Genomic DNA, 72,089 nt, shown 5'->3' with positions numbered 1-72,089 from the left:
AAAGTATCCTTTCTCTGCTTTTAGTTCAAGTGTCAGTGGATTTGATACTGCCCACCCACTTTGGACAGGGCGATCTACTCTACTGAGCCCACCAAGTCAAATGTCAATCTCATTCAGAAAATCTTTCACAGATACACTCAGAAAAAAATGTTTAAATCTAGATACTCTGCTGCAAGTTGACACACAAAACTAGCCAGCATACAAGGGAAAGTTGCTATACTCAAAAGTAAAATCCGTCAATAGAAACAGACCCACAATCTATTGAAATGAACAGATAAGAATTTTAAAATAAGTAGATTTAAATAAGCTGAAGGACTTATAGAAATATAATCAATATACTGAGTAAAATGTTAGAAATTACTTGGAAAGATAAGAAAATTGTTGAAAATCAAATGAAAATCCCAGAACTTAAAATTTTAAAATCCTGAAATTAAAATTTCATTGGAAGAGAATGATTGTAGAAGCAGATTGGGTATAGTAGAAGAAAAGAACAGTGAATCCGAAGAAGGTCAATAGAAATTTTCAAAATTGAATCTCTCAGGAAAAAAAATTTAAAAAGTTTCAATGACCTGAGGGATAATATCACATAATCTAACATGAATTCTAGAATGAGAAAATAGAGAAAATGGAATAGAAAGATAGTCAAATAATATTGAAATTTTTTCCCCCCAGATTTAGTCAAAAGCCAATTCTAAATGCAGGAAAGTCAAAGCACAAGTTGTATTAATATGAAGATAACCACACTTTGTCTATTATTTGTTGTTCAGTCACTAAGTCTTGTCTGACTCTTTGTGACCCCATGGACTGCAGCACACCAGACTTCTCTCTTCTTCACTGTCTCCCAGAGTCTGCTCAAACTCGTGTCCCTTGATTCAGTGATGCCATCCAACCATCTCATTCTCAGTAGCCCCCTTCTCCTCCTGCCTTCAATCTTTCCCATCATCAAGGTCTTTTCCAGTGTGTTGGCTCAGGAGGAATCACGTGGCCAAAGTATTGGAGCTTCAGTATCAGTCCTTCCAATGAATATTTAGGGTTGATTTACTTTAGAGATTGACTGGTTTGAACTCCTTGCTGTCCAAGGGACTCTCAAGAGTCTTCTCCAGCACCACAATTTGAAAGTATCAGTTCTTCGACACTCAGCCTTCTTTATAATCCAAATCTCACATCCGTACATGACCCCTGGAAAAACAGTAGTTTTGACTATATGGACCATTGTCAGCAAAGTGATGTCTCTACTTTTTAATATGCTCTCTAGGTTTGTCATAGCTTTTCTTCCAAGGAGCAAGTATCTTTTAATTTTAGGGTTGCAGTCACTGTCCGCAGTGATTTTGGAGCCCAATAAAATAAAAATCTGCCACGGTTTTCATTTTTCTTCATCTATTTGCCATGAAGTGATGGGAACAGATGCCATGATCTTAGTTTTTTGAATGCTGAGTTTTAAGCCAGCTTTTTCACTCTCCTCTTTCATATTCATCAAGAGGCTCTTAAGTTCCTCTTCGATTTCTGCCATAAGGGTTTCATCGTCTGAATATCTGGAAGTGTTGATATTTCTCCTGGCAATCTTGGTAACAGCTTGTGATTCATCCAGCTTGGCATTTTGCATGATATACTCTGCATATAAGTTAAATAAGCAGGGTGACAATATACAGCCTTGATGTACTCCTTTCCCAATTTTGAACCAGTCTGTTGTTCCACATCCGTTTCTAACTGCTGCTTTTTGACCTGCATATAGGTTTCTCAGGAGGCAGATCAGGTGGTGTGGTATTCCCATGTCTTTAAGAACTTTCCACACAGTCAAAAAGTTTAGTATAGTCAGTGAAGCAGGAGTAGATTTTTTTCTGGAATTCCCTTGCTTTCTCTATGATCCAACAGATGTTGACAATTTGATCTCTGGTTTCTCAGCCTTTTCTAAATCCAGATTGTACATCTGGATGTTCTTGATTCATGTGCTCTTGAAACCTAACTTGAAGGATTTTGAGCATTGCCTTGCTAGCATGTGAAATGAGTGCAACTGTGCAGTAGTTTGAACATTTTATGGCACTGCCCTTCTTTGGGATTGGAATGAAAACTGATGTCTTCCAGTCCTGTAACCACTGCTGAGTTTTCCAAATTGTCTATTATAGTCAACAACTAATACCAAAGATACAGAGGAAGTCTCAAAAGTAGGTCAAGAAAAAAACACGCATTTCATATGGGAAAACAGTTTGACTGGTGGTCATATACCAAAACTGGAAGTGGTTTCTTTCTGTGTTCAGTTCAGTTTAGTTGCATAGTCGTGTCTGACTCTCTGCAACCCCACGGACTAGAGCATACCAGGCCTCCCTGTGCATCAACAACTCCTGGAACTTGCTCAAACTCATGTCCTTTGAGTCTGTGATCCCATCCAACCATCTCATCCTCTATCGTCCCCTTCTGCCTTCAATTTTTCCCAGCATCAGGATCTTTTCTAATGAGTCAGTTCTTCACAGCAGGTGGCCGAAATATTGGAGTTTCAGCTTCAGCATTAATCCTTCCAACAAATATTCAGGACTGATTTCCTTTAGGATTGACTGGTTTGATCTCCTTGCAGTCCAAGGAATTCTCGAGAGTCTTCTCCAACACCACAGTTAAAAAGCATCAATTCTTTGGTGCTCAGCTTTCTTTATGGTCCAACGCTGACATCCGTACATGCCTACTGGAAAAACCATAGCTTTGACTAGACAGACCTTTGTTGGCAAAATAATGTCTCTGCTTTTTAATATGCTTCTAATTTGTTCATATGTTTTCTTCCAAGGAGCAAGCATCTTTTAATTTCATGGCTGCAGTTACCATCTACAGTGATTTTTCAACTTAAGAAAATTAAGTCTTTTTGTGTTATAAAGGTTTAATTTTATATGTCAGTTACTCAGTATGATTTTTAACCCTTAAAAAAAGATGGATATGTATACAATTATTAACAGTGCCAAGGAAACATTTCCTTTCTTTTGAGGAAAAGTAAATTTCTTATCAGAATATCTGACTGGGCCTATAATTTAAATTAAAAAAAAATTTTTTTGGATAAACAGCAAAACAAAACAAAAAAACAAAATATGACTTATGGTTGATTTTTCATCTGAACCAATGGAGGCCAGAAGATAATGTAACAACATCTTCAAAGTGTAAAATCAAATAGATCTGTAAGTTAAGAATTCTATGATTCTATAAAATTTTATAAAAATGTGGGCATAATAAAAGCATTTTGCTGCTGCTAAGTCACTTCAGTCGTGTCCGACTCTGTGTGACCCCATAGACGGAAGCCTACCAGGCTCCCCCGTCCCTGGGATTCTCCAGGCAAGAACACTGGAGTGGGTTGCCATTTCCTTCTCCAATGTGTGAAAGTGAAAAGTGAAAGTGAAGTCGCTCAGTCATGTCCGACCCATAGCGACCCCATGGACTGCAGCCTACCAGGCTCCTCCATCCATGCGATTTTCTAGGCAAGAGTACTGGAGTGGCTTGCCATTGCCTTCTCCGAAAAGCATTTTAGGAGCAATAAAAGTGGAAGAAATTAACAATCCTAAGATACAAGCTAAGCAAACTTTAAAAAATGTTCTTGAGGTTGAAGTGAAATCATATCAAATAAAAATCCATACTTATGGGGAGTAAGGAAAAACACTGAAGTTGGTAAGTATGTCAGTACATATAAGCATATTTTTTCTTTAAAGTTTTCAAAAATTAGTAGATATGTATAGAAAAAATTTGTACAAAAACATTAGCTCAAAAGACAAGTGGGGGTATAAATGGTATTTGTATTATCATAAGATAATTTTTTATGTGTAAAGATGTAGGATATTCATTCTTTGTAGACAATGATAAGCTAAGGTTACATAGTATAATATTCACAGAAACACTAAATGATACATGTCTATTAGCTAAGCAGCATATAAAGAAGATAGAAAGGAAGAATAGTAATATATGTTTAATTAAAAAAAGAAAGTGGGAAACAAAAAACACAGATGACAAATAGAGAACAAAAATCATGTGGGTAGACTTAAACTCAATCATATCAATAATTATACCAAATTGAAATGGACCAAATATTTCAATTAAGAGACAAATGTTGAGATTAGACTAAAATATCAAGAACCAACTATATACTGCTTATAAAATACTTTAAATGAAAGACAAACTCATAGAAAATGATAGTAAAGATGTATCACCTAAATACTAATCAGAAGAAGCTTACACATCTCCATTTATATTAGACAAGTTATTAGTCGCTCAGTCATGCTTGACTCTGTGGGCCTGCCAGGCTCCTCTGTCTATGGAGTTCTCCAGGCAAGGAGACCAGAGTGGGTTGCCATTCCCTTCTCCTGGGGATCTTCCCAACACAGGGATTGAACCCAAGTCTCCTGCATTGAGGCAGATTGTTTAGCCTCTGAGCCACTAGGGAATCCCCTAATATTTGACAAACTAAGGTTCACCTGGTGGCTCAGAGGTTAAAGAGTCTGCCTCCAATGCGGGAGACCCGGGTTCGATCCCTGGGTCGGGAAGATCCCCTGGAGAAGGAAACGGTAACCCACTCCAGTATTCTTGCCTGGAGAATCCCATGGACGGAGAAGCCTGGTAGGCTACAGTCCACGGGGTCGCATAGAGTCAGACACGACTGAGCGACGGAAGGGAAGGTTCAAAACAAGGCATATTATTGGAGGTAAAGTAGGGTCATGTCAATGATTAAAAGATCAATTTCTCAAAAACATATGAGTTCCAAAAGTGTACCTAAAATCAAAGCTTCATGATATGTGAAGCAAAAATTGACAGAAGTAGGGAAGAATAAATGAATCAACAATGGGAAAATCTGAATGACACAATCAAGTTAATCCAATGGATATTTGTAGAACATGGGGACCAGCAACTTGTTTTTTAAATGTACAAGAAATATAACCAAGACCAATCAAAAATTTGAGCCATAGTTTAGTATAAATAATTTTCAAAGGAGTGAAATAGCATTAGAATATGCTCTCTTATGATACAGAATATGATTTCAATGAGTTTAATTACAAATCAATAACAATAACATGTTTAAAATTCACATTTATTTATCATCATATTTCTCACTAATCCATGAGTTAAAGAAAATAACTATTAGAACGAATTTTTTTTTTTGCCTTCAAATGCTTATATAAAAATAGAAGAAATGTTTGAATCAATGATCTAAGCCAGGGGTGGCAAATTGCAGGCTGAGGGTCAAAGATGGCCCATGTTTGTTATTAATAAAGTTTTATTGGAAAACATCCATACCCATTCTTTGACATATCATCTATGTTTGCTTTCATTCTACAAACTGTAAGTTTGGTAGTTGCAACATACTATATGGACCACAAAGCCAAAAATACTATCTGGCCCTTTTTAAAAAAATATTCGCTGACCCTGTTACAAGCATTTGCCTTAAGAAGCAAATAGAATAAATAAAATAAGAAAAGATGTAAATCAATAAAAAAATGAACAAACAAAAAATTCAGTGAAGCCAAAACTTGTTTTTAAGTTTAATATAGAATTGATGAACTCCAACCAGATTAATAAAGAAAAAAGGGGAGGAAGTAGAGGTTACAGAGAGACCTTAAGTACGGATTTGATAGACATTCAAAGGAATATAAGATTGCATGCTAAACATTTTCATGCCTATTAATTTGACAACTTGGAAAAATGGACAAGTTGTCTGAAAGACAAATTTGCAAACCACATAAGAAACTGAGCATTGACACAACCTACATTTAATAAAGTAACTGAACTGTAATGAAAAATACTCCTTGAAGAGTCCTCTAGTCTCTGATAGTTTCACCGGTGAGGTCTATCAAACATTTAAAGACAAAATAATACCAAAAATACACCAAAACTCTTAAAATAGAGAGGAGCAGACATTTCCCAATGCATTTTCTGAAACCAGCAAAAGTCCAATATAAAACTGCCAGGGACATTATAAGAAAAGCAAGTTACTGTCTAATAGTGTTCACAAACACAGATGCAAAAATCATTCATGGAATAATTAGTGAATAAAATACAGCAATAGTTTAAAAACACACCACATTATAACAAATTAGTATGTTTTCTCCCCCTGGAGTGAAAGTTTGATTGAACATTGAAAAGTGAAACAATGTAATTTACTACATTAACCAAATCAAAGAGAATATCCATATTTTATTTTATTAAATCATTTAACAGCAGTCAACACTCATTCATAATAAAAATTCTCAGCAAACTAGGTGTAAAAGGGAAATTTTGCAATCTGTAAAGGTAATTTATGGGAAATGGACAGCTGACATCATACTTAATTGTGAAATAATGAATACTTCTCTCCTAATATCAGGAAGAATAAAAGTATATCCACTTTTATTCCTTCTAATCAACATTGCATCATATATACTTGTCAGTGCATCAAGGTAAGAAAAAGAATAAAAAATGTATGGAGTAATGGAAACAAGAGAAATTGTTTTTATTTCAAGAAAACCCCTCTTTTTTTAAGATGGAAAATAATATGGAACTTACACAGCAACTGTGGAAGCTAATAATTTTATTTAGCAAGATCATTCCATATAAGCTCAGTATTCAAAAATCAACTGCATTTCTATACGCTAAACATAGAAAATAAAATTAAACACATAAAATATTTAGAAAAATAATTAACATTGTAAGACCTCTACACTGAGAACCAAAAAACATTTCAAAGATAAATATAAAATGACCTGAATAAGTGTACATCATGTTCATGAATTTGAATATTCAATATGATTGAGATGCCAAGCCTTTCCTGATGGATCTAGCGATTCAATACTATCCTGTTAAAACTCAGCAGGGTAGAAACTGACAAAGTGACTCTGAAACTTATATGGAAATGTGAAAGACATTAATTTATAGTAATAAAGACTGTGTAATATTGATGCAAAGACAGCAAAGCAATTAAATGGAATAAAATAGTTCAAAAATAGATGCAGGCACAAAAATTCAATTGATTTTCAATAAAGATACGAAGACAGTTCAGTGAGGAAAGGATAAACTTTTACAGAAATAATTCTGGAGCAATTAGGTGTCTGTATGGAAGAAAATGGGCTTCCCTGGTGGCTCAGAGGTTAAAGCGTCTGCCTCCAATGTGGGAGACCCGGGTTCGATCCCTGGGTCGGGAAGATCCCCTGGCGAAGGAAACGGTAACCCACTCCAGTATTCTTGCCTGGAGAATCCCATGGACGGAGAAGCCTGGCAGGCTACAGTCCACGGGGTTGCAAAGAGTCGGACACGACTAAGCGACGGAACGGAACGGTATGGAAGAAAATGGGCTTCTCTGATGGTCCAGTAGTCACATATGTTTGTGAGAGCTGGACTGTAAAAAAGGCAGGACACCAAAGAATTTATGCCTCTGAACTGTGGTGCTGGAGAAGACTCCTGAAAGTCTCTTGGACAGCAAGGAGATCAAACCAGTCAATCTTAAGGGAAATCAGCCCTGAATACTTATTGGAAGGACTGATGCTGAATCTAAAGCTCCAGTATTTTGGTCACTTGATGCGAACAGCCGACTTACTAGGAAAGTCCCTGATTCTGGGAAAGATTGAGGGCAGCAGGAGAAGAGAGCATCAAAGGATGAGATGGCTGGATGGTATTACCATGCAGTGAATGTGAACTTGGGCAAACTTTGGAAGGTGATGAGGGTCAGGGAAGTCTGGAGTGCTGTAGTCCATGTGGTTGCAAAGAGTCGGACACGACTGGGAGACTGAACAACAACAACGAAAAAAATTGGTCTTCCCTGATGGCTGAGTGATCATCTGCCTGCCAATGCAGGAAACACAGGTTTCATCCTTGGGTCAGGAAGATGCCCTGGAGAAGGAAATGGCAACTTGCTCCCTTATTCTTGCCTGGAAAATCCCAAGGACAAAGGAGCCTGGCCCACTATAGTCCATGGGTCACAAAAGAGTCCAGCGTGACTTAACAACTAAACAACAACAACATGTAAAGAATTATCCTTGACCTTTATCTTCACACTCTACACACACACACACAAACCTCTACACAAAAAACCAATGGCTACAGATTTAAATGCAAAAGCGAAACCACTAAAAAGTCTGTAAGAAAACAAAGGAGAATATATTCATTACTTTCAAGTAGGTGAAGATTTCCTTATTAGGACAAAGGATACTAATCTTCAAAAAATTGACAAATTAACTGCACCGAAATTAAAAAAAATTGATCCTCAAAAAGCACACTAAAAAATGAAAAAACAAGCTACAGACTGTAAAAGTATTTGTAGTAAATTTTGAATGGCCCAAATATATTATCCAGAATACGTAAAAAGCTCTTACAACTCAATTGTAAGAAAATAAGTAAAAATAAATGTAACTTTCAAAAATAAAGATATGCAAATTGCTGGTAAGCATAGAAAAACAACATATTATTAGTCATTAAGAAAATGCAAATGAAAGCCACAAATTATGTAATAGAGTAGATATAGATTTAACTAGTTTTCCTGGTGATTCAGATGGTAAAGCATCTGCCTGCAATGCAGGGGACCCAGGTTCGATCCCTGGATTGGGAAGATCCCTAGAGAAGTGAATGGCAACCCACTCCAGTATTCTTGTCTGGAGAATTCCATGGACAGAAGAGTCCGGTGGGCTGCGGTCCATGGGGTCACAGAGTCAGACACAACTGAGTGACTAACACTCACACTCCCAGACTTAACTATTTAATATATTAGATTGAGGTATAGATTTAGGAGTCAGTGATAATTTATATATGTTTATTAAAGTCACATCAATAGAAATGTTCATGCAGTAATTTCTGAGAGCGAGAAGAGATAGTAGAGGTCAAACTTGGTGACAGCTAATGTTGAAGCTCAGTTGGTAAAGAATCTGCCTGCAGTATGGGAGACCTGGGTTCCATCTCTGGGTTGGGAAGATCCCTTGGAGAAGGGAAAGGCTACCCACTCCAGTACTCTGGCCTGGAGAATTCCACGGACTGTATAGTCCAAGGGGTGGCTGGGACACAACTGAGCGACTTTCACTTTCACTTTGATAGAAGAGGAACTCATGAAAATGATTTAAAAGAAAAATTGTAAATGTTGGCCAGAAGTTGGAAGAACTGGAATTGTGACATGTTGTTGACCAGATTATAAAATATAGCTACACTGGAAAGTACTTGCATGCATGCGTGCTAAATTGCTTCTGTAATGTCTGACTCTTTGCAACTCAAAGGCAGTAGCCCACCAGGCTCCTCTGTCCATGGGATTCTCTAGGCAAGAATACTGGAGTGTGTTGCCATGCCCTCCTCCAGGGTATCTTAAGGACCCAGGGATTGAACTGATATCTTGTCTCCTGCTTGAGTTCTTTACCAGTAGCCACCTGGGAAGCCCAGAAAGTACTTAGCACTTGCTTATAATAAACTTAACCTATGGTTTGGTGGTTTTTGTTGTTTTTACTCAAGAGAAATGAAAATGTATGTTAGCAATAGGACTTGTACAGAATGTTCATAGCAGCTTTATTCCTAATGGTCAGTAATTAGAAACAACGCAGATGATCTTCAATAGGAAAATAAACAGCCATATATTCATTTATTGTAATATTATAATTTAAGCAGTAATGTGAATGGATCACAAAAGCATTATGTTGAGTAAAAGAAACTGCCACAAAAAAATACACAGTGTAATATTGTGTTATTTAATATGTATAAAGTCCCAGAACAGGTATAATTAATACATGGTGATAGATATTTGGTTTTTTAAAATAGTAGCTTTAAAAACATGAGAACAGGGAAACCAGATTGACCAGAAAAGAAAAGGAAGGTGGGGTGGTGGAAATGTTCTGCATCTTGATAGGGGTGATGTTGCCAGGTAAATACATTTATATGTATATTTATGTGTATGTGTATATGTGAATCAAACTCATCAAACTATATATTTAAAAGTATGACTAAACAATGATAATAGATTGGTTGTGTATGTAGTATTTAAAGTGAGAGCACAAATAAGTTCTATATATCAGTCTTGAACTAATGCTGTTATAGTACGCTTAGATAGGAAACGCCCAGTGAAGAAGGTTGGTAGCTGAAGTTTTGAGGCTAAAGTGTGAATTACCAAATATAAGCAACTCTGATTCTAGAATATGTTACATAAAGTTTTCCTGGTCAAATCTTTTCAAAACTGAATTGCTGTTTCTGCTTTGCCTTTCTTTCACTGGCCTGGGATGGGGAGATTAGGAAGACAGGGTTAAACAGACATATAAAATGTAGTTCTTTGCATGTATCCAAGTAATATTTCCATTAACTGTACACTCTTGTCTTCTTAACCTGCTAACAAAAATGACAGTTTAAAGCTCTTCTGTAATGCAATTTGACATATATAGAATAGTTCATTTGTAATGACTATAGTATTCTTATTTTCAAACATAGTTGTTGCTCAGCAATACTTTGCCAAGACTTAACATCCACCTGAAACAGATTAGATCTCCAGTCGGAGATTTGGAAATTTATATTTTAAGCTGAGTCACTAAATTGGATTTTTAAAACCATCCAAACTAATAAGATCCTTTTAATATTGTGTATAATAAGAAATAAATTTGGCATGCTTAGCTTAATATTGTTTTATCAAAAATTTATTCTTAAAGGAAATTGCAATGTTTATCATTATATTATTTTATTTATGTAGAACTTATTTAATGCTCTTGTACATTAATAACGTGTAATTTTCAAAGCATTTATTATTGTAATCCCTAATACTGGCTTCCCTGGTGGCTCAGATGGTAAAGAATATGTCTGCAATGCAGGTGACCGAGGTTTGATCCTTGGGTTGGGAAGATCCCTTGGAGAAAGACATGGAAACCTACTCCAGTATTCTTGCCTGGAGAATTCTGTGGACAGAGGAGCCTGGCAGGCTACAGTCCATGGGGTCTAAAAGAGTCAGACAGAATTGAGTGACTGAATTTCACTTTTACTTTTCTAATATTGCCAGGTGCTTCTCAGGTGGCTCAGTGGTAAAGAATCTACCAGCAGTGCAGGAGACTCAGGAGATGTGAGTTTGATCCCTGGGTTGGGAAGATCTCCTGCTAGAGGAAATGGCAACTCACTTCAGTATTCTTGCCTGGAAAATTCCATGGACAGAGGAGACTGATGGGTTACAGTCCATGGGATTGCAAAGAGTTGGACATGACCTAGTGACTAAACAACACCATATCTGTGGTGTCACATCCACATATCCAACCAACCCTGGATCATATAGTATGGTTGTAGGTATTTATTGAAAAAATCTGCATATAACTGTACCCCCTCAGTTTAAGGGGCTTCACTGGTGGCTCAGATGGTTAAGAATTTGTCTGCAATGTAGGAGATCCAGGTTTGATCCCTGAGTCTGGAAGATCCCCTAGAGAAGGGCATAGCAACCCACTCCAGTATTCTTGCCTGGGAAATCACATGGACAGAGGTGCCTGGTGGGCTCCAGTCCATGCGGTTGCAGAGTTGAACATGACTGAGTGACTTTCACTTCATTTCAGTTTAAACTCATGCTGTTCAAAGGACAGCCATATGAGTTAGGTATCTTACATGTGTTATTTCATGTAGTCCTTTTGGAAATTTTGAAAAGGTAGACATTGTTACCTCTGTTTTACACCTGAGAAAATTGAGACTCAGGTTAAGTGCCTTGCTGAAGGTTCAAAGTTAGATTGAAAGCCACATCTGAAGAAATCAAAAATCTATGCCTTATTTTGTATAAGATGTTGCTTCACCAAACCAGTATACACCTTCCTGGGAACGTATCCTTTTGAGTGATGGCAGCCATCTCTCCATGTATCTGTGTCATATTGGGGATGTGCACTTAATGGGATCTGCCACCAAATAATTTTGATTCTAATAGGGATTGCATCAGAAGGAATCTAGTTGAATGGACCTGGGAGGAATAATGAGGTGATACGTCAAAGCTAAGAATAGACTTTTTTTCATCAGTGTCAGTCACCACTCTTGTAAATCCAATGACAGGATATCTTTATTCTCATCAATGCCACCATTTTCCAGAGCCTTCCTTTATTAATGCACTTATACAATTAATCCAGTGATACTCACTTTATTCTCCATTTTGTTACTTTCCAGATTATGCAATGATAGGATATTTAAAAAGAAATGTAATTTTAAATCTAAGCTTATTAAATGATTGTATTCTTTTCTATGACATTTAAGAGTATAATGCTATTATAAGTGAAAAGAAGTTCAAAGAAGAGCCAAAAATATTTCATAGTTTTCAAAGGATCAATATTAATATTGAGGAAATAAAATGATACTCAGGGTGCTGCCACATCTTTTTCTCTGAAAAATAAAATAAAAGAGCATTTTAATATCATTAGACTGCTTTCTGTAAAATTCCCTAGATATTTTCTAAATTGCTTAAAAAGAAATAAAACTTTACATTTTCTTGCATTGGTTCAGAATGTCACACTATACTGAAATCCCTTTAGTATTTCTGATTAAAACGCTTGAATTATCTTGCATTGCACAAAATGCCACATTATAGAAGAAATTTTTCTAAAGAGGTGCTCACATTATTCACGTCTGGTTGTATTTTTATCAACTTTTTTTTGAATCTAAGGAATGCTAAGTATTCATTTTCATAGAAAGAGAAATCAGAAAAGACTCAGAGGAAGCAGGGGACAGATTTAAAAAATCTTTGCCTTTTACTTTTCCAATTCAGGCCAAATTATTTGCTTTTTAGTGTGTATTTTTTTATGTGTTAGACCCATCCCAACCTGCCCTTCTATCAAACACCCACTAGCCTCATAGCCAATGAAACACATTAGGACAGGTAATCAATTAAAGTAATAGTTAATATAAAAATCATGGAATTTTAAATTTCCATGTGATAATGCCTCTCTTTTTTTTTTTTTTTTTTACTACTTTGAGACTTTATTTCATTCCAAACTAACACAGATGTATTGGCATTACTTTTAGCTTGCAAAGTGAAGTGGTGATTTGGGGGAACTGACTTTGCATATGAGCGTCACTGGTGGCTCAGGTGGTAAAGAATCTGTTTGCAGTGTAGGAGACCCAGATTTGATCCCTGGGTTGGGAAGATCCCCTGGAGGAGGGCATGGCAACCTGCTCCAGTATTCTTGCCTAGAGAATCCCCATGGACAGAGGAGCCTGGTGGGCTACAGTCCCTGGGGTTGCAAAGTGTTGGACATGGCTGAGCAACTAAGCACAGCATAGCACTTTGCATTTACTGTCTGTAGAATGTCTGCAACATGGACCTAGTATATTTGCTATTTGTGTTCTCAGAGTTTATGAAAAGTTTATGGTGTAGACAGACACTATCCTCAAAAATTTATTTTGACTAAAAATTTTGCTAATAAAATTGCTCATAATTATTGTTAGCTTTGTAGGAATATATAAGCACTAACTTTTAATTCATTTTTGTATATACCTTTAGTTATTCTTATAATTTTTTTCTTTTAATTTAAGATCTGTCATGGAATGTAAGGTATGCCTCTTGGCAAATACCTACCCTAAACTCTGAATGATTAGGACAACATCTTATGGTTCCTTCAGGTTATCAGTCTTGGCCTAGTGAGAAAAAGCATGCATAAAAAGCTTTTATTAAATAAAAATTAAATTAGATTCTGATTGATTATCTATAAGCAATTATTGGTCTTCTTATTCAACGTTAAGACCATATATTCTACTATATCTTAACTTTGCCATGATTTTCATAACTAAGTCCTATAAATCAAGCACAAACTTTATTTTTATACTTTCTATTTAGAGACCCATTTCTTTCATAAAAAGAATCTTTGATTGCTTTACCTTCTTTTCCATGAGCTCTGTGGTAATAATTGGGTCCACAGCAGAAGTAAAAAAAATTGTTGTGCTGGGTTTTTGTGAAGTTGAAGGAATGAAAATTCCTGCATTGTTGTGCTGAAAATTTATCATTTCTTTTTGTAAATATGGTGACACTTCTGCTGGCTATAAGGGCGAGAAAGAAAAGTGATTACAAGTTCAAACACAAGGTCAAAATTGGGAAGAATATAAAGCAGTAGGATTAAGATGTAAAGCAAGGATTGTTTTGAGAAGTAAATACCTTATTAGTTTTATAGATTAAAATCTATCCTTTAGAAAGAGTATGCATATATGCCAGCAAACACAGATGTCTTTTAATACCTGACTTTAAATGAGCGTACCTATGGAGAGTATCTGGCATGTATTAGCTCCTCAATAAATGTTTGATGAACTGAGTGAATTGACTCTTGAGTGACAAAAGATTACAGGGTGAAGGAGTAATAATTGTTGATGGAATAATAACAGTTTCATTAAAATGCACAATAGTGCAAGGAGCTGTAGGCTGTCAGTTGCTGATTTCCAGTAACTATCAAAGTGTGGTAAGAAAACTTACCATCGCAGCAATTTCAGGAGCTGTGCCTAGGAAGGGATCAAAGGCTGGTTGCTGCTGTCCTCCTGGCATAACCTTAAAGGTTGCAAAGTTTAAAATGGTATAAATTAATAATCCATAAAATATTTATCCTGCACCTAAGGCGGTTATACCTTTCCCAACTTATTCAATTAGTTTCTTAAAAACAAAAATCATAATTTGGTTTTGAGAAAGATAAAAGCAACTCCTGACACTGAGAAACTGGCCTAACAAAATAGCTCTGCTGCAGTGTTTGTGGACATTCTCTGCTGGACGCTGGTGTTCTCCTGTTGTGCATTAACAATCCTACAGAACACCAATATCAGACAAGGTCACCTCTGAACACGATGAATTGCAATAAAAAGAACAGCACTTGGTAATCTTGCCCACAGCAAGGTCCCTGTGCAAGGCATGAAAATATCGGGCATCCTTAGGTCCTGGATAATCTGAAGAATTTCTGTTTCTTTACCGATCATGGTCTTTGCCTCACTTCATCATTCTTACCTTTTAGGTAAGAATCGTTAAGTTACTCAGTCATAGCGCCCCATTCCAGTACTCTTGCCTGTAAAATCCCATGGATGGAGGAGCCCGGTAGGCTGCAGTTCGTGGGGTCGCTACGAGTCGGACACGACTGAGTGACTTCACTTTCGCTTTTCACTTTCACACATTGGAGAGGGAAATGGCAACCCACTCCAGTGTTCTTGCCTGGAGAATCCCAGGGACGGGGGAGCCTGGTGGGCTGCCGTCTGTGGGGTCGCACAGAGTCGGACACGACTGAAGCGACTTAGCAGCAGCAGCAGCAGAACTACCCCCAGTTCTTGAGATTCTTTACCGTCTGAGCCACCAGGGAAGCCCAGTTCTTGAGAACTCCCAATCAAAATTAATGTCACTAGTTGAACTCGCCCCCAAATCACCTGACACAAGACTAGACCCTGTGAGAAGCCATTCCAATCCTTCCTGTTGAGACACTCCACAGTTCCTCGTGGTGTGCGTCCTCCTCTGTTGCCATAAGTGGATAAACCCAGCTTTGTCCAACTAGAGGTGTGTTCCTGGTGGGTTTCTGACTAAAGGTCACTGATTGATTTAACGGTTTATTTAGCAAGTAGTTTCAGAAGTTAGTTTTCATTTTTTTTAATGAAAAATACATTTACTTACAGGTTCTACTTGTTGTGGAATATATCCAAATTCAGTATAGAATGGCATCTGTTAGAATTTAAAAAAAAGTGTTAGCTCGCTCTTATGATTTTTGTCATAATGCAGTGATAAATGATTAAAATATATGTATATTGTACTAATACTTTTTTGAGAATTTATATGTTCTAGGTGGCAATAATAATTGTTAAACTACCAAGCATCCCTTTAACAGCATATGATTTCTAGGTTAAAACTCTCCCTTTCTCTTTAAATTAGTATGGCTTAATTGGAAGTACTACTACCAGTCATTTGAAGCATAATTTTCAGTTTTCTGTAATTGATTTGGTAAGTTTTAAGTAATGATAAATTAAAAAATCTAACTTGCACTCTAACTAAAAGTAATCTAGTTATGCAAGAGCCATCTAAATTTATATTAAAATTTTACTATTTTATTGAAGGTCCACAAAACTCAATATTACATTACCTAATTGTTTCTCATTGCTTTCCACGTGACTCAGTGGTAAAGAATCTGCCTGCTAATGCAGGAAACCATGGGTTCAATCTCTGGGTTGGGAAGATCCCTTGGAGAGGGAAATGGCAACACACTCCAGTATTCTTGCCTGGGAAATCCCATGGACAGAGGAGCCTGGCATGTTACAGTCAATGGGGTTGGCGAAAGAGTTGGACATGACTTAGCCACTAAACAACAGCAACAGTTCTTTCAAAATTCAATCTTGGAGTATATTTCTAAATTAGTGTTATGTTAAAAGAAAGCAGTATATCCTTTTATGACCATCAGTTCAAGCCATTGAGTTTTTGCACTAAGTGTAAATAAATCAGATATTCTCTTTGAAAATTTACCTTTTCTTCTTTATCCTTAGATGGAACTAGTTAAATTAAAATCAAACGCTTGTAGTACCTGCTCCTCAAATAGCTGCTCTCTTGTTTGCGGAGGTGACTGTGCGACTGTTTGTTGAGGTTGTTTCCAGGGTAGGAACATGTAAACTGGGTAGTACTGAAGCATCTATTGTAAATAGAAAAGTACAGAAGAGCTTCCTTCAGATCAATGCAGGCTTTTTTTATTTTAAAAATTTCTATTATCAATATTATTTTAAAGCTGATTTGCCTTTAGCAATTTTGTGAACAAAAGAACACATAAAGAAGTCCTTCCCAAACTTTAGAAAAAACTTGTATTGCATGTGACACTGGACTTTGTTTCAAGGTTGCTTGGTCAAACACATTAGGAAGTAGTGAATTCAACTAATAACAGACTTCTTAAAAGGGTACCTTGAACTTTATATATAAGCTTTATATATAAATTACTTTGCAAATATCTAAGAAGATATTCTATGCAGTATTTTCCATATATTAATATTTTTTGATTCTTCATTCTGCAGGATGTGGTATTAGACATTCTACCATAATGAATGAATTGTTCAGAAATGTATTGCCTTTAATAATTGTCATTTTATTGAAACAACCCATGTGCATTATAAGATATTTGGAAAATCTAGAAATAGATAAGGAAAAAAATAGGAGCACCTGCAGTTTTACCACTCACATCATCATGTATTGGTTTCCACTTATGTCTGTGTGTCTGTATATGTGTTTATAGAAAATTATGATCATTGTACATCCATAGAGTTTTGTCTCCTGTTATTTAATAAGAGCCCTTAATGGAAACGAGTTGAGAAAAACAATAACTATGGTTTGAGAAGAGGTATATATTTTGTATAGTGGTTTTAAACTCTGGCTAAGAATCAAAAACACCAACTGAACATTTTAACAGATAGTCATATTTAATAAGATCTCCTCATGGGGTTTTGATTCATGAGGTGTGGGCAGGGTCCAGGTGTCTGTAATTTTCAAAGTTATCACCAGAGATTCTAATGCAAAGCCAGAATGGTGAGTCACTCATTTAGTGGTTAAAGGAAGGGTGAAGAATTAGATTCTAACTCAGCTATTTATTTTCATTATAATTGGGAACTTAATCTCATAAAGACTTAGTTTTTTGATCCTAAAATGAAGTAATTCTACTTGTCAGGTATCTAATTCTCTAACTGGTATGAAACAGAATGAGATAATGTCTAGAAGTAATGTTTGCTTTAAAATAGGAGTGGACAAAATTACATAATTATTGCACTAAAGCCAGGTGTCTAAATTTTTACGAAATTGTCAACATTCTTCTGGTGAATAATATAAGTTATCCATATTCATATTTCTTTGAATGCAGGCTATTCTATTAACATTAAGAGGGTTTTCTATGTTACTTTAATGGTTTTACTAATTTGCATTCTTTTCTTTAAAGATTCTGCTATTTAATGGAAATCACCGCAATTTGACTGTAATATGGAGTTAAACTGAAAATATCCAAGAACCTGGAAATGTTTAGAGCATAACTCAGAAAAACGTCTCTCTACATCATATGATATTTCATCAGATTAATGCATCTTTCTCTGAACCAAAATTTAGGGTTAGCCAAAGTCAATCTATTGTATTTCTCCAGAGTTGTTATCAAATGCTAGCATTTTGGTGGAGAGAGAACACAACCTAAGGCTTAGTGAGTTCCATAATTCCCAAAACAGCCATGTCCTGGTAACTCTGGGGTCCTGGAGACTCCCAGCTGGCCTTTCTTTTAAAGCTGTTAAGTGAGCCTAACATTAACAAACCGCTGGAGAAGGAAATGGTAACCCACTCCAGTATTCTTGCCTGGAGAATCCCATGGACGGAGAAGCCTGGTAGGCTACAGACCACAGGGTCGCAAAGAGTCAGACACAACTGAGCGACGGAACGGAACGGAACGGCCAGCCCAGCAGGGGTAGTACCCAGATAGTAATAGCATTGCATGGACTTTATAGCCCTGCCATAGGAGTCAGAGCTTCAAATACAGAAGAAAACGTTCAATGGAGAGAGTATGCAGCCATCTCTGTACAGGAGTAGTGGCCTTCTTTTCACTTACCTGTGCTTGCTCTTGAGGCATTTTGAAGGAGAACATAGAGGGCATAACCTGCCAAAATGAATTATGAAAAAGTTACACTTGACTTTTAAAAATTCCAATGCTTTATCCTCCCTCTGGGTCATCCCCGCACACCAGCCCCGAGCATCCTGTAACATGCATCGACCCTGAACTGGCTATTCGTTTCACATATGACAACATACATGTTTCAATGCCATTGGTGGGAGGGGGGCTCAGGAAGGGGAACTCATGTACACCCACGGCGGATTCTTGTCAGTGTATAGCAAAACCAACCAATATAATATTGTAAAATAATTAGCCTCCAATAAAAATAAATAGATAAAATAAAATAAAATTCCAGTGCGATTTCTTTAGATCTAAGTGTATAAATGTAAAATGTATATTAACAGACTTCTAGGATGACAAAAGGTCATCTACTATATGTATCAGCACTAATACAAATCATCCTTTTATTGAAGATGAAATTCCCGTAATTATCCTGTCCAAGACATGTTTTCACATTTTCAATTCGTGACTATGATTCTGGAAGAGCTGATTTATATGGAATTTTTCATGTCAAAAATAAGAAGTACAAGGAAGTACTTCCAGTGATGGTAGAAACACATTAGAGAAGCAATTCTTGCTCAGGAAATGCCTGTCTTATTTCAAAGCTGATTCATATTCATTTTCACAATCCATTTGCATTATGTTTCCTTTAGATAGAAGAGGCTGGACTTACATTCTTAGGGCCCTGGTGGGTCTGCTGGGGCATCTGAGGCTGTGAGGGGTCCAGCTGTCCTGCCTGGGTTCCTCGGGCAAAACTGACCTGTCCTGGGATGAGTATCTGATTTGGGACCAGTCCAGCAAACTGCTCGAGAGTTGATAAAGAGAATGGGGAGAGTCCTGGAAGTTGATCCTGCTGCTGCTGTTGTAGAATTCCAGGGAAAGGAGGAATCCATGAATTAAATGGGCCCTGGGGAGGACACAAGAGACAGAAAGGAGGCATTTCTCTTTCATTTAGAAAATAATTAAAAGTCAGTCCCAAGCGAGAAGCAAATGTACAACAATTTCTATATTTCTATTGCTGCATTATAAAAAAGGACAGCATCTTGGCACATTATGAGTCAGACAAATAGTGTGAACAGTGGTAAATTCCCAATGATCATGATGACAAATATGAATGAGGTGGATAAACGGTACAGAGCCTGCAGTTGCCAGACTGGTTTATATATATATATATATATATATATATATTACCTATTAGCTGTGTATGACTTTTCATAAATGATTAATTTAACTATCTCATAGTTGCGAGCATTTGTGCCTGAAAATGTTCATTTGATTACAGTTTTTACTTCGGTCTTTGAATAAATGGAAATTAAAAGATATGTGAAAAATTAGTAACTTTAAAAGTTAAAATTTCAGAAATAGAATCAGAAAATGTTTTGTTCTCCTACCAAATGCCACAAGAAAAGAGCGGTAGGAAATATTCTTGAAATAATTATTGGGGTAGGGATACCTGAAGCTGTAGTGGTTGAAGCTGAGCATTATTAAGATTCAGAAGCAACTAGGAAAGATAACATGAAAACAAGATTACTACACATGTTAAAACTATTAAGAATAAAATTTACTACAAATACTGTACAGTCAAATACTGTACAACTCAGTTTCCTGTTAGAGGTGAGATGTTTTCTCACTAAGCTTGAACTAAATTACTGTGATCAGAGGTTAGGATTTAACTACCTCTCCTCTGCTGTGTATGAGATTGCACAGCGTTACCCCATTCCAGTGGTTTACTCAGTCATTTTATGCTCTTAAACACCTATATCCATCCTGTTAAGTTTTATTAGAGCAAAAAAGTGTACAAGAATCTGTTTCTGCCTTTAAAGAATTTGCAATCAAAAAAGGGAGGCAAAGTATTATTCTAGAAACAACCTCATATGCAAAACAAACAGTGGGAATGCATTTGGCTATAGTTAGTGGGTAGAACTATAGGATACATCAACAAGAAGGCTTTTATCTCTTCCTGCTATGTTTCCATAAGACAAAAAACTGGGGATATTGTTTTAAATATTTAAACTAACCTCATTGCTGTTGCTTGCAGACATAAGGCGCTGTGGAGTAAGCTAAACAAACAAAAAAATAGAAATAGTAAAAGAGGGATTTGTTATGGGTTTCACACAATGATTTCAATTTTATCACAAAATCACTCACCGGGGCTGACATTGTGGCTCCCAGTATGCTGAGAAGAATTATAGTTCTCATTTTCAGATGAAATATCTAGAAAATACATTGTGAAACTTAGCTGTAAAAAGACTGTCTATGTAAAAATCGTGATAACAAGTTATCCAGTATTGTTCAATCAGAAGGGTAGTTGGATGAATTCCACAGTATTTACTTATGTCTTAGTATTTAAAATTAAACAAGCACATTTATAAGTATCTGTAACAGAATTCATCCTTTTTCTCAGAGCAGCTGTTTTTAAAAAACAAAATTGTTTGCTTGTCCTTTTAGCTTTCCACAAATGATTCATTTAGTAGCATACGATCTAGTTGGATGAATTTATGAGCAAGAAGGACTCATTTCTTGTACTGTTCTACATCATAGGGAATGGATCTTTAGGTCCATGGCGGAGGTCAATGAGTTCGGTCTTTATTATGAAAACAATTTTATTGTCTATTTAATGTGGTGAAAGTACTACAGTAAAGATCTGACAACAGCAGTTCAGTACCAGGTAGTTTCTATGTAAAATTTTAATAACATTAAAATATATTAAAATGAAGCAACTGAGTCAAAAATTTTCTAATTCTAAGAAAGAGGTTATAAAATTATGCTGTAATACTGATTTATAGTGTAATCTGTGGAAATACGTTATCTCTTGTCCTCCAGATGCAAAACCTCTTGCTATAGTTCAAATGATTGACCTGCACAAGCATTTAGAGTGATCTTGGTAGTTTGTCCTGCAAAACTGACTGATTTGTGTTTATAAAATTATGAAAGCAAAGATTTGATATCTTACCTCACTCCTTTACTTATGAAGAGAAATCTAGACTCATTCAAGGCTTGTGTCCTTTTTAATCCTTCATGTCTGCTGCTTGGAGCTTCTCCTAAATTTTAAAGTCCCATCATTAGAAAAGGAGGACCAATCATTGTTCAAAAGGACCAGTGATTCAGTGGGTTTCAGACAATGGCTTAGCTAATAACCCCCTTCCTAATCATCTAGGTGGTATATGGATTCCCACAGTTTTAGTAATGTCATTAAATTATCCTTAGAAAATTTGCCCTGTGATCATTCCTGGCTTCTGCTTTGGTTATGACTAATTTTTCCAGAATAATAATTTTTCTCTGCTCCTTATTTTACCTTCCTTAAAACGGACACCTTAACAGAGTAACTTTAAAAGATTTTATTCAAGGATTATTGAGTGATTAGTTTTATTTCAAGGGTAAAATACAAAATTTTTAGACAAAGGGTAGGTCTTAAAGAAAAAAAATTCAAAACCTGTTTAGGAGAGGTAAAGATTCTTTGATTATTAAATTCTGGACTGGGTAAAAATGAGCTATTTAGGTTCAACCTTGAAAACACCAGTGTGTCTCCTTCTATCTAATAATAAAATCCTTAAAAAGATTGCTAAATTTCTGTGAATTTATGACATTTTTTTTGGATATATGCTGCTTGGGATTACATAATTTAATAAATCTGAAGCATGATTGCCTACATTTTAGAAACAATGGAGAGTGAATGTTTTGTGTTTTAAAAAATTCCTTGTTGCTAAATATGACTTTAGTATTTAAAATACAGCTAAGTATTACTTTCTGCACTCATTGTTATTTATATTTTCTTCATAAAGCAAATTTTATATTTGTCTTATTTTCCTTTGTTAATATTGACCCTGCTCTAATGAATAGTTAGGATCACAAATGTGATAATATATTCACAGTGAATTTCCATTGTGCAAGAGTTCTTTAACTAATTTAACCTTGAATAACTAATGGAAGCCTTACCATGCAGAAACCAAATTTATTGCTTTTCAATGAATTTGGCTTTCTTAGTAGAAAGAGACACTTAGAGCTTGAATGACTCATTAACACTAAAATGATCATGCCATTTGCTCTCTAGCCAAAAAAAAAAAAAAAAAAAAAACAACTATAGGGACAAAAAATAAATAAAGACAACAAGACCCCTCTTCACTAAAGCAGAGGCTTCTACAAGGATTGTATATCAGTAAGACAGGAACCTTCCTAAGATTTAGAAGAGTTATGTTTTTCAGTTCAGTTCAGTTCAGTTCAGTTGCTTAGTCATGTCCGACTCTTTGCGACCTCATGAACCACAGCACGCCAGGCCTCCCTGTCCATCACCAACTCCCAGAGTTCACTCAAACTCATGTCCATCGAGTCGGTGATGCCATCCAGCCATCTCATTCTCTGCCATCCCCATCTCCTCCTACTCCCAATCCCTCCTAGCATCAGAGTCTTTTCCAGTGAGTCAACTCGTCCCATGAGGTGGCCAAAGTATTGGAGTTTCAGCTTTAGCATCAGTCCTTCCAATGAACATGCAGTATTGATCTCTTTTAGAATGGACTGGTTGGATTTCCTTGCAGTCCAAGGGACTCTCAAGAGTTATCTTTTTAGGTTAGCTAAATAGCTGGACCACCCCAGATGCTGATGTAGATCTTACTAGAACCAAGTGGTTCTATAACCTAGCTAACTGTTACCTGGCCCAGTAGACTGGCTGAATGGGTGAATTAGGTTGATGGCTCTAAATTGCCTGATGATATATTTACAATGATTTACTTTAGTTTATTCTGAATATTGTCAAATTAAATTTAGTAAACCATAAGCTCTCAGTCTCCTGAGATTTGCTATTACATCCATTGTGCAGGGTCTTAGGCAGCTAACCCCACAACTGAGCCAGAAAGTTGTCAGAGCTAAGCATGGAGAAAGTTAGGACCTGTATTGTGTGTGTGTGTGTTCAGTCGTGTCTGACTCTTTGTGGCCCCACAGGCTGGAGCCCTCCAGGCTCCTCTGACCATGGAGTTTCCCAGGCAAGAATACTGGAGTGGGTTGCCATTTCCTCCTCCGGGGGTTCTTCCTGACTCAGGGACAGAACCCTCATCTCTTTTGCCTCCTGCATTGGCAGGAGGGTTCCTTACCACTGGTGTGAATGTGAGCACTGTTACCCTGATGATGAACAGTTTTGCCTAACTGCATTTCTTAAATCTGAAGTTAGTTGGGAGGAGATTTCTGTTACTGTTTTATTTTTGCATTACTTGAATATTCTAAAGAAAAGCAGTTGAAACTCTTCAGTTATGCAGCAAGTTGAAGTGGGGAAAACGTAAGGCTGTGCTCTCCTGTGTGATAGCTTTCAATTCCTAAGTCACCAGAGGAAAGTTACCTCTGAGTAGGAAGGAAGGTAGCCAGGGGCTCTAGTTTAATTCTGAAAACATTGTAGTATGAATAGTGTCTGTGTCTATTTCTCTCTCCCATCTGTGTTAAACTTATTAATTTTTCTGTTGCATGTCAGTCACCCAGTAAGTATTCCATTGGCTTTTGTTAAATAAATGGGTTCCTTCATTCAGGGGAGAAAAAGGTGACCCTGACCCAGAGCCCTGTCAGTCTGTATGGATTAAGGTGCAGGGACATTAAGCAGAGGAAGCTGAAGATGAGGAAATCCTGGACAAGGTAGTGTCACTGTGACTTCATTATTTTGTTTTAGTTCAATTACCAGAACACCAGACATCCCTTTATTCAAATAAAAGTACAAAAACACATGTCATCGCCAAGTACATTTGACTGTTGGATTATGTACCATTGAAATTGTCCGTATCTTTTCTCTCTTCCTGTAACATAAATGATGAATCAGAAACAACGATGGCTTTTAAGTTAGTCATTCCAAAATATTATCTCTGCTTTTGTTCTTGAGCTATTCTGAAAATCAGTTAAGAAGCTTATGGGAACCATTGTGAAGTAGATTCTATGGATCAGGAGAATCAAATTTGAATTTTAACACTGCTTATAATAAAAATAAATTTCTTGCTTATGAATTATACTTTCCCAGGAACTTCTATTTAGGTATCAAGGTAGGCAGGACAGATATATCACTACCACGTTTCATTGAGAAAGCTGAACTACAGAAGGTTCAGTGACTTCTTCCTTTCATTTTTCATATGACAAATACTTATTGTGCACCTGCTATAGTTTGTGTCCTTGCCAGACAATGAGAAATTAGTATTAATAGAACAGAAATTATTTCTGCCTTCATATGAATTACTCTCTCTTCCACTATCAAAAAAGCACCACAATTGTGGCTACTTTTCACATCTTTTGATTCTTAATCAAGCAGCCTTTCTAAAGCATCAAGCTGTCTGACCAGAGAAGAGAGAGACAGAGCACAATTCCAAAGATAATTAGCAGATAAAAATAATAAATGATAAAAGTGAATATTTTCATATACTGCCAGACTTGAACAATAAGTTTCATCCCAATGAAGGCAGTAGGTTTTGTGATGCTAACAATTATTTCAAGAGTAGCCTGTGTAGTAAATAAAGAATAAGCAAGCTCTTAATCAAATCTCTTCTATTATATCATGTTTACTTTTGTACGAAACTTTACTAAATACCTCCTTCTGGTTAGTAGCACACTGCTGCTGCTGCTGCTGCTAAGTCACTTCAGTCGTGTCCGACTCTGTGTGACCCCATAGACGGAAGCCAACCAGGCTCCCCCGTCCCTGGGATTCTCCAGGCAAGAACACTGGAGTGGGTTGCCATTTCCTTACTGGATAGTAATGATTACATGTCCCCTGTGGCTCTGGCTTGATGATATTGTTGTAGCCACGCATTCTGGGAAACAAACTCATTCAGAAGGACAATGCAGATAGTGGAGTGCAGTTTATTACACTGGCGGGTCCAAGGCAGTCTCCTCTTAGCCAAGGATCCCAACCATCATTTGTGAAAATCTTTTATACCCTGTGTGTACGTTGAACCCACCACCCCAGTTTCCTTGAGACTTCCATAAAACAAAGGAAGGGTAAATACAATCACAGTAACCCCATCATTCCTGTGTTAGGTGTTCAAACAGTTAATAATCAATAAGCCTGTGATTACATTCCGATAGACACAGAAAGAGTTTATGACCTGTCCGGAGGCAGGGGTGATTAGAGTATGTTTTCTCTTAGGTGATGAGTAACCTGGATGTGATCTTCCAGATTCCCCTGTCTAGAGGGGGTCTTATCCTTCTATTGTAGTTTCTGTAGGCACTAAGCACAGAGTTCAGAGTCCATTGGAGAGGTGGCCGAGCATGATCAGCATGAACAAGCCTAAGATGGAGTCCAGGCCCTGTGAATTCCCTCTTCAATATGAGTCTAATTTTATTGTATCTAAGATCAGTAGGTATGTGCATGTGAATTACAACTATAAATAATTTCTGGGAGTAGTTTTGTTCAGGAATAGATGGTAAGAAAAATAATCCACACCTCTTCCTTTCACAAAAGGCCCCATGAGTTTCAGAGTAATTGAGAAGCCAGCCCACAGTGAAGCTCTGGCTACAGAATGGCTACTGTCTAGGATTCCCTGCGTTGTGGCTTGCAGATTGTGCAGTGGAAGCACAGCCCCTGCAATGCAGCCCATGCTGCTCTGGGCATAATCAGCATCCACTTTCTCTGAAAATCACTTCTTTTGTCTCCTGACTTGAGCCACTTTTTCTACTGAACCTCTATAGTATTTAGTTGTGTCCGCCGCTCTCTTTCTGAATACAGAAAGTGAAAGTGAAGTCACTCAGTCATGTCTGACTCTTTGTGACCTTGTGGACTGTAGCCCACCAGGCTCCTCCGTCCATGAGATTCTCCAGGCAAGAATACTGGAGTGGGTTGCCATTTCCTTCCTGTATCTATTTGTTCTTTTCGGACCTGTCATGAGTTTGGCCCTAACCTGGTTTCTGTTCTGTAACCTCCCAGAAACAAAATGTCCATTTTAATAAAAATCTTATAGCTGTAGTCATTTTTGAAAAGGAGAATTTTATTTATTTTTGGCCACACTGGGTCTTCGTTGCTGCGCATGGGCTTTCTCTAGTTGCAGCGAGCAGGGGCTACCCTTCGTGGTGGTGTGTGGGCTTATTGAGGTGGCTTTTCTCTGCTATGGAGCACAGGCTCAAGGCACACGGGCTTCAGTAGTAGTGGCGCACAAACTGAGTTGCCCTGGGACATGTGGACTCTTCTTGGACCAGGGGTCCAACCTGTGTCCCCTGCATTGACAGGCAGATTCTTTACCACTGGATCACCAGGAAAGTCCAAAATCTTACAGTTCTAGTAACCTGTTTTAAAATTAGTTTCTTTGGTTGATTTCTTGCTTTCTCCTTTTCAGACATTTAGTCGAGTCCATGCTGTGGTCATCCCTCTTCTATGAGTGTTCCATCAAGGGAACCTAGCAGCCTGGGCTAGTCTGCCATAGTTCTCCCACAGAATTCTGTGACTTGTCTTGTTTTCCATTTTGTTACATTAAAAGTTGATCTCAGCAAAATTTTATGCATTCTGATAGCAGTGATATTTTATTGCTCAAAATATTAGTTACCTTGTCTTCCCTTCTCCTCTTTCCTCCGTGCCTTCTTCCATCTGTTTATTCTTTTCCTTTCTTTATCTCTTACTCCATTTCTCTCTTTGTACAAATAACCAGGTTTATAAAGCCCTCAATAATCTGACCCTTGTTTTATTCTCTCACTTCATTGCTTCTCACTTGGTTCCTTATTGACCAAGCTCCAACCACACCAGCTTTCTTTCTGAATATTTAACATACTAAATGTATTCCTGCCAAGAGGCCTTTGTATTTGCTCTCTAAGCCTGGTATGCCCTTTGATCTCAGAGGGGCTGATTCCCTCTTGTCATTCAGTTTAGGAATAACCCCACAAAAGGTATCAGCTTCCTTCCTTCAGTTTAGGAATCACCCCACAAATGGATGTTCCCAGAGTTACCCAATCCAGACCAGTCACCTCTATCATATCTATTTAAATTGTCTGCAAAGCATTGCACCACTGTGTCATAACTGGTACATTTGATTATTTGGTTATTTATGACGAAGGCTGATCACTGAAGAACTGATGCTTTTGAACTGTGGTGCTGGAGAAGACTCTTGAGAGTCCCTTGGACTGCAAGGAGATCCAACTAGTCCATTCTAAAGGAGATCAATCCTGCGTGTTCATTGGAAGGACTGATGCTAAAGCTGAAACTCCAATACTTTGGCCACCTCATGCAATGAGCTGACTCACTGGAAAAGAGTCTGATGCTGGAAGGGATTGGGGGCGGGAGGAGAAGGGGACGATAGAGAATGAGATGGCTGGATGGCATCACCGACTCGATGGACATGAGTTTGAGTGAACTCCGGGAGTTGGTGATGGACAGGGAGGCCTGGCTTGCTGTGATTCATGGGGTCGCAAAGAGTTGGACACGACTGAGCGACTGAACTGAACTGATTCTTTTCAGTGTTAATCATAAGCCTTTATTTTCACTTTTTGGTCTTTATTGCTAGACTGTAACTTCATTAGAGCAGAATCTTATTTTGTTTACCTCCTTATCCTCAGTGCCTCAAATGGTGCCTGGCCCATATTAGGTATTTGAATATTTGTTGAATAATTGCATGATGACTGTTCTGACTCTGAAATCCTAAAGACACACTTTAACATCATGAGATTAAGTGCTTTCTAGCAGCACTAACAAATATTAAAATTCACTGAAGTGTTTGAAGATAGGACATTATATTTTTTAATGTATTGTTTGCTCTTCCTTTTAAAAATTCATTCTGTCACTTAGGAGTATTATGATACAACAAAATTGTTAATGCACTGTTTTTTACATTCCAAACAAAAAGTACGTATCTAGCTTGGTTATATAACTCTTTATAATAGAATCTGTTACGTCATTTCTGGCAAACTTACACGTATGAAGAATTTGGTAGAAAGAAGTGGTCATTTGTAATTATGTGTTTCTTCATTTGTAATGTCTTAACCCACGACTTAGCAGGCTTAGAAATGTCTGCTTTTTTCTGCTTGCTATTTGAACAGTGAGGGGGCAACTTATATTTGTTGCTTGGAAAATAAGACTGAGTATCAAATCTGATTATGGAGTCAAGGACAGAAAAGGGAGTTTGACTGGTGGAGAGCAGGATCATAAATAGGAAAAAAAAATCAATTTGAGGTTTACAGAAAGCAATACTATGAATGAGAACTCTGTGCTGGAGGTCATTCAGTGTTACAAGCTTAGATTATGAACACAAATATGAGCCAAAGTACTAGTAGATTCTAAGTTGTCATCCTGCTTCACCTTGGGGATACTTCTGTCCAAATTACTGGCACTGGTCAGTTGGTCACCCATATTCACATTATCCTGTCTTCTGGAGTTAGTGATGGGAGAAAAGTCATCTTTAGATTGAACTCTTCCTATTCAGAATTCTGTGTTAATCTCTGTAGTGAATGCTCCGATGCTCCAACCAGAGCCCCAGTCAGGAATGGGGAACTTTTCACCTCAGCTGCAGGCAGTGCTGCCAGGCAACAACCTCTTCAGAATTTGTCTCACCTCCCTCCCTCCAGGGTATTTCCCATCCCCTGGCTAACAAACACCATCTAACTAATCCACTGGAGGCCAGGCCTCTCATCATCCTAGCTCCAGAGTCCCCATGGGATTGATTGAAGCCTTTGTTGACTGCACGGAGCTTGACATCTCCCTTTGCCTGTTCCTGCTTTTTTTCCCTCCATTCCATGCGTGTTAACTCCAAGGGCCTTTAATACATTTCCTGTATGTTAATCTCCAACTCAGTCTGCTTCTTGGGGATCTCAACTGGAGATAGTCACTAAGGCTTTGGTCATGAGAATATTAGCTCTGGATGACCTGTTATAAAGAGTTGATCATAGTGCATCAAATGGTAATCATTTCTCTTCAGTTAGCCAGCTCTGAATCATTGCAAAGAAGATTATTTCTGAGAAATAGACTGTAACTCACTAGTCTCATTTATCGTGTTTTGAAATGTGAATGCTCTTTCTATGCCTTGGCCATAGTTTAATACCCCAAACTAAACTTCTCATTAGACTCACTACTATTACATATTTTAGCAATTAAATGTATACTGACTATTATAAACAGTGCTGCAATGAACATTGGTGTACATGTGTCTCTTTCAATTCTGGTTTCCTCGGTGTGTATGCCCAGGAGTGCAATTGCTGGATCATATGGCAGTTCTATTTCCAGTTTTTTGAGGAATCTCCACACTGTTCTCCAAAGTGGCTGTACTAGTTTGCATTCCCACCAACAGTGTAAGAGGGTTCCTTTCTCTCCACACCCTCTCCAGCATTTATTGCATGTAGACTTTTGGATAGCAGCCATTCTGACTGGCGTGAAATGGTATCTCATTGTGGTTTTGATTTGCATTTCTCTGATTATGAGGGATGTTGAGCATTTTTTCATGTGTTTGTTAGCCATCTGTATGTCTTCTTTGGAGAAATGTCTGTTTAGTTCTTTGGCCCATTTTTTGATTGGGTCACTTAATTTTCTGGAATTGAGCTGCAGGAGCCAGGACATGGAAGCAACCTAGATGTCCATCTGCAGATGAATGGATAAGAAAGCTTTGGTAGATATACACAATGGAGTATTTTTCAGCCATCAAGAAGAATGCATTTAAATCAGTTTTAATGAGGTGGATGAAATTGGAGCCAATTATACAGAGTGAAGTAAGCCAGAAAGAAAAACATCAATACAGTATACTGACGCATATATATGGAATTTAGAAAGATGGAAACCTGAAACCTGTGTACGAGACTGCAAAAGAGACATAGACATATAGAACAGTCTTTGGACTCTGTGGGAGAGGGTGAAGGTGGGATGATTGGGGAGAACGGCATTGTAGCATGTATATTATCATAAGTGACCAGTCCAGGATCGACGCATGATACAGGATGCTTGGGGCTGGTGCACGGGGATGACCTGGAGGGAGGATATGGGGAAGAGGGAGGTGGGAGGGGGGTTCAAGAAAGAGAACACATGTACACCTGGGGCGGATTCATGTCAATGTATGGCAAAACCAACCAATATATTAATGTAAGGTAATTTGCCTCCAATAAAATAAATTAAAAAATAAATAAATAAAAATAAATAAATCTAAAAAAAAAAAAACTGAAAAAAGAAACATAAAAAAAATGTATACTGAATAAGAACCAGTATTATCTGATATAATGGGTCATGAAATGACTAAACAAGAAAATTCTAACATGCTGCATATAAAGTCCATGTTGGAAAATTATGGCTGGTTATTTTTGTCATAGAATGGCTGATAAAACTTGCCTCCCCACTACATCATTGCAATACATTTCTGACCAAGTTTCAGAGGGAGAGAGGGAGCAGAGATCTCACTAGGCTAAGAAGCACGTGGCAGTTTTGTGGAGCATATGCCAGAAAGCTTAGCACAGCATACAATTGTGAAGTACCAAGTTAGAACCAGGAAAATCCAGGGCTACAGAAATTTAGTTTCCAAAAACTCCTACAAAACTTCCTAGTCTATTGTATTCATTCATAACCAATTTTTAACTTGTCTGCTTCTCAAAGAGAAGCTTTATAAAAATTGAGATTAAGAACACGGACTCGAGTCCTTTTGCCTGGCTCTGTCAGCTGCAAGTCTTTGAATTATGGTCAAGTTTTAACTTCTCTGAGGCTCAGTTTACCTTTCTGCAAAATGGGAATAACCTCCTAGGATTGTTGAGATAATTCATGTTCTGTTCATATAAAAAAACACCCAACGATAATTAGATTCATCATTAGACAATAGGCACCTTCAGCATCTCCAGAGCATGGTGTGAAATTGACCCAGATTTTTTGTTGAGTGAATGAAAGAATAATATGCAGAAATATATTTTATTACAAAAACCATCTTGGTAAATGGAATGGCACTTGGTGCAGGAAACTAAAAAGTGAATAGCAAAGAGCCAGTGTGATGTGAGAAACAGAAGATTCACAGAGCACTTGCTTACAGGGAGGTCCCTGAACCAAAACTAAGGATATGTATTATCAATCAATTAGTCTATTATTAAAAATATTTTTGAAAAAGTTTTAAAACATTGATTTTAACATTTTGTTAAGAAACATTCACTTGGTTCTACCAATTCCTCTTTATCTCAAATTCTAACCTTTCTTTTAGTCAGTGGTGTGTTAAAAGTCAGTTAACCAGATCTCTGACAAAAAATAAAAAAAGGAAAAAAAATCCTAATTTTTAGTATTTCTCAATTTCCATAGTACAAAACCTCCCATCAGACCCATTTCAAGTTACCAGTTGTTCAATATCTAACTTTTAAAATTCCTAAAGACTGAATTTCAAGAGGCACACAAAATAATGATTTTGTTTTACCAAAATAATGCTTTCACATAATGGATAACGCTTGAATTTCCCAAATAATACAGCTTTGTTGCCCTGCTCAGTAGTATTTTACATGATGTATCCCACATAACTGTCAATTTATGCTAAGGTTGTAAGTATTTACAGGTATGTGAAACTGACATTTGTTTGGTGCCATGTTTCAGGTTCTTAGCTGTGTTTTCTGAATACATTTTTTTCCCAATTGATCCTCCTAAGAATCTACAAAGTATCGTTATCACCACTATACTTACAATAAAACTGAGGCTCAGATTCTAAGTAATTTGCCCAAGAGGACACAGTTCATTAATGATAAAGTAATATTTGAACTTAGGTCTTTTCCTAAAGTAAGTAAGTATTTATTTCTAAACCATCTTTATGTTTGCCCAGGATGAAGACACTGGACAGTTTTTTCCCCATGTAATTTTGAGATACATTAAATCAATATCATGATCTTTTTGATTAAAATTTCCTTTTCATTATTTGTTGAAGAGTCCCCAGGTGTGTTGAATAATATAATCCTTGAAATATATTGTTGCAATTAATATGTCTCGATTTCTGGATTTTCAGAGGTTTGCCTTAGATCCCTTGGGAATTTTCTAAGCCAGAGATACTAATTTTCAGACAATTTATTTCTGCTTCTTCAATATACTGAAGAAACTCATTCTGACATGTATCCAAGAATATTGCTCCAATATACAGTTTAAGTACCCTCAGCTGAGATTACAAAACGGGAAGGTCACATAATAACAGCGCTTATTGTTCTGGTCACATTTCAGTAAAGGAAGTTTGATTTTCTCTATTCCTTTTCCAAGAATATCTTCCACCTACAAAAACAATTATTTAAGGCAGCATAAGCCAAGAACTTATAAACCAGTGCCATGGACAACTTTCCTCATCAGGCAGGACTGCTTTCAGAAACATAGAAACTCTGTGCCAACACCAATATCATGTTTTCATAAATATCTGCTTAACGGGCTGTTTTAGTAATATTGCTTACAAATAGCTCAATCTTCTTTCTGGAATTAAACTCATGACTGTGTTGGATACCTCATCAAATTTCTGAACGTATATGTTATAATCTCCCAGAACATATGCTTCCTGTTGTATCTCCTCTTTGTCCATACATAAAAGTGTATATCATGCAGGCAAACATTTATTTGAAAACTTCTGTAAAGTATCACAGTCAGCCCCTATTTCTGAATGATGATGTTAATTAGAGCAAAAATATTATTAACAGGTAAATTGTGTGGTGTTATACATAGTGCTTTATTTACATACATCAGCTCAATTGTATTAATCATCCTACAGTCTTGAGCTGTAGATATTGATAGTTTCATTTTAAAATTGGATAAAGTATTGATCATTGAGATTCTGAAATCTTCCCAAGGGTATGTGATTGATGAGTTCCAGGGCCAAATCTGAACTGAGATCTATTCAACTCCCAAATACTCTTCTTAACAACTGCACTACACTAAAGCACATAGTTTATTAAAGACTTATTCCAGAATCTTAATGTTTACAGTTTCATATACCTACATATTTAAAAAAATCTCACAGTGAGTTGAATAGTGTTTTTTCATGGGTCTGATGGTTATGAATTTACATTTCCACAAATGCATTTTTCTTCTTTTGTATCCATGCATGAGTAAGAGTTGAAGAAATTTAACCTTCATTGATGGGGTCACAAAGAGTTGGACATGACCGAGCACAAATACACACACACACACACACACATAACCTTCATTGATTATTTATTTTTAATATGTTCCTTTCTGTAGTGATGCCTATTTTACATTATGGTGGAAAATATCAGTTTTTTAGACTGTCACTTACTAGGCAAAGATGAAAAAATAGTGTCTTTAAGAGTATGTCAAGGCTGTATATTGTCACCCTGCTTATTTAACTTATATGCAGAGTACATCATGAGGAACCCTGGGCCGGAAGAAGCACAAGCTGGAATCAGGATTGACGGGAGAAATATCAATAACCTCAGATATGCAGATGACACCACCCTTATGGCAGAAAGTGAAGAGGAACTCAAAAGCCTCTTGATGCAAGTGAAAGAGGAGAGTGAAAAAGTTGGCTTAAAGTTCAACATTCAGAAAACAAAGATCATGGCATCTGGTCCCATCACTTCATGGCAAATAGATGGGGAAACAGTGGAAACAGTGTCAGACTTTATTTTTTTGGGCTCCAAAATCACTGTGGATACTGATTGCAGCCATGAAATTAAAAGACGCTTACTCCTTGGAAGGAAAGTTATGACCAACCTAGATAGCATATTAAAAAGCAGAGACATTACTTTGCCAACCAAGGTTCATCTTGTCAAGGCTATGGTTTTTCCAGTGGTCATGTATGGATGTGAGAGTTGGACTGTGAAGAAAGCTGATCTCTGAATGCTTTTGAACTGTGGTGTTGGAGAAGACTCTTGAGTCCTTTGGCCTGCAAGGAGATCCTAAAGGAGATCAGTCCTGGGTGTTCATTGGAAGGACTGATGCTAAAGCTGAAACTCCAATACTTTGGCCACCTCATGCGAAGAGTTGACTCACTGGAAAAGACTATGATGCTGGGAGGGATTGGGGGCAGGAGGAGAAGGGGACGACAGAGAATGAGATGGCTGGATGGCATCACTGACTCAATGGACATGAGTTTGAGTGAACTCCGGGAGTTGGTGATGGACAGGGAGGCCTGGAGTGCTGTGATTCATGGGGTTGCAGAGTCGGACACGACTGAGCGACTGAACTGAACTGGAGACACTTTCATTAAAAATGGGTGGCTTTGTGGCTGAGATGAGCTACCCCACACCCAGGGTTAGGGCGGTGGCCGAGAGGAGCTGTACCACTTTCAGGAGGCGGTGGCTGCTTGGGCACCGGAGGGCCGAGAGGAGCTGATCTACATTCAAAGCAGGAGGGGCGGCCTTGAGGAGATACCCCTCGTCCAAGGTAAGGTACAGCGGCTGCACCTTGCTGGAGCAGCTAGGAAGAGATACTCCACGACCAAGTGGAATATAAGAATCCAGTGTTCTGGGGAGGAAGGAACAAGATGGCGGAGGGATAAGACGGCAAGACCACTTTCTCCCCCACAAATTCATCAAAAGAACATTTGAATGCGGAGTAAAGTCCACAAAACAACTTCTGAATACTGGCAGAGGACATCAGGCTCCCAGAAAAGCAGCCCATTGTCTTCTAAAGAAGAGAAGAAATCCAGCTCCACCCACCAGAACACCGACACATGCTTCCCTAACCAGGGAACCCGGACAAGTCACCCGTCCAACCCCACACACAGCGAAGAAACTACGTAATAAAGAGAACTCCACAAACTGCAAGAAGAGGGAAAGGCCACCCCAAGCAAAGCAATATAAGCAAGATGAAGAGGCAGAGAAATACCCAGCAAGTAAAGGAACAAGATAATTGCCCACCAACACAAACAAAAGAAGAAGATATAGGGAATTTACCTGATAAAGAATTTCAAATTTTGATGGTGAAAATGATTCAAAATCTTGAAAGCAAAATGGAGTTACAGATAAATAACCTGGAGAAAAGGATTGAGAAGATGGAAGAAAGATTTAATAAGGACTTAGAAGAAATAAAAAAGAGTCAATATACAATGAATAATGCAATAGATGAGATCAGAAACACTCTAGAGGGAACAAACAGTAGAATAACAGAGGCAGAAGACAGGATAAGCGAACTAGAAGATAGAATTGTAGAAATAAATGAAACAGAGAGGAAAAAAGACAAACGAATTAAAAGAAATGAGGACAATATTAGAGACCTCTGGGACAATGTTAAATGCTCCAACATTCGAATCATAGGAGTCCCAGAAGAAGAAGACAACAAGAAAGACCATGAGAGAATACTTGAGGAGATAATAGTTGAAAACTTCCCTAAAATGGGGAAAGAAATAATCACCCAGGTCCAAGAAACCCAGAGAGTCCCCAGCAGGATAAACCCAAGGCGAAATACTCCAAGACACATATTAATCAAATTAACAAAGATCAAACACAAAGAACAAATATTAAAAGCAGCAAGGAAAAAGCAGCAAATAACACATAAGGGGATTCCCATAAGGATAACAGCTGATCTTTCAACAGAAACTCTTCAGGCCAGAAGGGAGTGGCAAGACATACTTAAAGTGATGAAAGAAAATACCCTACAGCCCAGATTACTATACCCAGCAAGGATCTCATTCAAATATGAAGGAGAAATCAAAAGCTTTACAGACAAGCAAAAGCTGAGGGAATTCAGCATCACCAAACCAGCTCTCCAACAAATGCTAAAGGATCTTCTATAGACAGGAAACACAGAAAGAGTGTATAAACTTGAACCCAAAGCAATAAAGAAAATGGCTACGGGATCGTACTTATCAATAATTACCTTAAACGTAAATGGGTTGAAATTTTCAAAAAGGCTAGGAAACAATTCTCATAGCCATCAATAGTTCAGTGTTGAGTTCATGAATAGTTTTTAAAGTTTGGGACAAACTGTAGTATTTGCTATTTGAAGTACTATTTGTAATTGGCATATTACGATGTAACATTGGTCTTCATTTCCAACTTAAAACGCCTAAAAATGCCTAACAGGTTTTTAGATTTGTGAATTTTAGTTGAAATGTATTTTATGATGTTACTAAACCTGCAGAAATATTGAAATATTTCAGAGAACTTATTCACTGTACATTTAATTTATTTTATTTATAAAAGTTATGAACTGTAGAAAGTTTTACTTGTTGGGTCAAATGCTTGTTGCTTCAAATGCTTGTTGCATTTGAAGTGCTAGTTACAAGAAAATCAAATACCTTCAATGTATAAATGCTATTAAGTTTTTAAAGGACTCTGGAGTATAAGTAAGTTTGTTTAAAGAAATTTAGTCTGTTCAACTTGAAAAAAATAAATAAATAAAATTGAAAAAAAAAAATGGGTGGCTTGGGGTGGGAGGAGGGGGGTAGGCTCAAGAGGAAGGGGACATATGTATACCTATGGCTGATTCATGTTGATGTATGGCAGAAACCAATGCAATATGGTAAAGCAATTATCTTCCAATTAAAAATAAATAAACTTTAAAAATGCTACAAAATAAATTCTAAACCTGAAGGTATGAAAGAGTGAAAAAGTGTTACCAAGAGACATTTACAAAACTGTCAACTAATCTCTATAAGAAGACTAAAGCAGTCCGTGAATAAACATTATGTAATGATTTGCAAAATGTCTGAGGATGGGTTACCTGTCTAAGCCTGGACTTTGAATAAGTGTTAGTCTGGGTTGAAATGACTCTCCTAAAAACCAGTGTGAATGAAACGACTTGTGGAAAATAATTTTGTGGCTGCACAGCCTTTGCTTGCAAGGACAGCAGGACTAATTACTTGGACACTCCTTCTTCACTAATTATTCATCCTGATTTCTCTGGGAAATAATATTCACTGAGCAATCATGTTAAGTATTTGCCCAGTGAAGTGAAGAAGGCTTATTGAAACAAGAAACTTGCATTTGTTCAGGGCCTTCACACAAAGTCTATACCTAGGAAATCATTGAAAGCTAGAATAAACATGTGACATCTCTATTCTAAGAAGAATTTTGAAAAAACTATGTCAGGAAATATAGAATTTCTTTATGTTGGTGGTAGAAAAAATTCCTAGTTCTATATTCCACAGGTACTTCAGAGAACTGTTTTAGATTCAAAGATAGATGTACTTTCAGATAAAAATATTTTTGGCACAGATAGATAAAATTGGAGCCCAGAAATGAATGACTGTGGAAATCTGGCCTGGGGCTAATTGTGATATTAGGAAATTCTTGCTAGGAGAAGTTCCTAGAAAACAAGTGCATTGCCTTTTTCCTTTAAATGTCAAAAGCACCACAGAATTCAAGGGCATAGACTCCCCAATGACATGTGATGGCTGGGATAGGTAAGATGGTCATAAGATTTCCAGATGTGTAAACTACCGAGCAGAGCCACGTCCAATATAGGCCCTAGAATTTGGCAAAAACCACAGCTGTTTATGAAGTATAGTTACAGCAACATTTGTGAGTCCTAAACCATCACTTATATAGTGATAAAAACTGAAGTTTATAACAATGCTGTTTGGCTAAAACATTGTGAAAGGAAGACTCTCTGATAAGGCAAAGCATAGGGTGATTTATTAGAACATCATAAATGCATGAATGAGTATGATAAATTTATTCACTACATCTGTCCTTTTATTGCACAAATGGCATGATTAATAACATTATTTCATCATCAAAAAGTCTTGTTTGAATCCCATTTCAGGCAATTACCAGCCATATAATTTTGAGCAAGTTAACTGGTTTCTTTGAACTTGTACCCTTGTCTGTAAAATGGGACACATTAACAGCATATCTACAGAGAGTAAATGCTACTAGATGAGAAAATTCATTGCTCATCATAGTAATAATTCTCAAATTATTTTAAGGGAAACTTGAAACATCTGATTTTCTAGGAAGAAGTCTCTAAGGGATAACAATCATTTGAAAAAGCTTCACAGATTATTCATATATATGTGAACTTCCACTCCAATCTGAAGTCACCAGGTTGCATTAAAAAAATGATTACTTAGAAAAATGTTAGTTTTAAAAATAAAAGATAAAAAATTACTGCTAATATGCCTATCTCTTGCTGTCCTATATTTTTTATCAACTTCCCTGATTAATTAAGGATAGTTTAGTTATGATATGTTCTTTATACTAAATCTTGGTATCCCCTATTAAAATGCAGATGACTTTATTTCTTCATCCAGATATCATTTATTGAATACTAACAATGGTTGAGAGATACTGCATTCAGAGCACTCACAGTTTAACAGATGAGAATTACATATAAACTAATGGGTGTCGTTCTGTTTGATGAGGATGGACTAGGGGTAAGGCCCTGGCATATGTGGATCAAGGATGGAGTGGGCTTATAAACCTTCATAGGGCAGGAAACCTCTGAGCTGGGCCTTAAAAAAAGAGGAGAAATTCATAATCCAGAATGAAAATACCAAGCAAAGTGTACCTTTTGTGCAAACTCATGGGGCATGACACAGCTTGATACTTTGGGAGCATAATTACTGGTTTGAGATCATTAGAATATAGGATTCCTGTGGGCAATTGGGAAGATAAAGGCCACATCTTACAGGGTTTTCTAAGATAAATAAATGTATTTGGATTTTATTCTCTTGGCATGTGGCATCTATCCATTAAGCAAAGGTTACATGTGGTAGTTATTAGTAGTGTTTAGCAAACATTTCCATTCTTCCTCTTGGTCATGTGTAAAGTTCTACTTTCAGCCCTTAAACTTAGTGACTTGCTTTGACCAATTAAATATGATCAAAGAATGAGCATGTATCACTTCTGGCTGGAAGCTTTCAGCTAATTCACCACTTTATTTCTGCTGTTGTCATTCGCAATGTCATAGATGGTAACTTTCCCATCAATATGTGTTTTTTTAAACCAGCTCTCTCAGTGAGAAGAATATGTAGCAGAACTTAAAGTGATTCACAGTGAATATGTAGTGTAATGGATAAATAAATCTTGTAGTTTCAAGTCACTGAGGTTTGAGGGTTGTTTGTTGCTGCAGCATAATTTATCATTTCACTACCATGTGAACTGCATAGGCAACAGACCCTCCTAGTTCTGTGGTATGTTAACCTAAGGGGCTTCAAGTGAACTACATGATCTTTTCAGACCTTAGTTTTATCATATGTGAAATCAGACTAATAGTATCTGCCTTGTGGAACTATTGTGGTTCCACAAGGAAGTCATCAAAAGGATGTGATGATTGACCACCAAACCAGACCCAGGCAATCAGAGGCTCCTCACTGCGCACCCACCCTGGGCTTGGAATGTAACTTTTGTTCACGGTTCCCACAACCAGAACCGTTTTCAAGGATGCATCCTTGAGAGGAAAATGTGTTGTCAAGACAATCTGGACAGTATACATGACTGAACCCAGTGAAAGGCCTTTGTGTAGACTTTTAAGATTTTGGTGGGCAGGTGCAGAGATTACTGGTTTTGTGGCCACCCAAGACAAGCCCTGTATGTAAGCTCTCTTTCTTATTAAAACTGCCACCTACCAATCTGGAATGTTCTGCCTCTTTCATTGGTCTGTCTTGGTCCTTCATCAATGGGAAGTACTTTATCACTGTCTGGTACCCATATGATGCGTATTCGTTAAATAGAAGCTGTAGCAAAGGGTGGCAGAAGATGAGATGGTTAGATAGCATCACTGACTCAATGGACATGAATTTGAGCAAATTCCGGAAGACAGTGAAGGACAGGAAAGCCTGGAGTCACAAAGAGTCGGACATGGCTTAGTGACTGAACGACAATAATAACGAATAGAATCTGTAACCATCATTATTAAACTAATGTTCCTGATATTTCCACTGCATTCATCTCAGCCGCTCAGTCCTGCTGCTCAATTTCTTTAACAATCAATTCAGTGATCACGAACAGTTTCCCTTTAAACTTCAAGTTCTATAATTGTTAGTGACGTCTCAGCAATTTCAGAGTCCACTGATCTAAAGATGGTCTTGATGCTCTCAGTTTTCTATGGTTTCTATTTACAAACTTACTCTCGAAACACTAACAGACTAACAGCTAGTTAAGGGTTCCCATTCATGAATGTATACACATATATATAGAGAGAGTCAATAATTTTACTTTATGGTGCAAATCCTCAGCATTCACGAGCTATGCATAGAGTCAGCAATGCCACAAATTGTATGACTATTTGTATATAGACGTGTGATGATAGGATAAAAATTATTAGATTGTCTTTGTAAGAGTACAGGTAGCAGGCCAAGAGATCCCTGAATGAAATGGTGCTGAAGTGTGGGGTGTGTGTGTATATATAACAGAGAAAGAGAGAATCCAGGATGGTGATGTGGTTTAGTTGCAGAATTAAGGTTTTCAACCTATAGGTGTGTTTTTGAAAAGTTGAATCATTAAAATGGAATTATTGAAATGTAGAGAAAATTACTGAATGAAATATGAAATCAGAAACCGAACACGTGAATCTTATAGTAAGTTCCTGGTGAATCTGATTACCTTTGGGTGTTTTATCTAAATGATTCCGTGGCTAATTAAAGGAACAAAACTTTTATAATTGCCAGTAACAACTGATTGCATACAGCTACTTATAAAGTTGTACTGAGAGAGATTTGAAGGGTAACTCAACTAGTAATATCTGCAGTAGCCGCAGTGTGGGCCCAAGTCGTGATAAAACTGTCAGCCATGAAGCAGATTGTGTTTACCAATGCTTGCAGAATCTATATATCACCACTTGAGGGCGCGCTCATCCTGCGCTATTCATACAGAGGCTTTTTTTTTTTTTTTCTTTTTTTCTTTTATAGTAACTCTGACAGAATGTGGTCCACTGGAGAAGGGAATGGCAAACCACTTCAGTATTCTTGCCTTGAGAACCCCATGAACAGCATGAAAAGGCAAAAAGATAGGACACTGAAAGATGAACCCCCCCCAGATCGGTAGGTGCCCAATACTGGTGATCAGTGGAGATATAACTCCAGAAAGAATGAAGGGATGCAGCCAAAGCAAAAACAACAACCAGTTGTGGATGGGACTAGTGATAGAAGCAAGGCTCGCTGCTATAAAGAGCAATATTGCATAGGAACCTGGAATGTTAGGTCCATGAATCAAGGCAAATTGGAAGTGGTCAAACAGGAGATGGCAAGAGTGAACGTAGACATTCTAGGAATCAGCGAACTAAGATGGACTGGAATGGGTGAATTTAACTCAGATGACCATTATGTCTACTACTGTGGGCAGGAAACCCTTAGAAGAAATGGAGTAGCCATCATAGTCAACAAGAGTCTGAAATGCAGTACTTGGATGCAATCTCAAAAATGACAGAATGATCTCTGTTCGATTCCAAGGCAAACCATTCAATATCATGGTAATCCAAGTCTATGCCTGACCAGTAACGCTGAAGAAGCTGAAGCTGAACGGTTCTATGAAGACCTACAAGACCTCCTAGAACTAACACCCAAAAAAGATGTCCTTTTTGTTATAGGGGACCGGAATGCAAAAGTAGAAAGTCAAGAAACACCTGGAGTAACAGGCAAATTTGATCTTGGAGCATGAAATGAAGCAGGGCAAAGGCTAATAGAGTTCTGCCAAGAGAACACACTGGTCATAACAAACACCCTCTTCCAACAACACAAGAGAAGACTCTACACATGGACATCACCAGATGGTCAACACCGAAATCAGATTGATTATATTCTTTGCAGCCAAAGATGGAGAAGTTGTATATAGTTAGCAAAAACAAGACCAGGAGCTGACTGTGGCTCAGATCATGAACTCCTTATTGCCAAATTCAGACTGAAATTGAAGAAAGTGGGGAAAACCACTAGACTATTCAAGTATGACCTAAACCAAATCCGTTATGAGTATACAGTGGAAGTGAGAAATAGATTTAAGGGACTAGATCTGATAAATAGAGTGACTGATGGACTATGGATGGAGGTTCCTGACATTGTGCAGGAGACAGGAATCAAGACCATCCCCATGGAAAATAAATGCAAAAAAGCAAAATGGCCTTACAAATAGCTGTGAAAAGAAGAGAAGCGAAAAGCAAAGGAGAAAAGGAAAGATATAAGCATCTGAATGCAGAGTTCCAAAGAATAGCAAGGAGAGGTAAGAAAGCCTTCCTCAGCGATCAATGCAAAGAAATAGAGGAAAACAATAGAATGGGAAGACTAGAGATCTCTTCAAGAAAATTAGAGATACCAAGGGAACATTTCATGCAAAGATGGGCTCGATAAAGGGCAGAAATGGTATGGACATAACAAGCAGAAGATATTAAAAAGAGGTGGCAAGAATACACAGAAGAACTGTGCAAAAAAGATCTTCATGACCCAGATAATCACGATGGTGTGATCACTCATCTAGAGCCAGACATCCTGGAATGTGAAGTCAAGTGGGCCTTAGGAAGCATCACTATGAACAAAGCTAGTGGAGGTGACAGAATTCTAGTTGAGCTATTTCAAATCCTGAAAGATGATGCTGTGAAAGTGCTGTACTCAATATGCCAGCAAATTTAGAAAACTCAGCAGTAGCCACAGGACTGGAAAAGGTCAGTTTTCATTCCCATCCCAAAGAAAGGCAATGGCAAAGAATGCTCAAACTACTGCACAGTTGTACTCATCTCACATGCTAGTAAAGTAATGCTCAAAATTCTCCAAGTCAGGCTTCAGCAATACATGAACCATGAATCTCCAGATGTTCAAGCTGGATTTAGAAAAGGCAGAGGCACCAGAGATCAAATTGCCAACATCCGCTGGATCATGGAGAAAGCAAGAGCGTTCCAGAAAAAAATCTATTTCTGCTTTATTGACTATGCCAAAGCCATTGACAGTGTGGATCACAATAAATTGTGGAACATTCTGAAAGAGATGGGAATACAAGACCACCTTACCTGTCTTTTGAGAAACCTGTATGCAGGTCAGGAAGCAACAGTCAGAACTGTACGTGAAACAACAGACTGGTTCCAAATAGGAAAAGGAGTATGTCAAGGCTGTACATTGTCACCCTGCTTATTTAACTTATATGCATAGTACATCATGAGAAACTCTAGGCCGGAAGAAGCACAAGCTGGAATCAAGATTGCTAGGAGAAATATCAATAACCTCAGACATGCAGATGACACCACCCTTATGGCAGAAAGTGAAGAACTAAAGAGCCTCTTGATGAAAGTGAAAGAGAAGGGTGAAAAAGTTGGCTTAAAGAAACATTCAGGAAACTAAGATTATGGCATCCAGTCCCATCACTTCATGCCAGATAGATGGGGAAACAGTGGAAACAGTGGCTGACTTTATTTTTCTGGACTCCAAAATCACTGCAGATGTTGACAGTAGCAATGAAATTTAAAGATGCTTACTCCTTGGAAGGAAAGTTATGACCAACCTAGACAGCATATTAAAAAGCAGAGACATTACTTTGTCCACAAAGGTCCATCTAGTCAAGGCTATGTTTTTTCCAGTGGTCATGTATGGTTCTGAGAGTTGGACTATAAAGAAAGCTGAGTGCTGAAGAATCGATGCTTTTGAACTGTTTTGTTGGAAAAGACTCTTGAGAGTCCCTTGGACTGCAAGAAGCTCCAACCAGTCCATCCTAAAGGAGATCAGTGTTGGGTATTCATTGGTAGGACTGATGTTGAAGCTGAAACTCCGATACTTTGGTCATCTGATGTGAAGAACTGACTCATTTGAAAAGACCTTGATGCTGGGAAAAATTGAGGGCAGGAGGAGAAGGGGATGACAGAGGACGAGATGGTTGGATGGCCTCACCGATTCACTGGATATGAGTTTGGGTGGACTGGGGGAGTTGGTGATGGACAGGGAGGCCTCACGTGCTGCGGTTCATAGGGTTGCAAAGAGTCAGACATGACTGAGCGACTGAACTGATGGTGTAATTCTGTTTTTCCAAATGTGTGTGTGTGTGTGCCTGCTAAGTTGCTTCAGTCGTGTCTGACTCTGTGCGATTCTATGGTCTGTAGCCTGCCAGGCTCCTCTCTCCATGTAATTCTCCAGGCAAGGATACTAGAATGGGTTTCCCGTTCCCTCCTCCAGGTGATCTTCCTGACCCACGTTCCAACATGCCTCCCTTACATCTGCTGCTTTGGTAGGTAAGTTCTTTACCACTAACCACCTGGGAAACCCCCTTTTTCCTAATATAAAGTAATTAATCAAGCTACACTCTAACTTTCCCAGACATGCAAGATCCATACAGTATGAAATGCACTCCAGATAACTTTCCGTTCCGTTCCGTCGCTCAGTCGTGTCCGACTCTTTGCGACCCCGTGGACTGTAGCCTACCAGGCTTCTCCGTCCATGGGATTCTCCAGGCAAGAATACTGGAGTGGGTTACCGTTTCCTTCTCCAGGGGATCTTCCCGACCCAGGGATCGAACCCGGGTTTCCCGCATTGGAGGCAGACGTTTTAACCTCTGAGCCACCAGGGAAGCCCTCAGATAACTTTAGGTAATTTAAATTTAATTTTAACAAGTCTGATATGTTGATGAATATGAAAGCCTATAGAAGCTGAGGATAAAGGCCAAAGTATGCTGTATGGGTTTGTGTTTATGGAGCTCACTGGTAGTCATAAATGTAGATGTATATCTGGTATTTTTCTGTAGGTAAGTATGGAGGTGAAAATATCAGAAAAATATTCAGACTGCTTTTGCCAGAAGAGCTCTGCATCTATTGAAATTGAATATGTGAGGGAGCAGGACCATCTGTTTGAACTTTATTAAGTCACACCGATATAAAAGACCATTTGAAAGATAAGGCAATCTAGTGGTATCCCTTGCAGTGAGAATCTGTTAAAATCTAGACATACATATTTTTTTAAAAATGGGACACACTTTAGAATGTTAAATGCTAGAGGAAATTTAGATGCCAGCTCAGAAGCTTACAAAATAATCCCTCTATCCCTGTGATAACATAGCGAGGTACATCTAACTTCCGTAAAAATTCTACTAAGAAGGGCATGGACTAAGTAATTTATGGCAACAAAGGATGCTTTTCTCAAGGCATATACCAGGGAGATTAAAGTTTAGTACAAGGAAAATAAATGTGACTTCAAAACCAATAATGACATTCACAAACAAGAACAGAGACACGTTGTTTGTCAATCACTGAAAAACTAAGGGAAACAAAGGCATGAGGAAGAGTCAGGAGGGAGTCAGGAGTTCACCTCAGATAAACTCAGCGGCTTATTCAAAGTGTCCTGTGAACAGTGCTGACATTTGGTTCACAAAAGCTTACAAGGGCAGGCCAGAGGCCAGGCACCTGTGTACATATGAAAGGACATAGCTATAACTTGTGTATTGTCACTTGTTTACGCTCTTGGGCAATTTCAAGAGCCAGAATATTTTTTCACCCATGAGTTCTCCTTATCACCTGCTCACTGATGCCAGAATTTTCTCCAAGATTGTGATTTCATTTTTATTAGAGCTTGTGAACTCTGTTCAGATGAAGCCAATGTTTTGAGCTCTTTTAAATGCTGTTCTTTGACAAAGAATGCTTAAACATTTACCTAAATGAGCACGTGCTAAGGATTTAGATTTTCAGAAGGTTAGAGATGGAAGTGCAGGTTGTCTTCAGAGAGAAGTGGTTGGGAAAGTTCACTCATATTAAGGTGTCTTTAAAAGACCAGGTTTAGATAGGAATAGAATACGATGAGAGTGAACATAGGTTAGAAGGGAATAGGCTTATGAGTCCACAGACAATAAAGACATTTGACTAATTTATAATTATTCTGGAAGATGACATCATTAAAAATTGTCCTTTGTGTATTGTCATTTTCTTAACCCTTCAGTTCAGTTCAGTTCAGTCACTCAGTCATGTCCAACTCTTTGCGATGCCATGAACTGCAGCACGCCAGGCCTCCCTGTCCATCATCAACTCCTGGGGTTTACTCAAATTCATGTTCTTTGAGTCGGTGATGCCATCCAACCATTTCATCCTCTGTCATCCCCTTCTCCTCCTGCTCTCAATCTTTCCCAACCATCAGGGTCTTTTCCAATGAGTCAGATCTTCGCATCAGACGGCTAAAGTATTAGAGTTTCAGTTTCAACATGAGTCCTTCTAATGAACACCCAGGACTGATTTCCTTTAGGATGGACTGGTTGGGGCTCCTTGCAGTCCAAGGGACTTTCAACAGTCTTCTCCAACACCACATTTCAAAAGCATCAATTCTTCAGTTCTCAGTTTTCTTTATACTCCAACTCTCATATCCATTCATGACTACTGGAAAAACCATAGTCTTGACTAGACGGACCTTTGTAGACAAAGTAATGTCTCTGCTTTTCAATATTCTGTCCTAGTTGGTTATAACTTTCCTTCCAAGGAGTAAGCGTCTTTTAATTTCATGGTTGTAATCACCATCTGCAGTGATTTTGGAGCCCCCCAAAATAGTCAGCCACTGTTTCCCCTGTTTCCCCATCTATTTGCCATGAAGTAATAGAGTTGACTCACTGGAAAAGACTCTGATGCTGGGAGGGATTGCGGGCAGGAGGAGAAGGGGATGACAGAGAATGAGATGGCTGGATGGCATCACCGACTCGATGGAAGTGGGTTTGAGTGAACTCCGGGAGTTGATGATGGCAGGGAGGCCTGGCATGCTGTGAATCATGGGGTCGCAAAGCGTCGGACACGACTGAGCAACTGAACTGAACTGAACTGATCTGAATGGGACCAGATGCCATGATCTTAATTTTCTGAATGTTGAGTTCTTAACCCTTAGGATTGCTAAAAACCACCTATCCTGAGATAAGCATCATTTCATTCTAAATTAGGCAAATAAATGCCAACTATTTATATTACTGTGTATAGATGTGTAATTTAGGTGTATGGAGGATTTACAGAGCATCTTAGAGAAACCACTGAGATAATTAAATGTTTGGGAAATTGATTTTTTATGTAGGGTAAAGCACTTAAATCTTTTGGTTTGTGTAAAATAGGACCACATTAATTTAAATATTAGAAATTATATTGCACAAAATTAAAGTGGTGACACATACCTCTTCTCCGTATATATCACCCTACTTAAAGTATGAAGCTTACTTTTGATATTTTTCTAGAGCCATCATTGTAGGCTTTATTTCCTTTCTTCAGTAAGAATTTGTTATATAATAGAACTTATAATGAGGTGGCAGGGATTGAAATTAGACAATACAAAATACATATCATATCTTTTAATGTGAAAATTCATTTGCATTTATTAACATTTAATAACACTATTGGATGGAAATGAAAGGATATTCAGATCATACTTGAATCCCCTTTTCATGTGCATTGTCCTGATTTTCCTTTGTATTTGTTAGAGTGAATCTACTCTATTCCATAATTATTTGATGATTTTAGCCACAATTACAAATAACTAATCATAGTGCTGCTTCTTTACTATCAGGCATGACTCATTTCCTTGCAGAAAAACTGTTACTTAATTTCACTGCAGTTTTTTCCCTAGCTCCTTTGAAACCATCCTAAAAATTAAAAATTTCAAATCCTAAAAGGTGATGCTGTTAAAGTGCTGCACTCAATATGCCAGCAAATTTGGAAAACTCAACAGTGGCCACAGGACTGGAAAAGGTGTCTTCATCCCAATCCCAAAGAAAGACAATGACAAAGAATGCTCAAACTACAGCACAATTGCACTCATCTCACACGCTAGTAAAGACTTGCTCAAAATTCTCCAAGCCAGGCTTCAGCAATACGTGAACTGTGAACTTTCAGATAGTCAAGCTGGTTTTAGAAAAAGCAGAGGAACCAGAGATCAAATTGCCAACATCCACTGGATCATCAAAAGAGCAAGAGAGTTCGAGAAAAACATCTATTTCTGCTTTATTGACTATGCCAAAGCCTTTGACTGTGTGGATCACAATAAACTGTGGGAAATTTTTCAAGAGATGGGAATACCAGACCACCTGATCTGCCTCTTGAGAAAACTGTATGCAGGTCAGGAAGCAACAGTTAGAACTGGACATGGAAGAACAGACTGGTTCCAAATAGGAAAAGGAGTACGTCAAGGCTGTATATTGTCACCCTGCTTATTTAACTTATATGCAGACTACATCATGGGAAACACTGGGCTGGAAGAAGCACAAGCTGGAATCAAGATTGCTGGGAGAAATATCAATAACCTCAGATATGCAGATGACACCACCCTTATGGCAGAAAGTGAAGAGGAACTAAAAAGCCTCTTGAAAGTGAAAGAGGAGTGAAAAAGTTGGCTTAAAGTTCAACATTCAGAAAACTAAGATCATGGCATCCAGTCCCATCACTTCATGGCAAATAGATGGGGAAACTGTGGAAACAGTAGCTGACTTTATTTTTTTGGGCTCCAAAAATCACAGCTGATGGTGATGGTAGCAATGAAATTAAAAGACGCTTACTCCTTGGAAGGAAAGTTAGGACCAACCTAGACAGCATATTAAAAAGCAGACGTATCACTTTGTCAACAAAGGTCCATCTAGTCAAGACTATGGTTCTTCCAGTAGTCATGTATGGATGTGAGAGTTGGACTATAAAGAAAGCTGAGCACCAAAGAATTGATGTTTTTGATCTGTGGTGTTGGAGAAGACTGTTGAAAGTCCCTTGGACAGCTAGGAGATCCAACCAGTCCATCCTAAAGGAGATCAGTCCTGGGTGTTCATTGGAAGGACTGATGTTGAAGCTGAAACTCCAATACTTTGGCCACCTGATGTGAAGACATTGGAAAAGACCCCGATGCTGGGAAAGATTGAGAGCAGGAGGAGAAGGGGATGACAGAGGATGAGATGATTGGATGGCATCATTGACTCAATGGACATGGGTTTGGGTGGACTCCGGGAGTTGGTAATGGACAGGGAGGCCTGTCGTGCTGAGGTTCATGGGGTCGCAAAGAGTTGGACACAACTGAGCGACTGAACTGAACTGAACCCCTGTGTGCCAGGCTTTGTTACTGCATGATTTAGAGGTCTGGCTCTGGGCTACAATAACCTAATTATATCAGTTCTCTTAGATATTGTGATTTTAGAGACAACAAATTTTTAAAGGGTTGAGATTATTATGCGGCTATTTTTTCAACAGCTGAAAGTTTGTCTAAAGTAGTTAAGTGGCTAATGTCATGAAGCTAAAGTTTTTACAGCCAGGACCTGACAGGATGCAGTGTTTCTGTCACTAGAACCTAGTCTGCTAACTAGTACTCTCTGAAACATTCAACTATTTCCTGAAGTCAAAATTCTACTGATGTCAAAGTCTGTGTTTTTTTTGGCCCCAACGAATCAAAATTTCAAAACTTTTTCTTAGCTTTTGAATTTTCCAGGCTATTAGTAACCTGTGTTACCACACTAGCAACCAGTCCAGTACTTCCTGCCTTCACCTTTCCACAAGGTGGGAAAGGGTCCTGTGTCTTCAGTTTTCCTTCCTCTCTTTGTAAGTAGTCCCAGGTGAGTTTTTAAATATGGTAACCTATTTCTCAATTTTTTTAAAAGTGAAAGTCGTCGTTAGTATTTTTTCTATGTTTCTTTTAATTGAAGTATAATGGATATAAATATAGAAGTTACAGGTGTACAGTATTGTGATTCACACTTTAAAAAAATATTATATTAACTGTATTCCCCGTGTTACACGATATAATCTTGTAGCTTATTTTATACATAAATGTTTGTACCTCAAATCTACTTTAGTTCCTTCCTTTCTGCTTCATGTAGGGTCAATTCTGTTTGTAGGATCTCAGCCATTTTCATTTCTTTCTCCTGATTTTCAGATTCAATCCCACTTTACTAGAATCTGACTTATAAGGATTTATATATTTAAACATACAGAGTTATGAGTTTGCCAAAGATTTCATTCGTTGCTCAAATACCATCCATCTTCCCATGTCTGAGTAGGGTGATTTAACTAAGGAGTTATTCTCTTATCAACTTGATATCTAACTCCAATCTAAATTCTGTTTATTGCCTCTGGGGCCTCCACAAGAGGTTTCTTTGTTCTAATATTTGGAACCTTCGAATGTTAACTTATTTGGCAAAAAGAAAAAAAAAGCATCTTTGAGAGATGTGATTAAGTTTAGAGTTCAAAAATGAAGAGATTATACTGTATTACCTAGGTGGGCAATGAATGCAATCTTTCAGTTCAGTTCAGTTCAGTTCAGTCGCTCAGTCGTGTCCGACTCTCTGCGACCCCATGAATCACAGAACGCCAGGCCTCCCTTTTCATCACCAACTCCCGGAGTACACTCAAACTCATGTCCACAGAGTCGGTGATGCCATCCAGCCATCTCATTCTCCGTCATCCCCTTCTCCTCCCGCCCCCAACCTTTCCTAGCATCAGAGTCTTTTCCAGTGAGTCAACTCGTCGCATGAGGTGGCCAAAGTATTGCAGTCTCAGCTTTAGCATCAGTCCCTCAAATGAACATTCAGGACTGATCTCCTTTAGAATGGACTGGTTGGATCTCCTTGCAGTATAAGGGACTCTCAAGAGTCTTCTCCAACACCACAGTTCAAAAGCATCGATTCTTTGGTGATCGGTTTTCTTCACAGTCCAACTCTCACATCCATACATGACCATGGGAAAAACCATAGCCTTGACTAGACGGACCTTGGTTGGCAAAGTAACGTCTCTGCTTTTTAATATACTATCTAGGTTGGTCATAGCTTTCCTTCCAAGGAACAAGCGTCTTTTAATTTCATGGCTGCAATCAGCATCTGCAGTGATTTTGGAGCCCAAAAAAATAAAGTCTGACACTGTTTCCACTGTTTTTCCATCTATTTCCCATGAAGTGATGGGACCAGATGCCATGATCTTTGTTTTCTGAATGTTGAGCTTCAAGCCAACCTTTTCACTCTCCTCTTTCACTTTCATCAAGAGGCTTTTGAGTTCCTCTTCACTTTCTGCCATAAGGATAGTGTCATCTGCATATCTGAGGTTATTGATGTTTCTCCCAGCAATCTTGATTCCAGCTTGTGCTTCTTCCAGCCCAGCGTTCCTCATGATGTACTCTGCATATAAGTTAAATAAGCAAGGTGACAATATACAACCTTGACGTATTCCTTTTCCTATTTGGAACCAGTCTGTTGTTCCATGTCCAGTTCTAACTGTTGCTTCCTGACCTGCATACAGGTTTCTCAAGAGGCAGGTCAGGTGGTCTGGGATTCCCATCTCTTTCAGAATTTTCCACAGTTTATTGTGATCCACACAGTCATAGGCTTTGGCATAGTCAATGAAGCAGAAATAGATGTTTTTCTGAAACTCTCTTGCTTTCTCCGTGATCCAGCGGATGTTGGCAATTTGATCTCTGGTGCCTCTGCCTTCTTTAGTTGTGTCCAATTCTTTGTGATCCCATGGATTGTTGCCTGTGAAATGCCTCTGTTCATTGACTTTTCCAGGCAAGAATACTGGAGTGACATTTCCTCCTCCAGGGGATCTTCCTGACCCAGTGACTGAACGTGTGTTTCCTGGGTCTTCTGCATTGGCAGGCAGATTCTTTGCCACTGAGCCACCTGGGAAGCCCCAAATGCAATCACATATACTGTTTAAAAGTAAGATTTGAAAACATACATTGGAGAAAATACTGTAAAAAGTAATCAGACAGAGGCTTGATGCTTTATTCCCTGAAGATTAGAATGATGCAGCCACAAGTTAAGAGATGCTAATAACTACAGAAAGAAACTGGGAGGGTCACAGCTCCCCAAAAGCCTATCAAGGGACTATTTACCCTGTGACATATTAATTTCAGCCCAGTCAACTTGGTTTTGGACCTCCTGAAATGTGAGGGAATGAATTATTTATTTAAGCCACCAACTTTGTTATTTGTTGCAATAATCAAAAGAAATTAACACACTTATCATGCTTAACTTCATGTTAGTTTGTATTGTTTTCTAATTTCCAATAAAGTTCTAACTCCATGTTTCCTTGATATGCTTTATCATTCTGCCTCTGATACATTTCAGATGTGTAATCTTGGCAAATCATTTATCTTCCCTGATATTCAGTTGCCTAACTTTTAAATGGGAATGATAATTGTATATACTTTCAGGGTTTTTATAAGGGCTTAATAAACTTATATTGTTAGGAGCTTAGAACAGTGCCTAGAACTGCAAAATACTATGTAAATTGATCTTAGATAAATGTTTAAAAACTAGGTGAAACATTTTGGGGGAAGGGAAATAAATGGGGAGATAGCCATGGAATGATGCTTGTCTCCTCTTCATGTTTTGCTGAAAGTTTTACTTTTGTTTTAGGTTCAAAGGATTTGTTAACTAAAGAAACCACTCATCACACACAATAAGTAATTTTAATATTTACTTATAGGATTATTGGACTTAATTTAAATACACAGTCATTACAAGTAAAGAAACAGATGCAATAGAGAAAAGTAACAGCACATACATCACCAAATGGAGCCAAATGACATACAGAGTTAAATAGCACTGGGAAGTCCCTTGTTAACAGCAATCTGGAGTCCCAACTGGGAAAGGGTCCCAGGCAGTGCATCCATCCCATTGGTGAGACTTCAGATTGCAATTTCAAGGACTCCCACTTATTATTCTAGGCCACAAAGTGATGTCTTTACCAGATTGTGCACAAAAATGCACTCTGGCTTTACTTTAATCTTTTTTTTTTTTTTAAATGAACAGAGGAAAATTTATGCGTCGAACCTGGACTGGTCACTTATGATAACATACATGCCACAACTCCATTGTCTCCAATCATTCCACCTTTAATCTTTTTAAAATACTGTGTTTCACTCTGTAAATCAAAGGATTTCATTAGACCGGGGGATTGGCGAGACCCTCAGGGACTCAAGAATTTCAAGACCCATTCCCTTTCTTATCTAAAGTACCACTTGACTGGCTATGCTTACAGACAGGCATGGAATCCAGACAGTGTCAAGACAGGTCAGAAGCAGGTCAGCTCTCCTACTTCTGAAGCCTGAACAAGACTTCCCCCATTTTAATTTCCTTAACAAACTACTTTCTGTTTACTTTCAGAAGAAACAAATTGGAAACAAAAAATTCTTTTTGTGTTGTATTTTTTATATAGGGTTTATTCAAAAGAAAAGCACATATTGCCATCAGATGTTTAAATCTCTGACAATTATTATTTACATAGTTAAGAAGTAAACTTTTAAAATTGTAAATTGGAAAAAAAATACACCATAAATATCATTTCTATATAAATTAAATCCAATGAAAAAATATCACAAATAAATCTATATGATGAGACTGATTATTTAAATGTTTTTTATTGAAATATATTTTTAATATTACAGAATGGTAGTCTTTGAAAAGAAAATAATTTTTTTTTAGCTTTCACTGATTCTTGTTCCAATTATTCCTGAAAAAGAAAGATAATGTATTAGTTTTGTATAAAAATTATCAAATGGCTATAGAAAATTTCTCTTGTTGCATTATGATTTTAACATTAAGGGACTATATTGAATGGTTATCTACAAATCTGTGCTAGTATTAGAAGTCACGTTTAAGAGAATCAAGTTTGTTTTCCTCTATCTTCTTATAGCTATTATGCATTCTCACAACAATTTAAAAATGCAATGTTAATTCAATGTTATGATTTATTTGCATGCATGCATATATTATATAGAACATTTTGTGTGGGAGTGTTGGGATCAGATCACCAGTCTCCTGATACTGAATGACTTGAAGTAGAATTCCTTCTCTGTCTTAAAAAACTTTTCTAGAAAAGTAGTACTCTTTCTTTTACCTGTTATGAATTGTCATTAATATAGTAATGAAAGAAATATATGAAATATGAAAGTATTAAATTTTGGAATATCTTGTACTAATTCACTAATAGATACCCTTTAATCTTATATAATAGTAAAATAAAAACCTCAAAGAATATGACAGTAGGAAAGGTTTAACTCAACATTTGGCCTTTTAATTTGTATTGTAATAGCTGCTGTTAGTTCAGTTCAGTTCAGTCGCTCAGTCGTGTCCGACTCTCCGCGACCCCATGAATCACAGTACGCCAGGCCTCCCTATCCATCACCAACTCCCTGAGTTCACTCAAACTCATGTCCACAGAGTCGGTGATGCCACCCAGCCATCTCATTCTCGGTCGTCCCCTTCTCCTCCCACCCCCAACCTTTCCCAGCATCAGAGTCTTTTCCAGTGAGTCAACTCGTCGCATGAGGTGGCCAAAGTATTGCAGTTTCAGCTTTAGCATCAGTCCTTCCAATGAACACCCAGGATCGATCTCCCTTAGAATGGACTGGTTGGATCTCCTTGCGGTACAAGGGACTCTCAAGAGTCTTCTCCAACACCACAGTTCAAAGGCATCAATTCTTCAGCAATCAGCTTTCTTCACAGTCCAACTCTCACATCCATACATGACCATGGGAAAAACCATAGTCTTGACTAGACGGACCTTTGTTGGCAAAGTAATGTCTCTGCTTTTTAATATATTATCAAGGTTGGTCATAACTTTCCTTCCAAGGAGTAAGCGTCTTTTAATTTCGTGGCTGCAATCAGCATCTGCAGTGATTTTGGAGCCCCAAAAAATAAAGTCTGACACTGTTTCCACTATTTTTCCATCTGTTAAGAGGCTATCAAATCAGGTCTTCAATTCTACTGTAAGCACTGATGTCTTCTCAGCAGAAATCCTGATGTGGTTAACAGTCAAATAACGCCTTGCCATTTTCCTGTCTAGAGAATATTTATAACAGTCAAATTGGAAAAGATTTATGAAAGGATAAAGAAACGAGGTCACAAAAGGATAGAAATGGTATGGACCTAACAGAAGATATTAAGAAGCAGTGGCAAGTATACTCAGAAGAGCCATACAAAAAAGATCTTAATGACCCAGATAACCATGATGGTGTGAACACTCACCAACAGCTAGACATCGTGGAGTGTGAAGTCAAGTGGGTCTTAGGAAGCATCACTACAAACAAAGCTAGTGAAGGTGATGGAATTCCAGCTGAGCTATTTCAAATCCAAAAGATGATGCTGTGAAAGTGCTGCACTCAATATGCCAGCAAACTTGGAAGACTCAACAGTGGCCACAGGACTGGAAAAGATCAGTTTTCATTCCAATCCTAAAGAAAGGCAATGCCAAAGAATGTTCAAATTACCACGCAATTGCACTCATCTGGTACTCTAGCAAAGTAATGCTGAAAATTCTCCAAGTTAAGCTTCAACATTACATGAACCGGGAAGTTTCAGATGTTCAAGCTGGATTTAGAAAAGGCAGAAGAATTAGAGATCAAATTGAAAACATGTGCTGGATCATTGAAAAAACAAGAGAGTTCCAGAAAAACATCTATTTCTGCTTTATTGACTATGCCAAAGCATGTGACTGTGTGGATCACATTAAGCTGTGGAAAATTCTGAAAGAGATGGTAATACCAGACCACCATACCTGCCTCCTGAGAAATCTGTATGCAGGTCAAGAAACAACAGTTAGAACTGGACATGGAACAACAGACTGATTCCAAATTGGGAAAGGAGTACGTCAAGGCTGTATATCGTCACTCTGCTTATTTAACTTATATGCAGAGTACATCATGCAAAATGCTGGACTGGATGAAGCACAACCTGAAATCAATATTTCCAGGAGAAATATCAATAACTCAGATATGCAGATGATACCACCCTTATGGAAGAAAGGAAGAGGAACTAAGGAGACTCTTGATGAAAGTGAAAAAGGAGAGTGAAAAAGCTGGCTTAAAGCTCAAAATTCAAAAAACTAAGATCATGACATCCATTCCCATCACTTGATGGCAAATAGGTGGGGAAACAATGAAAACTGTGACAGACTTTATTTTTCTGGGCTCCAAAATCACTGCAGATGTTGATTGCAGCCATGAAGTTAAAAGATGCTTGCTCTTGGAAGAAGATTTATGACAAACCTGGACAGCATATTAAAAGGCAGAGATATTACTTTGCTGATAAAAGTACATCTAGTCAAAGTTATGATTTTTCCTATAATCATGTATGGATGTGAGAGTAAGACCATAAAAAAAGCTGAGTTGCTGAAGAATTGATGCTTTTAAACTGTGGTGTTGGAGCAGACACTTAAGAGTCCTTTGGGCTGCAAGGAGATCCAACCAGTCCATCCTAAAGGAGATCAGTCCTGAGTGTTCATTGGAAGGACTGATGTTGAAGCTGAAACTCCAATACTTTGGCCTCCGGATGTGAAGAGCTGACTCATTTGAAAAGACCCTGATGCTGGGAAAGATTGAAGGCAGGAGGAGAAGGGGACAACAAAGGATGAGATGATTGGATGGCATCACCGACTCAATGGACATGAGTTTGAGTGAACTCTGAGAGTTGGTGATGGAAGTATGTATATAGACTGATGGAAGGGTAGTGCTTAGTGTCAAAGAAACATACTAAAGGAACATGTTACTATGTAGAGCATTGGAGCATAAGGATGGCTCTTCAAACTTCTGGGGAGCAGTTCCATGCAACCATTTAATTGATCTTGATCTCTATCAGGAATAAGGGTACAAGAAGCAAAGTTTTACCTCCTTCTAGGAAACAACTACTAGGAGTATTCAATTAGTGGCAATACACTTTAGAAATTATTCACTGTTGAGTTTAAGCTCTCATTTGTCTTAAGCTTGTGCCCAGGTTTCAGAGTATCTTCCATGTACTTTGGAATCCTTCTTTTCCTTTTTCAAAATAGCCACAGCTCTAAAAGTTAGGGACAAAGGGCTTCTATTTTATTTTTTAATCATTGTTTTTAAGAATATTTACAGGACTATAATTTTGGTCAGAATAAGTAACAGAAACTGAATATACCCTCTTGTCTGAAATGAATTTAAAAAATATGAAAATATGAGAAGCAACTATTTCTCAAGATCTGAATATTAAGTTATGAAGAACAGCAATCCCTAAGAGACAAGAAGCAGAGGAAATGAACCCTATGATTGTCTTAGCTTACTGCTTGCATTGTTTCGAGGCCTTTGTGAAGGGAGATGGAGCTGGGAATCTAGGAAGACCAAGATAGCTAAAATTCACAGGGCAGAGAATCTGAAGGAAATAGGACAAAGACATAGACACAAAGATCTAAAAAGGTTATCCTATGCTTATAGCAGCGTTATTTACACTAGCCAAGATATGGAAGCAAGGTACATGTCCATCAATAGATGGACAAATAAGGAAGGTGTGATTATATATATATATATATATTAATATTCCATTGTAAATGTACAATGGAATATTAGTCATGCATGGACTGTAGCCCACTAGGCTACTCTGTCCATGGAATTCTCCAGGTAAGAATACTGGAGTGGATAACCATTCCCTTGGAGAAGGCAATGGCAAGCCACTCCAGTACTCTTGCCTAGAAAATCCCATGGATGGAGGAGCCTGGTAGGCTACAGTCTGTGGGGTCGCTAAGGGTCGGACACAACTGAGCGACTTCACTTTCACTTTTCACTTTCACACATTGGAGAAGGAAATGGCAACCCACTCCAATGTTCTTGCCTGGAGAATCCCAAGGATGTGGGAGCCTCGTGGGCTTCCGTCTATGGGGTCACACAGAGTCGGACACGACTGAAGTGACTTAGCAGCAGCAGCAGCAACCATTCCCTTCTCCAGGGGATCCTCCCATTCCAGGGATCGAACATGGATCTCCTACATTGCAGGCAGATTCTTTACAATCTGAGCAACCAGAGAAGCCCCATATGTATTAGTAGCTCAGTCATGTCTGACTCTTTGCGACCCCACAGACTGTAGCCTGTTGGCTTTTCTGTCCATGGGATTCTCCAGGCAAAAATACTGGAGTGGATTGCCATTCCCTCCATATTTATACCAATATATACAAATATTAGTCAGTTATAACAAAGAATGAACTTTTGCCATTTGCAACGATGTGAATGGACCTAGGAGTATTATGCTTAGTGAAATAAGTCAGAGAAAGACAAAGTCTATGTGTTATCAATTTATATGTGGAATCTAAAAATTAAAATAAAATACTGTATATAACAAAACAGAAAAAGACAATTATGAAGCACAAACTAGTGGTTATCGGTGGGGAGAAAGAAGGTGGGAGGGACAAGATAGTGGTATGGAATTAGGAGATAAAAACTACTATGTATAAAATAAATAAGCAACATGAATATACTGTACTGCATATGGCAATATAGTCAATGTTTTGTAATAACTTTACATGGAATAAAATCTTTAAAAATATCAAATCACATGATGTATACCTAAAACAAATATAATATTGTAAATCAACTATAAGTCAATATAAATAAATAAATAGGTTATCCTAAGATATGATGATACTGCCTCAGGTCAGGTCAAGAGCCATCTGAAAAGATGAAATGAAAAAATTTCTAGTGCTCAAAATGGCACAATATCTGGCAGGAAAAAACATTTTTTATCACACGTGGATGCTAAGTCACTTCAGTTGTGTCTGACTCTTTGCAACCTTGTGGACTGTAGCCTGCCAGGCTCCCTGTCCATGAGATTCTCCAGGCAAGAGTACTGGAGTGGGTTGCCATGCCCTCCTCCAGGGGATCTTCCTGACCCAGGGATCGAACTTGCATCTCTTATGTTTCCTGCATTGACAGGCAAGTTCTTTACCACTGGAACCACCTGGGAAGCCCTTGATCACACAGCCAGAGTAAAAAAGCTTAGTTTTCACAGGTCATATGCCTGAGCACTCAGAATAATTTGATCTCTGCAATGGGAAAAATTATCCTTAGGTCAAAATGTTTCTCCATTCCTGTATACTAAAGGTGAAAATCATAGCAACCTAACGATCTCCTAGAATAAATTCTTTCCCTCAATATCAGAAGCAAGGCAAGGCTGTCCATTTAATCAGTTTTACTGAATATTGAACTAAGCAATTTAAGCCAGTACTGTATACAGTATGTAATTGGATATAAATAAATGGTATAAACTGTATTCAGCTTGGAAGTTAAAATGTTCATCAACAAATGAATGGGTGAAAATTATGATATATCCATATAATCCAACACAAATTTGCAAAAAAAGAGACTGAACTATTGATATGCAAAACTACATGGATAAATCTCAGAATAATTATGCTGAGTGAAAGAAACCAGGCACAAAAGAGTATATACAGTATGATTCTGGAAATTGCAAACCAATCTGTACCAACAGAAAGTACATCAAGAACAGGAAAAAGGGGAGTGTGGGAATATTTAAAATAAACAAACAATAATGAAAAAAAAAGCAGTAGGATACTCCTGGCTATTGTGAATATAGTCTTATCTTGGTGTTTTTTTCATTGCTGTTCTTCAGTCACTAAGTCGTATCAGACTCTTTGCAACCACATGAACTGCAGCAAGCCAGTCTTTCCCTGTCCTTTACTATCTCTCTGAGTTTGTTCAAGCTCATGTCCATTGAGTCAGCAATGCCAATGAACCATGGGTGTATATACATGCCCAAACTTTTCAAAGTATACACTTTTAGTATTGGTAGCTTGTTGTATATCCTATCTCAACAAAGCTGTTCAAAATATCTCAGTGGATATATGTTTGTTTATGGAGAGACTGTTTCTTTCCTGCTACTATAAATCTTATGCATCACAGGACTAAGACTGAGGCCACTTACCTGGTCAAAAGAAATAGAAGACTGAGGTTCTGGGGCAGCGTGGGCAGCTGCTGCAGGCTCGGCTTCATCAGGCTCTATCACAGTAAGTGGTTGGACATCTGGGAGAGTGGGTGGGGGTGTAGTAGGTGGGACAAGAATCTCAACTATATATATATTGTCTGCAGAAGGCACAGCTTCATTAGGTGGGTAAAAAGGTCCCGCAGGTCTACTTGAGGCAGGAACAAGGAGGAAAACCCCAGTAGGAGGAGGTTGACGGGAAAAAGATCTGGGAAGACTAGCAATACTGTAGAGGGGAGCTCCAAGAGCAGTGAAAACCAGGGGGTTTGTGGGTACTGCTGTATCAGGATCAGGATTCGCAGGGTAATTGGGGAAGTTAGTCTTTGTAAGATAGACAGGAGGAGTGAAATCACTGTCTGGCATGGGATGAGGAATACTTGCAGAGGGGATAACTGGGTAAGGAATAGTTGCAGAGGGGATAACTGGGTAAGGAATAGTTGCAGAGGGGATAACTGGGTAAGGAATAGTTGCAGAGGGGATAACTGGGTAAGGACTGCCTATGTTGTCACTGTAATCCTAAAGGAGAGCAAAGTAGTCAATTAAAGATGATTACCTCCATCCTATCTCTATGTTACTTATGACTGTGATGACATTTAATGAGTAAAGATCATATTATATCATCATTTGGGCTTATCACAAAATCCCCAGGGACTAAAGACATTGCAATATAACCTCTCAGTGAATGTAGATTGTTCCTCAATGGTTTGGGGATACTTTGTCTTTCTTGATGGATTTTCAAGAACTTTTTAAAAGTATCAAATGAGTGCCTACTCTGCGCTGTCCATGTGTCATGTGTCCATGTGTATAGAACAGACAAGGTTTCTTTGCTTGGGCCAGGGTTGTTGTCTCCCAGGTAGGAAGCTTCTTCATTAAAATTTAAATTACTGAGTTAAAATACTTGCTCTTGGATCTTGGAGGTAAGATGCATGATACACAAGCAATAGACATTCCAGAGTGTTCACAGAGACAGACACGTAACAGTGATTCATATTGTGATCAGGGAGTTCTAATTCTTAGGATTAAAATCTTAAACTCTTGTAAGAAATTAAAAGTAGTATCTCATATTGTTTTCATTTTTTAAATTATGTTCTATTCCTTTGCCATATGTCTAATGGTATTTGGTTAAAACTGTACACATCTGGATCATATGTCTTGGCCTTTCCTTGATAGATTGTTGTGTTGATCTATTGCATACTTGTGGGTAGATATTAGTATTATTTTTTTAGTATTCTCCTGTCATCAGAATTGAGGCAAAAATGACAAAGAACTAAAAAAAAATTCTATTGGCAGTTAACTGATGAATGTCTTGGTGTTCTACAAAGGGATAATTTGAGTATTTGCTGCACAGAAGTCACCTAACACTTTGGGACATACTCCTTCTGCTAGTAATTCCTAGATCATGCTTTCTTCCACTATCCTTTCATATAGGCAAAATCTTCTCAGATTCATCAGTTATTTTGTTGAAGTAAACTCAGTACAATATTGTCATAAAATCTTGTTGAAGCGTGAGGAGGAAACCTGGGCATAGCAAAACTTATATCCACTATAAAGGGTGTATACTTGCTTAATGCTTCTGTTCATTGAAAAGACATAAAATCCTTACAGTAAATATGTTGCACACAAATATATTTAGACTTCATAAACATTTTTCTATCAAATATGAGTTTAATAGGATTAACATTTTAACAGCAATAGTAGTCACAAAATTGCATACTAAAATTCAGAGAGTTTTAAAATGTAAAATATACTTCAAGGTAGAAACAAATACATTTATGTGCGTGTTAGTCACTCAGTCATGTCCAACTCTTTGCAATCCCATGGACTGTAGCATGCCAGGCTCCTCTATCCACGGATTTCTCTAGGCAAGAAGAGTTTCCATTTCCTCCAAAATACATTTATACATAGATGAAAAAAGAAAGTTTTACCTCATCAATAAAGTGGAAGAATTTCTAAAACGAAGGAAAAAGTTAATTCACTATGGTTATTCATTATGGAGTTCCAGAGAGATAAGGAAAGAGACATAAGAAAGACTTCTTAAGTGAAAAATTCAAATAAATATAGGAAAACAGCAGAATGGGAAAGACTAGAGATCTCTTCAAGAAAATTGGAGATATCAAGGGAATATTTCATGCAAATATGGGCACAATACACAGAAGTAGCAAGGACCTAAGAGAAGCTGAAGAGATTAAGAAGAGGTGTCAAGAATACACAGAACACTATACGAAAAAGGTCTTCATGACCCTGATAACCATGATGGTTACCTAAAACCAGACATGCCAAAGTGTGAAGTCAAGGAGGCCTTAGGAAGAATTAGTAACAACAAAGGTAGAGGAAGTGATGGAATTTCAGCTGAGCTATTTCAAGTACTAAAAGATGATGCTGTGAAAGTGCTATACTCAATATGCCAGCAAATTTGAAAGGCTCAGCAGAGGCCACAGGATTGGAAAAGGTGTTTTCATTCCAATCCCAAAGAAAGCAATGTCAAAGAATGTTCAAACTACTATACAATTGTGCTTATTTCACATGCCAGAAAGATAATGCTCAAAATCCTTCAAGCTAAGCTTCAACAGTATGTGAACTAAGAACTTTTAGATGTACAAGTTGGATTTAGAAAAAGGACAAGAACCGGATATCAAATTGCCAACATCTTCTGGATCATAGAAAAAGCAAGGCAGTTCCAAAAAAATGTCTACTTTTGCTTCATTGACTATGCTAAAGCTTTTGACTGTGTGGATCAGAGCAAACTGTGGAAAATTCTTAAAGAGATGGCAATACCAGACCACCTTACCTGTCTCCTGAGAAACTTTTATGCAGGTCAAGAAGCAACAGTTAGAACTGGGCATGGACCAGCAGACTGATTCAAAATTGGAAAAGGAGTATATCAAGGCTGTATATTGTCACCCTGCTTATTTACCTTTATGCAGAGTACATCATAGGAAATGTCAGGATGGATGAAGCACAAGCTGGAATCAAGATCGCTGGGAGAAATAGCAACAACTTCAGATGTGCAGATGATGCCACTATAACAGCAGAAAGCAAAGAGGAACTAAAGAGCCTCTTGATTAATATAAAAGAGGAGAGAGAAAAAGTTGGCTTAAAGTTCAACATTGAAAAAATTAAGATCATGGCATCTGGTCCGTATAGTAAAACTATGGTTTTTTCATTATTCATGTATGGATGGGAGAATTGGACCATAAAGAAGGGTGAGAGTTGAAGAATTGATACTTTTGAATTGTGGTGTTGGAGAAGACTCTTGAGAGTCCCTTGGACTGCACGTTGATCCAACCAGTTAATCCTAAAGAAATTAACCCTAAATATTTACTCGATGAACTGATGCTGAAGCTGAAGCTCCAACGCTTTGGCCACCTGATGCAAAGAACCAACTCATTGAAAAAGACCTTGATTCTGGAAAAGATTGAAGGCAGGAGGAGAAGGGGGTAGCATAGGATGAGGTGGTTGGATGCCATCACCAACTCAATGGACATGAGTTTGAGCAAACTCTGGGAGATAGTGAAAGACAGAGAAGCCTGGAGTGCTGCAGTCCGTGGGGTCATAAAGAGTCAGACATGACTTAGTGACTGAAAAACAAACCAGACCTCCAGCAATGGGACTTCACTTCCAGAGGAAGCCTAATCCAGTTTTGTATAATTTGAAGATGCAGACTATTAAGATCATCTGCCTGGAATTCTGGTTCCCTATAATTTTCTTCTCCTCCGACCCACTGCCTTTCTGAATTCACCTCTTTTCCTGATTCTTATTCATTTTCAGATTACACAACTTTTATTATTTTGGTGTCTGAAAATTTCTTTTGAAAAGTTTGGCACAATAAACTGCATACTCATTAACATGTCTGCATCATTATCAAAACTATAACTACAATATGCAATTGTAGAATTGCTGTCTACAACTATTTGATGATTATACTATTGCTGCAATTTTAAAAGTCCATTTACTTACCCTTGCAAAAGAAACATATATGAGGTAGGCCCAAAGGAGAAATTTCATGTTGGTTGACCCTATGAACATTAATGTTATAAATTGATTGTTTCAGAAAACATACAATATATTTCATATTTTTCTTCTATAGAATAATAAAAGTATCTATGGCTTTATTAGTCTGACTAGGAAGAATCTTCACAGAGAATTTGGTCACCTTGTTCATCTACTGTCAGCATGACCTAATGTGAATGACACAAAAGCCAAATTTATCTTCATAGCAGATATCTTTCAATGACTAGGATTTCTTGAAGTATTACTGTTTTCATGTCCTATTGATACTGACATGGCTTATTTCCTGATTTTGCATTTATTTTTGTTCTTTGTGTACAAGGAATTTCAGAGTCAGATATCTTGCCCATTTTTAGAACTCTATAGGGTGTTGTGGCACCTCATTTGGGTGAACTTACTTTATGTCTGGTTTTATCTTTTTTTCTAGCCTTATTTTTTCCTCATCAAAATCTTTTTAACTTTTCAAAAAAATCCTGTTTTACCTATTTTGCAAGCTGCCTTAAGTCATTTTAACATGGGTCATATTATAAACGAACAAGAAAAAGAAAAGCATTCACCAATCAAAGGAATCTTTCCCAAACTGTTTAGAGTATCAAAATTTCCCTCTGTTATATTTTAATGTTTTGTAAAGAAAAATGAAAAATTTTAATTAGCTAAACAAAAAATATAATCAATTTATACCTGAGACAATATTTTATCCCTCATTATAGTCTAATTATTTTTAAAGTAGCCTTTACCTCACTGTGGACTTCCCTGGTAGCTCAGTGGTAAATAACTAGCCTGCCAATGCAGGAGATGTAGGTTCAGTCTCTGGGTTGGGGAAGATACCCTGGAGAAGGAAATGGCAACCCACTCCAGGATTCTTGCCTGGGAAATCTGAGCACTGGGCAAGCTAGTCTATGGGGTTACAAAAGAGTCAGACATGACTTAGCAACTAAACAACAATACCCCATTGTAGAGTACTAAAGATTAACAATGAAAAGTTAACTATTGATTGTCTTTCTGAATCACTCCATGTATCCCTATCTGAGTTTTTGAAATAGGAAGATTTGATTGGCTGCAGTCAATTTCCAAAGACAAATTATATGGCAGTTGTCTAGTTTGCTATATCAATAATTGTCATATTGTCTAATAATTATTTGATAACTGACATATGACAGTTGAATAATTTAGAAGAACCTCTTCCTTACCTTACTATTATTTTGGGAACCTATCAATTTGATCATATGTTACGGCCAAAATCTATAAATAAAGATAAAATAAATTATGTCAGAAAATGCACATTTACATTTTTTGATGTGCTTTTAAAAGAAATTCTACGTAAGTTGTTTAAATAATACCAACTTAAATTATTATTGTATTGTATTATAATCAGTTCAGTTCAGTTCAGCTGCTCAGTGCTGTCCAACTCTTTGTGACCCCATGGACTGCAGCACACCAGGCCTCCCTGTCCATTTCCAACTCCTGGAGCTTACTCAAACTCATGTCCATCCAGTCAGTGATGCCATTCAACCATCTCATCCTCTGTCATCTCCTTCTCCTCCTGCCTTCAATCTTTCCCAGCATCAGGGTCTTTTCCAGTGAGTCAATTCTTCTCATCAGGTGGCCAAACTACTGGAGTTTCAGCTTCAGCATCAGTCCTTCCAATGAATATTCAGGACTAATTTTCTTTAGGATGGATGGGTTAGATTACCTTGCAGAGATGTTTGCATTATATTTTAAATTAAATTTGACCTTTTTCTTAACATGACAACTATTAATTTAATGAAGCTTAAATTATGACCAACCTAGATAGTATATTAAAAAGCAGAGACATTACTTTGCCAACAAAGGTCTGTCTAGTCAAGGCTATGGTTTATCCAGTGGTCATATATGGATGTGAGAGTTGGACTGTGAAGAAAGCTGATCGCCGAAGAATTGATGCTTTTGAACTGTGGTGTTGGAGAAGACTCTTGAGAGTCCCTTGGACTGCAAGGAGATCCAACCAGTCCATTCTAAAGGAGATCAATCCTGGGTGTTCACCAGAAGGACTGATGCTGAAGCTGAAACTCCAATACTTTGGCCACCTCATGCGACGAGTTGACTCACTGGAAAAGACTCCGATGGTGGGAGGGATTTGGGGCGGGAGGAGAAGGGTATGACAGAGAATGAGATGGCTGGATGGCATCACCGACTCGATGGACATGAGTCTGAGTGAACTCCGGGAGTTGGTGATGGATAGGGAGGTCTGGTGTGCTGTGATTCATGGGATCGTAGAGAGTCAGACACAACTGAGCCACTGAACTGAACTGAACTGAACTGAAATGCATTAGCAATTCTCTTAAAGAGAAATAAATATTTCTTCTTCATAAAGAATGTAAAAATAAAATTTTTGTTCCTTTCAGAAAAATTGATAGCTAGTAAAAGATAATAGAACTATAATTTTAGACTCCTTAAAATAAAAACATCAGAAATGGAAAAGTCCCAGAGGTATCAGCATTTAAAAATCTCACCAGGGTATCATTGCCTCAATTCACTTATCTACCCATATATCACTTGTGATTTATTATTTTTGAATGCTCCAAAAAGGAACAAAAAAAGAACATTTATGACCCATTCAAATTATGCTTTTTATCCTCTCTTTTCCTCAGATTTTATTTTTTTTTCAAATAGATTTAAAGTGAGAAGGGCTTACTTGACCCCATTTTTCAATCCTTCAGAAGAACATGAGAATTCCTCAGTAGAAACCCTTCCTTCTCAGGTTTATGTGAACTCTTAAGTCCAGTCTACACCTGGAAAAATTATTGTTACGTCTCCTCTCATGCAGCCTTGAGGTGAGAATTTAAGTGTTTCGTGGTTAGACTTACATAACACCCTCTCCAGCCTCTCCAAACCAGGCAAGAATATAAATATGCCATGCATTTATGCACTGATGGTGGTTTAGTCCCTAAGTCCTGTCCAGCTCTTTGCATCCCCATGGACTATAGCCCACCAGGCTTCCCTGGGATTACTAGAAATGGGTTGCTGTTTCCTCTTGCAGGCAACACACTCTATTAAAATTTATCTAACTGAGACCCACTAGAGAATACTTTTTTTTTTAAAAAAAAAGCAAAAACAAAATACCACTCTTTAAAAATGTGAGCATCTTAATAGGGTGTGTGTGGCAGGATGGGGGAGTGTGATGCCATGTTTCCAGGATGGAAACTAATGTCCAGTCTTAATCTGGACAATGTCCCTCACTTCCTTTCTTATAAGAAATCCTTAATCTAATGTTTCTTCTTTTGCTTGAAATAAATCAGCATTAAAACTAAAAAAATAAAAACCTATCAATTTGGCTGATTTGAGTGTAAATTACTTGCTTATTTCAGAACCATTAAATTAGGGAAGTTTAAATGTAATTCCAAAACGCACTTTGCAAATATGTATTAGGTGTGTGCGTACTAAATCGCATCAGTCGTGTCTGACTCTGTGTGACCCTACGGACTGTAGCCCACCAGGATCCTCTCTCCATGGCATTCTCCAGGCAAGAATACTGGAGTGGGTTGTCATGCCCTCCTTCAGGGAATCTTACCAACCCAGGACCCAGGGATCAAATCTGCATAGGCAGGTGGGATTTTTACCACTGGAGCCACCTGGGAAGACCAAATATGCACTACTTGACTGATTTTTTGGCATCAATTGGTAATTGCAATGAAGAAATCTTATGCTTTAATTCATTTTAAGTATGGAATACAATTTAAAAACAAATAGTTTAAAAATTAACAGTATGGTCTCTCTTCTTATGTTCAGTTCAGTTCAGTCACTCAGTTGTGTCCGACTCTTTGCGACCCCATGAACCACAGCACACCAGGCCTTCCTGTCCGCCACCAACTCCCGTAGTACACCCAAACCCGTGTCCATTAAGTCGGTGATGCCATCCAATCATCTCATCCTCTGTCGTCCCCTTCTCCTCCTGCCCTCAATCTTTCCCAGCATCAGGGTCTTTTCCAATGAGTCAGCTCTTCACATCAGGTGGCCAAAGTATTGGAGTTTCAGCTTCGACATCAGTTCTTCCAATGAACACCCAGGACTGATCTCCTTTAGGATGGACTGGTTGGATCTCCTAGCTGTCCAAGGGACTCTCAAGAGTCTTCTCCAACACCACACTTCAAAAGCATCAATTCTTCAATACTCAACTCTTTTTGTAGTCCAACTCTCACATCCATACATTACTACTGGAAAAACCATAGCCTTGGACAAAGTAATGTCTCTGCTTTTGAATATGCTGTGTAGGTTTGTCATAACTTTCCTTCCAAGATGTGAGAGTCTTTTAATTTCATGGCTGCAATCACCATCTGCAGTGATTTCGGAACCCCCCAAAATAAAGTCAGCCACTGTTTCCACTGTTTCCCCATCTATTTCCCATGAAGTGATTGGACCGGATGCCATGATCTTAGTTTTCTGATTGTTGAGTTTTAAGCCAACTTTTTCACTCTCCTCTTTCGCTTTCATCAAGAGGCTCTTTAGTTCTTCACTTTCTGCCATAGGGGTGGTGTCATCTGCATTTCTGAGGTTATATATTCTCCAGGCAATCTTGTTTCCAGCTTGTGCTTCCTCCAGCCCAGTGTTTCTCATGATGTACTCTTCATATAAGTTAAACAAGCAGGGTGAAAATATACAGCCTTGAGGTACTACTCCTTTTCCTATTTGGAACCAGTCTGTTGTTCCATGTCCAGTTCTCACTGTTGCTTCTTGACCTGCATACAGGTTTCTCAAGAGGCAGGTCCAGTGGTCTGGTATTCCCATCTCTTTCAGAATTTTCCACAGTTTATTGTGAGTATTACAAATATGCATTACCTACCAAAATGGTTATTATCATTAAAACTTAGAAGAGCCCCTCCATCCTGTGAATTTATTATTGACCACAGTATCTCCATTTATACATAGTACTGAATAAGAAATGACAATTAGATATTGTTCTGGTTGGCAATGCTCAAGTCATCATCAGAGCAACATGAAGTGATTTAGCTTGATACACTCTTGAATCATAATAGTGGCTGCAGTGTTTATTCAGAGCAAGAGAATCCTTTCTTCAAGTGCATAATATTCTCTCTGTGGAGTCGATTTTACGAAGCCAACTACTAAAGACCTCATAGAAGGAAAATATGTACTCATATACAAACATAAAATATTTTCCTCATCTTATTCTGAACTATTACATATGTCTGGCATTCAGTAAAAAGAGTTACAAGACACACAGAAAGTCAAGAAAAAATTATGAAGATAAAAAAGAAGCCATCAGACCAGAGTCAGTTATACAGATGTTGGAATTCTCCTTCAGGGCATCTTCCCAACCCAGGGATCAAACCCAAGTATCCCACACTGCAGGTGGATTCTTTACTATCTGAGCCACCAGGGAAGCCCACGTGTAAACTTCATTGACCCTCTATTTCTGTTACACTGAAAATTAGTATTATTAAGTCCATTACTTTGTGAGTCAACAAGTTAGGAAATCTGCAGATTATGTTTGACAGGTGGAGAGAATAGACATGAATAAACATGAGAGTACTCTTCTGTTATGTACAGCCTAATATCCACAAATAAGGATGGCATAACCGACTTGATGGACATGAGTTTGAGTGAACTCCGGGAGTTGGTGATGGACAGGGAGGCCTGGCATGCTGCGATGCATGAGGTCTCAAAGAGCTGGACACGACTGAGCGACTGAACTGACTGAATATCCACAAATAGTAGGTGACTTCAGAATACAAATAGAGCAGAACATATCTTGCTATTTTGTAGTAATGGAAATAGGATACTTTATACTTTGTTATTGACTGCTATGCTCTTGGAAATGTCAAGATGTTTAATTTACAAGAGAAATACTCAACAAAGATATGCCACTAACTTTACTTTGACAACCAAAGTCCGTCTAGTCAAGGCTATGGTTTTTCCAGTGTTCATGTATGGATGTGAGATTTGGACTGTGAAGAAAGCTGAGCGCCGAAGAATTGATGCTTTTGAACTGTGGTGCTGGAGAAGACTCTTGAGAGTCCCTTGGACTGCAAGGAGATCCAACCAGTCCATTCTAAAGGAGATCAATCCTGGGTGTTCACTGGAAGGACTGATGCTAAAGCTGAAACTCCAATACTTTGGTCACCTCATGCGATGAGTTGACTCACTGGAAAAGACTCTGATGCTGGGAAGGATTGGGGGCAGGAGGAGACAGGGATGACAGAGAATGAGATGGCTGGATGGCATCACCGACTCAATGGACATGAGTTTGAGTGAGCTCCGGGAGTTGGTGATGGACAGGGAGGCCTGGCATACTGTGATTCATGGGGTCGCAAAGAGTCGGACACGACTGAGCGACTGAACTGAACTGAACTGATTGTTGCCATAAGTATGCAATCCATCTCCAAAGTTTTGTAATGTGTTTTCCTGCTTTCATATGTTTTAAGTCTTTTTCAATTATAGGAGACTCTTTAGGTATCTATCTGTACCAATAATATAAACTTGCATCTAGATAGTGTTTGACAAATCCTTGAAGATTATTTATTGATTGCAAAAAGCAGCTACGATAAAATACTATGTTCCAGTTTAATTAGTGGTAATAAAACATTACCATCAGGCTTCCCTAATGACTCAGGGGTAAAGAATCTGCAGGTTCCTGATCCGGGAAGATGCCCTGGAGAAGGAAATGGGAACCCTCTCCAGTATTCTTGCCTGGGAAATCCCATGAATAGAGAAGTCTGGCAGGCTACAGTCCATGGGGTCAGAAAGAGTCAGACATGACTTAGCTACTAAAACAACAAAACAAATAAAATATTAGGTGTGGAGTAAATTGAATATATGGTTTTCATTCAAATGCCAGATAATGTTTTGATTACTGAGGACTTGATGTCTGCTTATACTTTGCCACTGATGTTGCTTACATTTTAATTTGGGAAGCCAACAAATATAGACAAGGTTTCAGAAGTCAACTGGGTATATCTAAATTTGGGGAACAGTAATTTAGAGCTGAATTTATCTAAATAATTAGAAGTTGATTTTAATCAGCCAATTGTATGTGGCAATTAAAATGTTTAAAGTGGACAATATGATTTAGGAAAAAATATGTTGAAATTGAAAAGAAGTGGCTGTGGCCAGAGGCCTAGAGAGCATTGATATTTGTGTAGGAGAAATAAATGGAGTATTTCCAGTAAGAAATAGCTAAATAAAGACAATTGTAAGAATCAGCAGGATATAAATATCAATAGATCCAAATAGAATGTTGCCCCCGGAGACAACATATTCTTTTTTTTTTTTTGCTAAAATTTCCTCATCCATAAGGTATAGTATTAAGAGTTATTAGTAATATAAGAGTATTGTTAATAGTTATAAAGATAATTGAGACAAATATATAAATTGCCCTGCACATAGCTGTTCAATTAGTTTCAGATGTTATAATCATTTTTATTACTTTGCCCAGTGAACAACACTGAACAGGATAGAGTACCCAGGAAATTTTAAAAAGCACCAGAGGAGCTATTAGCTTTGAACCAGAGAAAGATCACCACAGCCCTTGAGATCTGAAGGAGACAGTCAAAGTTATGTTCAGATTTAGGTCAAGTTAGTGAAGTGTCATTCTAGTGAGGTGGATAGTGTTTGGGTTTGATAAACTCAATATTTGTCAGTAAAGTAGAAAGGTAATTTTTTTTCAGTAAGATAATTGGGAGTTTAGAGAGAGTTGAAGAAGGCAGTTACCTCTAATGCCAAGATGCCAAAGATTGATAAGCAGTCTTTCATGACTAACATGTTTAGAAATGTTTAAAAACCAAACTTACTTTAGTACTCAGCTGCTTTGCATGAAGTAGCAGTAGAAATTTAGTTCATGGTTGGATGCTTTCCAGTAGCACTAAGTGAAGAGGGACAGAAGAGTTACATGAGTTATCAAAATGATACTTTAAAAAAAATCAAGGGTGAAGTCTGGGCTGTGTAAGAAAGGAAGTGAGGCAAATAGAGAATGGAATATATTCAGAGTGTTAGGGGATGGAGTGTTCTATGAAGACAAAGTAAAATTCTCTTAGCTTCTACCTCTTCCACTCTTTCAAAATATATGGCATGTGTACCTTCTTCTGAAAAACCCTTCAGTGTTCAGCCTGAATAGGAAAAAAG

The 72,089-nt window shown here is 37.9% G+C and overlaps 2 protein-coding genes across 4 annotated transcripts; both read right to left on the bottom strand.

The window, feature by feature from the left end:
• Positions 1-13,506: 13,506 nt before the first annotated feature.
• On the bottom strand, positions 13,507-20,732 carry ODAM (odontogenic, ameloblast associated). Of its 3 annotated transcripts, none has more exons than XM_088836087.1 (10): positions 20,682-20,732; positions 20,552-20,593; positions 19,987-20,034; positions 19,207-19,440; positions 18,471-18,518; positions 16,431-16,535; positions 15,533-15,580; positions 14,359-14,434; positions 13,777-13,931; positions 13,507-13,536 (listed from the first exon to the last, which is right to left on the bottom strand). In XM_088836087.1, the coding sequence occupies exons 1-10, from the start codon at positions 20,730-20,732 to the stop codon at positions 13,507-13,509; spliced, it is 837 nt and encodes a 278-aa protein (XP_088692213.1). The 3 variants fall into 3 exon arrangements, with proteins under 3 accessions (XP_088692213.1, XP_055291103.2, XP_088692214.1); XM_055435128.2 differs by having other exon boundaries at positions 13,777-13,935; positions 14,363-14,434; XM_088836088.1 differs by lacking the exon at positions 15,533-15,580.
• Positions 20,733-32,556: 11,824 nt separating this feature from the next.
• Positions 32,557-66,658, bottom strand: PRR27 (proline rich 27). Its single transcript, XM_055434965.2, has 4 exons — positions 66,649-66,658; positions 63,924-63,982; positions 59,910-60,482; positions 32,557-32,670 (listed from the first exon to the last, which is right to left on the bottom strand). Exons 1-4 carry the CDS (start codon positions 66,656-66,658, stop codon positions 32,557-32,559), a joined length of 756 nt encoding a protein of 251 aa, XP_055290940.2.
• Positions 66,659-72,089: the final 5,431 nt, after the last annotated feature.

Source organism: Moschus berezovskii, chromosome 5 (genome assembly GCF_049115385.1).
Source record: "Moschus berezovskii isolate FMDL1 chromosome 5, NW_MosBer_1.0, whole genome shotgun sequence".
Taxonomy (NCBI): Eukaryota; Metazoa; Chordata; class Mammalia; order Artiodactyla; family Moschidae; genus Moschus; species Moschus berezovskii.
This window is presented reverse-complemented; position numbering and strand designations above follow the sequence as displayed.

Coding starts and splice junctions, on each gene's coding strand:
- ODAM (XM_088836087.1), bottom strand. CDS start 20,732: ATGAGAACTATAATTCTTCTCAGCATACTGGGAGCCACAATGTCAGCC. Junction 20,594..20,681: donor GAGCCACAATGTCAGCCCCG/GTGAGTGATTTT, acceptor TTGTTTGTTTAG/CTTACTCCACAGCGCCTTAT. Junction 13,537..13,776: donor CAGAGCTCATGGAAAAGAAG/GTAAAGCAATCA, acceptor TTTTCTCACTAG/GCCAAGACTGATAACCTGAA.
- PRR27 (XM_055434965.2), bottom strand. Junction 60,483..63,923: donor TATATGTTTCTTTTGCAAGG/GTAAGTAAATGG, acceptor GCTCTCCTTTAG/GATTACAGTGACAACATAGG. Junction 32,671..59,909: donor CTTCTATTTCTTTTGACCAG/GTAAGTGGCCTC, acceptor TTGTTTTTGTAG/GTGGAAGATATTCTTGGAAA.